We start from the raw sequence: 72,089 nt of genomic DNA on the forward strand, positions 1-72,089 counted from the left end.
GAAGAACTGACTAACTTGAAAAGACCCTGATGCTTGGAAAGATTGAAGGCAGGATTAGAAGGGGACAACAGAGGATATGATGATTGGATGGCATCACCAACTCAAAGAACTTGAGTTTGAGTAACCTCTGGGAGCTGGTGATGGACAGGGAAGCCTAGAGTGCTGCAGTCTATAGGGTCCCAAAAAGTCATACATACACGACTAAGCGACTGAACTGAACTGAACTTTAATTATATTTTCCAAGTGTGTGCTATTTCTATATAGGATTTTTTTGATTTTTTTTTCCATTATATATAGTATATAATTTTCACAGTACATCATTCATTGTTTTAGTCGATGTTTTGCAATTTTTGACAAATTCACATAGGTTTGTAATTAGTCAAAATCAATATATGAATTCTTTGATCATCATAAATATTTCCCCATGCCCTGTCACCTCTTCTTTTCAACCACAGGTCCTGAAAGACACTGATCCATTTCCAATCCTATAGTTTTGTCTCATTCAGAATGTCATCTATTTTGATTCATTTAGTAGTTTTTTTTTTCTCTCAGATTAATTGAAGTTTAATTGACAAGTTAAAATTATATGCATTTAATATTTTAAATTGGTGATTTGCTATGCATAGAAATAATTACACAACATGAACACATCCACCACCTTGCATAAGTACTGTTTTCTTGACTCCTTAAAATCTACACTGTTAGCAAATTTCAAGTTACAACAGTATATTATTAACTATAGGCATCATACTGCATATTAATTACCCAGAAAATACTGATAACTGGAAGACTGTACTATTTGAGCAACATCTCTCCATTTATCCTTATTTATTCAGCCCTAGCAATCCACACTCTACTCCCTGCTTCCATGAGTTTGATTTTTTAGATTCCACCTATAAGTGAGATAATGCAATATGTTTCTGTATCTATTTTATTTCAGTTACTTCATTAAGTGAATTCTCCAGGTTCATCCATAACTCCAATAGGTAGAACTTCTTTTTCATGAGTGAATAATATTCTACTGTCAATCTTACAGCTTTTTTTTTTTTTGGTACTCCCATTGTTGGCAGATGGTTAAAACGTTTTCATATCTTGGCTTTTTGAATACTGCTTCAATTAAAATGAGGGTGTGGATATTTCTTCAAGATATTGATATAATTTTCTTTGGATATATTGCCAGAAGTCTTATTGCTGGATGATAGTTTTATTTTTTATTATTTAAGGATATGTATGCTTTATTACATAATGGTTGCACCAATATTTTTCATACTGTTCATGGGGTTCTCAAGGCAAGAATACTGAAGTGGTTTGCCATTTCCTTCTCCAGTGGACCACATTTTGTCAGACCTCTCCACCATGACCCGTCCGTCTTGGGTGGCCCCACACAGCATGGCCTAGTTTCGTTGAGTTAGACAAGGCTGTGGTCTATGTGATCAGATTGGCTAGTTTTCTGTGATTGTGCTTTCACTCTGTCTGCACTCTGATGCCCTCTCTCAGTGCGTATCATGGCAAATAGATGGGGAAACAGTGGAAACAGTGAGAGACTTTATTTTTTTGGACTCCAAAATCACTGCAGATGGTGATTGCAGCCATGAAATTAAAAGATGCTTACTCCTTGGAAGGAAGGTTATGACAAACATAGACAGCATATTAAAAAGCAGAGACATTACTTTGCCAACAAAGGTCTGTCTTGTCAAGGCTATGGTTTTTCCAGTAGTCATGTATGGATGTAGAGTTGGACTATAAAGAAAGCTGAGTGCTGAAGAATTGATGCTTTTGAACTGTGGTGTTGGAGAAGACTCTTGAGAGTCCCTTGGACTGCAAGGAGATCCAACCAGTCCATCCTAAAGGAGATCAGTCCTGGGTGTTCATTGGAAGGACTGATGTTGAAGCTGAAACTCCAATACTTTGGCCACCTGATGTGAAGAGGTGATTCATTTGAAAAGACCCTAATGCTGGGAAAGATTGAGAGCAGGAGGAGAAGGGGACTACAGAGGATGAGATGGTTGGATGGCATCACCGACTCAATGGACATGGGTTTGGGTGGGCTCCGGGAGTTGGTGTTGGACAGGGAGGCCTGGCATGCTGCAGCTCATGGGATCGCAAAGAGTCGGACACAACTGAGAGACTGAACTGAGCTCAACCACATCAATTTATATTCCCTACAACTGTGTGTAGGGTTCCAAAATTTTTCACCATCCTTACCAAAATTCCTTTTTCATAAATTCGTGAAATTCACTCACTCAACTCTGCCCTTATTATCTGATCATTTCCCAAACACTTCACAATATTATCATACTGGACACAAATATTCAAAACACAACACAGTTCTAATTTCATACTTTGTCATAGACTTATCCACCTTTACCAACTCAATGAAGAGATTTTCTTTTCCACATATTTTACTCTTTGCTCTCTTTTCAAAGGTAAGTTAATGATATATGCATGGGTTTATTTCTGAGCTTTCTATTCTGTTCATTGGTTTATGTGTCTGTTTTTATGTCAACCATACTGTATTGATTAGTGTATTTTGTAATATATTTTGAAATTAGAAAGTGAGATATCTCCACCTCTATTCTACTTTCTCAAATTTTTTGACTATTAGAGTCATGGATTTTATGATTATTTTTGTATTTCTGTTAAAAATGTCATTGGGTATGTGTTGAATCCATGAAGTGATTTTCCTATTGTGTTCATTTTATCAATACTTATTCTTACAATTCATGAACATAGATATCTTACCACTCATGTTTATTCAGTTCTTTCATTAAGGAGCTATGTTTTAGTGTACAAATATTTCACCTTCTTGATTGAATTTATTCCTAAGTGTTTTATCTTTTTGATGCTATTTTAAATGAAACTAATTTCTTAATTTTTATTTTAGATAACTCATTGTCAATACATGTAAATTCAGCTATTTTTGTGTATTGATTTTGTATCCTGCAACTTTGTTGAATTTTTTAAATTACTTCTAGCAGTTTTAGTCTCAGTTTTTGGCATTTTCTGTATGTAAGATCATATCTATTATGCAGTCTTTAAATATGACTTCTTGCTTTTAGTATCATGATTTAAGATTTATGCATATTAATTTGTCTGTCAGTAGCCCATTAGTTTTATTTCTGAGTAGTAGTCCATTTTGGCTTTCCCAGGTGGCACTAGTGGTAAAGAATCCATTTGCCAATTCAGGAGACATGAGAGGCAGGTTTGATCCCTGGGTAAGGAAGATCTCCTGGAGTAGGAAATGGCAACGCACTCCAATGTTCTTGCCTGGGGAATCCCATGGACAGAGGAGCCTGGCAGACTACAGTTCATTGGGTCACAAAGAGTCAGACACGACTGAAGTAGCACAGACACACAATAGTCCATTTCATGGGTGTATTACAGTTCATTTATTCTTCTCTTAATTAAGAGATGTTTTTGCTGTTTCCAGCTATTTGGAATGAGGAATAAACTGCTGTGGATATTTACATATAGTTATTGAAAAAAACAAGCAAAGCAGAAAAATATAAAGGAACTATTTTTAAGACACTAGATGTCAGAAACAACAGTGATCAATGAGAGATGGGACACAAAGAGGTTGCGCCCTAGGATTTTTCACATTTATTACCTCCAAAGTTTCCATCTTGTGGCTCGGAGAGTGATCCCTCAAATGATCCTGGTAGACTTCCTGAGTTGTGTAGGTGCAGTTGAGGGTCTGAGATCATTAAGGCAGCCAGACTACTCAGAGTGCAGTACTGCAGAAGATAGACCTATAGACTTGGGACACATGGCTGTGGTGAGGACATAGGGAAATGGAGATGGGGAAGCAGATGGAGAGAGAAAAATGAGGACTGAAGGAAGAAATTCTGGAGAACTGCAGAGGACTCCCTTCAACTACTCATCAGAGTACTGACTGGTGCATGCATCTGAGGTAACTACCTGAGCCTGGGGAAAGATATCAGTTCAGTTCAGTTCAGGCGCTCAGTCGTGTCCGACTCTCTGCGACCCCATGAATCGCAGCACACCAGGCCTCCCTGTCCATCACCAACTCCCGGAGTTTACCGAAACTCATGTTCATCAAGTCAGTGATGCCATCCAGCCATCTCATCCTCTGTAGTCCCCTTCTCCTCCTGCCCCCAGTCCTTCCCAGCATCAGGGTCTTTTCCAGTGAGTCAGCTCTTCACATGAGGTGGCCAAAGTATTGGAGTTTCAGCTTCAACATCAATCCTTCCAATGTACACCCAAGACTGATCTCCTTTGGGATGGACTGGTTGGATCTCCTTGCAGTCCAAGGGACTCTCAAGAGTCTTCTCCAACACCACAGTTCAAAAGCATCAATTCTCCGGTGCTCAGCCTTCTTTACAGTCCAACTCTCACATCCATATATGACCAGTGGAAAAACCATAGCCTTGACTAGACAGACCTTTGTTTGCAAAGTAATGTCTCTGCTTCTTAATACGCTATCTAGCTTGGTCATAACTTTCCTTCCAAGGAATAACTGTCTTTTAATTTTATGGCTGAAATCACCATCTGCAGTGATTTTGGAGTCCAAAAAAATAAAATCTATCACTCTTTCCCCATCCATTTCCTGTGAAGTGATGGGAACAGATGCCATGATCTTAGTTTTCTGAGTGTTGAGCTTTAAGTCAACCTCTCTCACTTTTATCAAGACATAGCCAGATGAATTGGAGAGACAAGTGCTTGGTGCTTACACACTGGGCCAGGCATAGTGCCTATCTTAGCAGTGAAAAACCTCAGAGTTCAAGGGTCCAGTGCATTGAGTTCAATATTGAGGAAGATTTTGCATCAGAAGTAGGACATAATTATCCCTAGACTGAGCACTTTCAAAACATGGTCATAAACTCTTTCAGCAAGAATTTCAAAAATTCAAATTTTATTACTAGCTTCCCAGGTTGCACTAGTGGTAAAGAACCCACTTGCCAATGCAGGAGTCACAAGAGAAGCTATCCAAAAGAATCTAAATAAATATTGTGTTCAGAATTCTGTCTTTGTTAATTTGTGAGATTAATCTGATTATTTTCCTTGTAATGCCCTTGCTTTGTCTTTATGAAGGTCATGCTGGATGCATTAAATGAGTTAGAAAGTATTAATTATTTTCCATCTCTAAGGGTGTTTAAGATTGGTTTTATTTTTGGTTCATTGTTATATAGAATTATTGATAAAACTATATGAACACATGTAAACCCATGGCTGATTCATGTCAATGTATGGCAAAAACTATTACAATATTGTAAAATAATTAGCCCCCAACTAAAATAAATAAATTTATTAAAAAAAAAAACTATATGAGAATGAAGCTTTGTTTTGAAAAGGGAAGGATTCTAAAAAATTTACTTAAGTATTAGATTATTCCAGTTTTTAATGACTTTTTGTGTGTGTTTAGAACATTATGTTCTCTGCAGCAGTTTTCCATTTTCTTTTAGTTTACAAGTGTATTGCCACAAATTAATATATAATATCCTTTATTTATTTTTTTAAGATCTGTCGACTCTGTAGTGATGATCTTATCTTCCTTTTTTTAAAGACTTTTTTTATGTGCACCATTTTAAAGTTTTTATTGAATTTATTGCACTATTGTTTCTGTTTTGCTTTGTTATTTTGCCTTAGAGGCATGTGAGATCTCAACCCTCTGACCACGGACTGAAGCCACACCACTTGCACTGGACATGAGGTCTTAACCACTATATCGCCAGGGAAGTCTCCCATCTTCATTTTTGGTACAGAGAGTTTGCTCTTTCTCTTAATTTTTCTTAGTGTGTTTTGCTAGGATGTTATCAATTTTATTAAACTTTTAAAGAACTAAGTCTTGGTTGTATGTATTTTCTCAATTTCTCAGTTATTTTTATTTCTGTGATTTTTGTCTTTTATTTATCATTTTCATTCTACAATGATCTCTGGGTTTATTTTTCTTTCCTTCTTCTAGGTTCCTGAGATAGTAGCTCAAGATGGTAGTTCATTCCTTATAAAATGTCTTGTCTTCTAAAACTTGCATGTAACAAGATAAATGTATCTTTTAGCACTCCTTTTGCTGCATCCAGGTAATTTATGCATATTTATACATATATGCAGGGCTTCTCAAGTGGCTCAGCAGTGAAGAATCTGCCTGCAATGCAGGAGATGTGAGTTTGATCCCTGGATTGGGAAAATTCTTGGAGGAGGGCTTGGCAGATCACTCCAGTCTTGGTGCCTGGAGAATCCCATGGACAGAGGTGCCTGGCAGGGTACACTTCATAGGGCTGTAAAGAGTTGAAAATGACTGAAGTGACTGAGCAAACACGCATGCATGCATATATCAATATATAATATGTAATATACATTATATATATATACTATGTCTACTATGTATACATTACCTGTATACTACATATATATTATGTATACTCACTTATATATCTTTCAGATATCTTTTATATATACATGTACCATTATCTTTCTATTGAAAATTTATGTTTCAAAATGTTCACAGGCAATTTAGGCTTGTGTTGTTTAATTTGTAAATAATTAGAAAATGTTATATATTTGCCATCAATTTATTTAATTACATTATATACACATACATTTATACATATAATCACACAGGATATATGTATATATAGTATGCATATCCTGTATGATTTAAGTCCTTTGAAATGTACTGCGATTTTGTCATAGCCTGAGGTATTGTTTCTTTTGGTGAATGCCCCATGAACATTTTGAGTGGAATATTAGTCACACAAATGTTTTCTCTTTCCACATTGCCATACTAACACAGATTCTATCAATATGCCTGTCTGAAAATATGTGACAATTTATGTGACAATTTTTTTTATGTATTAGAAACAAGTTTTAAATGACTCATTCTGAATTGAACATTCATCACCTTCTGGAAATCAGACCAGATGTAAACTTAAACAGATTCGCCTATTTTGAAGGTCATGATTTAAATAAGAAAGTTTCTGTGTATTTCATTTCTGTCCAGTTTGAACTTTTCCCTTTTGGTTACTTGACATCAAGTTATTCTTCAGGGATTTTCCTCCAGAGAACAGGGTTTTGTAAGTCCCGCTCTGTATGGTGACTATCCTGGTGGCATCTCTGGAAACAGTTTACTCTCTAAATTATGATGAAGGTTCCAAAGATTTAATTAGACAAGAATCACTCTTGGAGATGGACCAGGTGAATGACTCAATAATATGTGCTGCAATTAAATGTAGATAAAGTATTTGCAGACCTTTGCTTTTACTCAGAGGTTATTTGTCTCTACTACTAATCACATGACAGACTTCTTCACAGATTGAAATGATGGACTCAACACTTAATAAAGTATGTATGTGAAATTGTTCTTTATCTTTCAGGAAACCCATAAGTTAACAATACTATATAAAGATAAGACAGAATAACTGATTGAAAATCAAAGTGTTGTAAAGTCAGTTTCTCTATTTCAATTTTAATTGTATAAAACACAAACAGCAACATTTTAATGTAAACAATGATACACAATTTGGAGTTTTCTCTAAAACCAAAATGTTGATTTAACTTTTATTTGTTATCAGGACAAATCCTGTGAGCAATGAGTATTTTGGTTTTCTTTTCACAATCAAGATTCAGAGTTCCTTATGCAATACGATATTCATATTCATTTTCAAATTTGCAACAATTTGAAAGGAAATATTTTTCTGAATGACTGAGTTGAACTGTATTTCTTACAAACATGGAACAAGTTTGCCTAATGAAAACAATCAATGTCCAACGATGCTGCATTTATCATACTTTCTTTTTTCTTGGTGATGGAATCAGTGCCTGAAGGACAAGAGAGAAAGCATCAGAGAACAGAATGTAAATCAAATGAAAAATCTCATGCAGGTAACCCAGGAAGTGTACTTATACACTAGTCTCTGAATTAGCCTTTACACTTTGCAAGAGTTCACTGGCGATGTGAGAATTCAGTCATTTAAAATGTTTTCTATGCAGTTGTCTTAATCAGCCATTTTAGGGACCCTTTGTGACTACTAAAATATGTGGAGATTGATTTAATATTGTAAAACTCATTTGGATATTTTCATATCATAAAGATTCAGAATAAATTTACCTTCTCTAACTTCAAATATTCTTATAAATTCATTTTGAGTGTATCTATCTGGGGATATTTTAATGGGCAGTTATTTCTAAGTCTCATGATATGTTTAACTGATATGTCCTCTAAGCATTATTTATTAATCTCTTAAAAATTAAAGGATGATGTAGCATCTTTAGACCTTGAGTGGTCTTCACAACTTCAAGATAATATTGCAGTAAGCATAGTGGTACTTCAATTCCTATTTTTTTCTTTTCACAAGTGAGTTTCAGCAATCTATCTTTTATTTGTTGGCTATTTAAATGTATTCTTCTCCAATTGTTTATATTTTTCTTTAATATTTTATTTATATATTTTATTTGTTAATTGATTAGAGATATTTGTCTATTTTAGATATTACCTCTATATATATGCTCTAAAATATAAATCATTTCCACAATTTACCTCATCTGTCTACATTATGGTATCTTCCTGAATCTTTAAAAAATTTTGCAATTGTCAAATATATCTATTTGGGATTCCAATGATTGGTTAAGCATCATCTTTCTTCCTGGGAATGTAGAAAGTCATTTCTTTTTTTAACCAGAATGTAAATATGGAGTAAATTGTGCCCTAGTTTTCTTATTAGATTTTTATCAATTTTTGTTTTTAAGTAAGGTATTAATTACCCATACAATTTTATTAGCTTCCAGATGGGAAGGTAGTTGTGGCAATTCATTTACTTAATTATATGTTCTTTTCTCACATATGTCTCTTAATGACTTGCCTCTCCATTAGTATATAAGATTGTTGAGGTTATGGATGATGTTTTAATCAGTCTCATCTTATGATGTCTTAAAGTACTATAGCATGATAACAATTGCTTGAATGAATAAACAAATTATCTTATGATTTCAAGAAGTTGCTAGTAATAATTATATTTACAAGTAATTATGTCCTGAACTCTGAAATAAAATATAGAGAAGACTCTATGGAACAAAGGAACAATGTAACTGAGTTCATCCTTGTAAGACTCACTCAGAGCCCCCAGGGTCAGAAAATATTATTTGTTGTGCTCTTGCTCATCTACATTGTGACGATGGTGGGCAACCTACACACTGTCATGACTGTGGTGATTAGCCCAACCCTGGATGCCCCTACGTACTCCTTTCTTCGCTACTTATCATTTATGGATGCTGTTTATTCTGCTACGATCACTCCAAATATGATTATAGACTTACTTTGTGAGAAGAAAACCATTTCGTTCCAAGCTTTCATGGCCCAGCTTTTTACAGAGCACTTATTTGGTGGTGCTGAGATTTTACTCCTGGTGGTCATGGACTATGATCGCTACGTGGCCATCTGCAAACACTTGCATTATATGACAATCATGAATCAGCGGCTGTGTGTTCTGCTACTGCTGTTGGCCTGGGTTGGTGGATTTTTACATGCTGTAGTTCAACTACTCTTAGCTTACAACCTTCCCTTCTGTGGCCCCAATGTCATTGACTACTTTATGTGTGACATGTACCTCTTGTTAAAACTTGCCTGCACTGACACCTACGTTATTGGTCTTATTGTGGTTTTCAACGACGGGACAATCCGTGTGGTCATTTTTACTCTCTTACTCATCTCCTGTGGGGTCATTCTGCGCTCCTTGAAGAATCTTAGTCAGGAAGGAAGACCCAAAGTCTTATCCCCCTGTGGCTCCCACATTACTGTGGTGCTCCTCTTTTTTGTGCCCTGTATTTTTATGTATGTGAGACCTCCTTCCACCTTACCCATTGATAAATCCTTGGCTGTGTTTTACACCATTTTGACCCCTATGTTGAACCCTCTAATCTACACTCTGAGAAATGGAGAGATGTAAAATGCCATGAAAAAGCTATGGATCAGAAAAAGAAAATAAGGCAGGCAGCAGGGAAACATATCACCTATTTTCCCTGAAGATTTGCTGTTTCCAGGAAAGTCATGTGTGACTATTTAACTGTAGTAAATTTCTCCACAGTTCTAATATATTGGACATGATGAAAGTATTTATTCTGTGAATGCTTCCAATGATCAAAGCACACTTTTAAGATTTTCCTAATTTCCTGGTTCAAACTGTTTTGTTTAAAATATATTTTTATGATTGTTAAATTTCTTAGAAAAATGTATTTAGTTTTTGGTGTAAAATCTCTCTATTGAGAGTATAGGCTTATGTTCTTATGATGAGTTAAGTTGTAATAAAAACTGTAAATTCATTTTTTAGTGGAAGATATTCTTGCATTTTTCTCTCCAATAATGTAATCTTTCAAAATTGTAGGACTCAGTGGAAATTTGAGAAAAATAAAATAAGAAATAAGACAAAAACTTGGATTACTCATCCCCACATAAAGACTGTTCATATTAATATTTGTGGTATATGTCTTATTTTTTTATCTTCAGAAACTTATATTATTTTGTCCATATGTTTAGTGTGCTAATGTTAAAAAAGAAGAATGTTTCAGAGTTATAATATTAATTACAAAGAGGATGAGTATATAAAAATAATCTGAATGAATGAAATAAATACACAGAAAAATGACTGAATCATACTAATTTCTTTGGTTGGGCAATCATAGCATCTTCTCAAGTGGAACAGCTTCATTTGGTGTTATATGTTCATAAATGTGATGCATTCACCTTCCAGATAGTTCAGAATACCTTATCATACTTCTGCTATTTTTCATTATTCACATCTCCAACTTTGCTTATTGTGTTTCATTATGTCTTTTAAGACCCAGACTCTGCCCTTCACATGTAAAGTTAGCATAATCCATAATCTATGAGCTTCAAATAGGCACCACAGAATTTGACAACAGAATTTGGGTGATATCATTGGTAAGACAGATATTGACAATACAAGCCACTTTTACGTCTCTTATTAATGAAATACAAATCATTAGGAAGTAATAGGCCAGAATAAAGTGTTTTATTTGACAGAGACATCATGCATGATATCCTCTCACTCTTTCTGAATCAGGCTTGAAACTAAACATTATCTGCCTATAATATGTTGGAAGCATGTAGTCAAAGAAATTTATTTTTTTCTGCCTCTCTTGTTTAGTCTGGATTCATGAGGGTAAAGCTATGAGGCAATTGAGGCTTTTCATAGGAAATTGTACTATATGCAAAGCCTTATATTCTTATGTTTATCCTTACTGTCATTATATGGAACTTTTTGTTGTTGTTATTATCTTCACATCTTCCCCAGTGTAACACCATTCACCAAGTAATATCAAGCATTTGAGTTTATCTGAATATAAAATTAATTATCCCTCTTTGAAATGTCCCTATATAGCTGAATGTTTTTCCTTCCTCCAGATTCCTACTTAAATCCTTTACAATGTAGTGGTTATTTGGAAATAGGCCCAGTGGGAAATGATTAGGTCATGAAGGTGAAGCTATCATGAATGAGATTAAAGTTGTTGAAAAGAGACCAACCCCGGTGAGCTCATGAGACCCTTCTGTGATGTGAGGGCAGAGCAAACAGATGGCTGTCTATGAACCGGAAAGGGGACTTCACCAGATATGAAGTCTGCTGCAGCTTAATCTTGGATCTGGGCCTCCGAAAATGTGAAAAATAAATATTTGTTGTTTAAACTACCCATTTCACATTATTCTGTAAAAGCAGCCCAAATAGGCCAAGAATGAAATTTAGTTAATTTTCAAATTTGTGTATTTATTTCAGATGATGAGATCAGAATCTTTGTTAATTGTCCATGTTCACTGATCAATAAGCTCTGTGAACTGAGGCAACATTACTTGTGTTTGTGTTTTCTGTTTTTTGAAATATATATGGGATGTAGTGTCCACACCTAAACTTTGCCAGTTATAAGTATCCTTGAATTTATGATCTATCAGGGTGAGAATTTTTACTGATAAATTTTAATTGATATATATTTATATATATTTGCTACAAATATTAACTTTTCTTTGACATGGGCTACAAAGATTCCTTTTGTTATTACATTACAATTTCTTGTGCTTCAAATAAATATGTCATCATTTAATATTCTTTTACCCTTTGATTACTTGGATATTTTTATTTCCTTCCACTGACTTTCTAAATTTTAACCTCTTATTTTTTAAAAAAAAAATATGTTGTCAAAATACTTTATTTTTTAATCCATTTAGAATTTATTCTTGCTTGTAATGAGGAAATATCTAAGCCTATTTTCCTTAAACAGATAAAATAATCTACCAACATTATTGGAAAGGGAAATGTCAACCCACTCCAGTATTCTTGCCTGGAGAATTCCATGGACAAAGGAGCCTGGTGGGCTACAGTTCATAGGGTTGCAAAGTGTCAGACATGACTGAAGCAAATGAGCACACATGCACACACCAATGTTATTATTTAATTCAATAGTAATTTGAAAACTGTGTATTTAGTATGTCAGGTTGCACACCAGCCAAAAGGTTCAATTTTGGTGTCATGTCTCTTTATCTTTCTCCTTCTTTTTTTCTCCTCCTCTCTCTTCTCCTTCTGTGTTGTATTCCCCTAGCACTGACATATTTCAGTGGTCAAGGACTTTTAAGGTATATTTATTCCCAGCAAGGGTACTGTCTCCTAATTATTCACCTTCCTCAGAAACTTTTTGCAGTTCCTAGATATTTCCATTTAATTATAAATTTTAACATCCTTTGCCAAATTTTAATGTTTCTCATAAAAATATATTTAGAATGTGATTCCACATACTTATCTTGATGAAAATGATGTTTCAATATCTTGTTTTTCTATTCTGAATAAGACATAGAGTGCATATATTCCCATGAATATGCATGGCATAACATATAAGATAAGTAAAAGTTTACTGAGCATATAATATATGCTAAACATAAAAAAAAAAAAAAAAGCCTTCCAAACTTTCCAGGTAGAGTCTCCCAGGTGCACTGTAACTTAGTCTTCATTAGGCAACGTGACTATTCTATTCAGCTAATGCTTTTAGGTGATGCATAACATGATCACATCAGTGAATTCTATGGGAATGAGTGATTTGCTTTATTTATTTACCATAAAAACCTGTGTCCTGGTTAGAGACAACGATGAGTGAAGTACCATGATAAAGGACCACAGATCCTACTCCATGAATAATAAATGCATTACAGGTAGAAAAGATGTATATTTACTGCAAGTATATGATGACAAGATGATTCTTCCCCAAGTTGAGGAGTTTAAAGGAGTCGCTGCCACGGGATTTTGACTGATTTCTCTAGAGAACTGTGCCCTATGAAGGGGTCAGCGATGGACTTCACTAATGGAATTTTGGACATTCAGCAGAGATAGTGCCAGATCAAGATTGTGAAAGGTAAATCCTATTGCACACTGGGCCTATGCAGAGCATTCATCTCTCCCACAGGGACCACAAAAATGGATAAAAAGACTAACAGATATATAAGACAGGTCACCTTGTCAACCAGATTTTTGAGAGTTTTCTCTTGGGTGGATTCTCTCTGATAGAAATTGCATATGATAAACAGACACCTTTGCTTTTGGTCCATTCTGTGTGACCCATCCACATACTACTTCTCTAGATTGCTCTTTCATCCGTTCTTCCACTTTCCCCTTACCTTCAGTAGTTTATCAAACCTGTGTTCACTGTCCACGAGTCAGTGTAAACCCATAACTTGGGCTATTTCTCTCCCCATGTGAAATAGAAGAGCATAAATACAGCTCAAAATTAAGTTTACAGATAGGATTTTTATACTGGATCATAATATTCAGCTATCTTTGCAAGGAAATATTTATGTTGCATTTAAGTCTTCAAGTTCTAGCCATCCATGTCAGATACTTCCACGTTTATGTGAAAGACTGAGGTGATGGATAGTCTGTGAGGAAATACAGAAAGTTTGGCCACTTGAAACTGTTTCTAGATTTATAGCTCAGCCATGTTTTATTATGTATTCTGTGGTCACACATAGATTCTTGAAGTATCCACAGTAGTTATTGTTGTTCAGTCACAAAGTCATGTCCTACTCTTTGTGAACCCATGGACTGCAGCCCACCATGCTTCCCTATTCTTCACTATATCCCAGAGGAGTTTGCTCAACTTCATGCCCATTGAGTCAGTGGTGATATCTAAAGATTTCATCCTCTACTGCCCTGGTCTCCTTTTGTCTTCATCTTTCCCAGCTTCAAGGTGTTTTCTAATGAGTCGGCTCTTCCCATAAGGTAGCCAAAGTACTGGAGCTTCAGTTTCAGCATCAGTCCTTCCAATGAATATTTGGGGTTGATTTCCTTTAATATTGACTGATTTGATCTCTTTCTGTCCAAGTGACTCTCACGAGTCTTCTTTAGCACCACAATTGGAAAGCATCAATTCTTTGGTGCTCAGTTTTCTTTATGAACCAGCTCTCACATCTGTACATGACTACTGGAAAAACCATAGCTTTGACTATAACAACTTTTTCAACAAAGTGATGTCTCTGCTTTTTAATATGCTGTCTAGTTTTGTCGTAGCTTTCCTTCCAAGGAGTAAGTGTCTTTAATTTCATGGCTGCTGTCACTGTCCTCAGTGATTTTGAGCCCATGAAAGTAAAGTCTGTCACTGCTTCCACTGTGAAGGTATTCCTCATTTACCCTCATTGAAAGAATCAATGCTTTTTAAAGACAAAGGAAAAACCCCAACAGGTAAGTTCTTGAGACAGTAGACCAGGGATACTCATTTAAAATTCTTGTGGTATATGTAAATATAGCTAAGGTCTAAAATAGCGTATATTTTCCTTGAAGGAAGTCTGAATTGATAAAATTAAACTAACAAAACACAAAAACTTACTAAAATATACAAAATGTATTTGGCTTACGATTAAAACTTGAAAGAAGTTCATTGCCCAGTTTGCCAAATAAAAAGGAAAAACATGTAATATATTACAAATAAACTAATGGACTGGTAATCTTGGTTAGTGGACTATATTTTAATGGATATTCTAATTTTTACAACCACTTTTGGATCTTTAACTTAGATGATTTAAATTTATGTATTGTATCAAGTTTTTTAAAGTAGAAAGAAATATATGCCTATTCTGTTCTGATAACTTGATATGAGCCTTTATGTGTGGCTCTTTTAAAATTATGACAACAACCATGTTTGTACGTATGCATTAAGAAACCCATATTCAACAACGCACCTTGCTTATCATAAAAGTGTAATTGCAACCCTGGTGTTTCAGATGGTAAAGAGTCTACCTGCAATGCAGGAGACCTGGGTTCAATCCCTGGGTCAGGAAGATCCCTTGGAGAAGGAAATACCTTTCAGGTATTCTTGCCTGGAAAATCTCATTTTCTTAAGTGGGGCTTCCATGGTGGCTCACACAATAAACAGTCCATCTGAAATGCAAGAGATGCAGGAGAGGTGGATTTGATCCCCGTATTGGGAAGATGCACTGGAGGAGGGCATGGCAACCCACTCTGGTATTTCTGCCCAGGGAATCCCTGAACAGAGGAGCCTGGAGGGCTACAGTCCTGTAGGTTCACACAGAGTCAGATACGACTGAAGGACTGAGCACATGCATAATAAGTAACACTTATATATATATATATATATATATATATATATATATATATAATTTAATAAGGAAATGTTAACTGACTGGATTAAGTTGAAAATCTAGCTGTACGATCTTTCAACTTTTATAGAATCAAAATTTTGATGCCTTAAAAGATAGAGAATGGTTTATGTATGTAATTTTTACATGTAAAATATTCCACTAATAGGTGATTTATTCTGGTATAATCCTATAATCCAACATTGATAATTATTGAGTGGATCTTGCAGAAAATTAGGTGTGAATAAAGTAGTCAGATGTTGTTGTTGTTGTTCGGTTGCCAAACCATGTCCGACTCTCTGCGACCACATGGACTACAGCACACCAGGACTCCCTGCCCCTCACCATCTTCTGGAGTTTACTCAAGTTCATGTCCATTGAATTGGTGATACCATCCAACTATCTCATCCTCCCCTCCTTCTGAGATGTTTACTCTTTCCATCTCCAGTAGTTGGATACAGACTACCTAATGTCCTCATGGTCTTTGACAGATGTGCCTTATCAATCTACAGCTTCAACAGTGATTGGATCTTTAATCAAACAGTAGCAGTAATGTGAATACAGTATGCAGAATATTCATTACATCTGGCTTCTAAAAAAGTGCAAATTATCTGGCACCTGTCTTTCCAACCCTCATCTCTCATCAAAATAATGTGGATGGAATCATCCTGGCTACATGTGAAGTTTAATGATTCTGTAATTCCCCAGCAGTGAATGATTCAAAAGTTTGTGTCTGTATATATCACGGTATGATTATTTTCTTTTGTTTAGCATCATTCTTACCATCAGACAAAAGATCTCTGAGGAAACAATTGTTATTTTTGTTCTTTCTGAATTTTTTTTATTTGTTTTTTAGAATGTACTCTGTTTTCCTTCTTTTCTTTCATTTTGGACATTTAAATCTTTTGTTCTGCTTGCTGTAGATCAAAATACATTCTATCACAGATAAATATTATACTCATGTATAATAAAATAATTCCTAAGGCAGACAATCTTTTCCTATGCCCAAATAGGGATCCATGAGTTATTGGCATAATATTATTTTTCATCCTTGACTAGATGTATAACAATTATCAAATTGACAAAATTTGTTGCAGTGTTCATGTGAAGCATTCCAAAATGTTAATTATCAACATTATTTATTGACCTTTAGGAGATGCCAATGAGAATTTTAGGTAATTTACTTGCAATACAGAAATAACCCTAAGAGGCAGTCACTATCAGTTTCCCCATTCTAATAATGAAGAAACTGAGAAATTTATTTAGTTTCCCAAAGTCCCCTAGATAGCAAGTGGTGATGTTGGGATTCCAACACGGACAGTACAGCTCTGGAGCAACCATTATTTGACACTGTGCTCTGCTCTCTCTGAGGAAGTTTTGGATCTTAAATAGGAACACACTAAATGAGGAACTTGTAGATATTATTTAATCTATGTAGTTCATCTTGTTCCTTTATTCTTTGTTTACTTTCTCCCCTTATGATTTGATGGCTGTCTTTTTTTTTTTTTTAAGAAATTATTGATTTATTTGGTTGTGTTGGGTCTTAGTTGTGGCACATGGGATCTCCATCACCTCATGCAAGATCTTTTATTGAGAGGCGCACAGATCTTCTAGTTGTGGCTCATTTGTTCCATGGCATGTGGGATCTTAGTTTCTAGACCAAGGATCAAAAACATGTCCACTACATTACAAGGCAGATTCTTAACCACTGGACCACCAGGGAAGTCCCTGATCACTATCTTGTTGGGTGACTTTGTCTTTTCTTTTATGAGTGTGTATACCTATTGAGATTTTTTTTTGTGGTTACCATGACGTTTATATGTGGTAACATACGTATACCTGATTACTTTAAATTGCTGATCTCTTAAGTTGAAACACATTTTAATAAGCCTAAATGTTTCATCCTCCTTCTCCATGTTTACTTTTCCTTTTGAATTCATATTTCTATCTTTTATTTTGCATATCCTTCAACTAAGGAGCCTTTTGATAAGGGTGAAAGAAGAGAGTGAAAAACCTTGCTTTAAATTCAACATTAAAAAAAACCAAAAAAACTAAGATCATGACATCTAGTACCATCACTGCATGGCAAACAGAAAGGGAAAAAGTGAAAGCATGACAGATTTCATTTCATTTCATTCATTCTTGGGCTCCAAAATCACTGCAGATGGTGACTGCAGCCATGAAACTAGAAGAAGCTTGCTCTTTGGAAGGAAAGCTATGACAAACCTAGAGAGTGTATTAAAAAGCAGAGCCATCACTTTTCTAACAAGGGTTCTTAAGAGTCAAAGCCATGTTTTTTTTCCAAAAGTCATGTATGGATGTGAGAGTTGGACCTTAAAGAGGGCTGAGTGCCAAAGAATTGATGCTTTTGAACTGTGGTGGTGGAGAAGACTCTTGAGAGTCCTTTGGACAGCAATGAGACCAAAACAGTCTATCCTAAAGGAAGTCAATCCTGAATATTTATTGGAAAGACTGATGCTGGAACTGAAGCTCCAATACTTTGACCACCTGATGTGAAGAGCGGACTAATTGGAAAAGACCTTGATGCTGGGAAAGATTGAGAGCAGGAGAAGAAGGGAACGACAGAGGATGAGATGACTGGATGACATCATTGACTCAATGGAAGTGAGTTTGAGCAAATTCTGGGATATAATGAAGGACAGAGAAGCCTGGCGTGCAGCAGTTCATGAGGTAACAAAGAATTGGACCTGACTTAGCAACTGAACAACATCCCTTAACTACTTCAGTTCAGTTCAGTCACTCAGTTGTGTCCAACTCTTTGTGACCCCATGGACTGCAGCACGCCAGGCCTCCCTGTCCATCAACAACTCCTGGAGTTTATCCAAACTCATGTCCATTGAGTCGGTGATGCCATCCAACCATCTCATCCTCTGTCGTCCCCTTCTCCTACCTTCAATCTTTTCCAGCATTAGGGTCTTTTCAAATGAGTCAGTTCTTCACATCAGGTGGCCAACGTATTGAAGTTTCAGCTTCAACATCAGTCCTTCCAATGAACACTCAGGACTCATCTTGTTTAGTGTGGACTGGTTGGATCTACTTGCAGCCAAAGAGACTCTCAAGAGTCTTCTCCAACACCACAGTTCAAAAGCATCATTTCTTTGGCACTCAGCCTTCTTTATAGTCCAAATCTCACATCCATACATGACTACTGGAAAAACTGTAGTCTTGACTAGATGGACCTTTGTTGGCAAAATAATATCTCTGCTTTTTAATATGCTGTTTAAGTTGGTCATAAATTTCCTCCCAATGAGTTAGTGTCTTTTAATTTCATGGATGCAGTCACCATTTGCAGTGATTTTGGACCCCCAAAATATAAAGTCAGCCACTGTTTCCACTTTTTCCCCATCTATTTGCCCTAAAGTGATGGGACCAGATGCCATGATCTTAGTTTTCTGAATGTTGAGCTTTAAGTCAACTTTTCCACTGTCCTCTTTCACTTTAATCAAGAAGCTCTTGAGTTCTTTTTCATAGTCTACCATAAGGGTGGTATCATCTGCATATCTGAGGTTATTGATATTTCTCCTGGCAATCTTAATTCCAGCTTGTGCATCATCCTGCCCAGAGTTTCTCATGATGTACTCTGCATATAACTTAAATAAGCAGGGTGACAATATACAGCCTTAATGCACTCCTTTCCGTATTTGGAACCAGTCTGTTCCATGTCTGGCTTCCTGACCTGCATACAGGTTTCTCAAGAGGCAAGTGAGGTGGTCTGGTTAACTACTTACTGTGTATATATTGCTAGATGGTTTTACTACTTTCTTCTGCTGACTTTCTTGCTAGCTGTATAAGTTTTTTTTTTTTTTTTTTTACTACTACCTGTAATCTATATTTGCCTTTTCCAATGATATCTTTCTGTTCATGATTTTTATATTTCTAGTTATGACATTTCCTTTTTTGTTTATAGAAGTTCCTTTATTTTATTTCATTTTATTTTTTGTAAAGCCAGTTATGTGGTGCTGAACATCTTGAGCTTTTCTTTGTCTATAAAACTTTTGCTCTCACTTGTTGCTTTTTCCATGCTTTATTAAATATTCTCTCTTTATATTTAACTTCCTTCACTATAATTACAAAACTTCTTAGCATTATCTTTGGTTTAATCCTGCTTAGGGCTCTCTATGCTGTCTAGATATTCTTCTCTGTCTCTTTTCCCAGGTTAGGGAAAAGGTTAGCTACTATGTTTTCAATTATGTTCTCTGCCCTTTCCTCTCTCTCTTCCTTGTGGGACCTCTATAATGTGAATATTATAATGCTTGATACTGCCTAGAGGTCTCTTAAACTGTCCTCATTTTAAAAATTATTTTTTCTGTTCAGCATTATTGATTCAAATTACTCTGTGTTTCAGCTCACTGATCCACTCCTCTGTATCATATGATCTACTGTTGATTCTTTGTAGTGTCTGTGTGTTTCAATTATTGTATTATTTATCTCTGTTTGGTTAGTCTTTATATCAGCCAATTCTGTGAAAACTTTCAACTTCTTCTGTTCACCTAGTGTTCCTAATTCTTTGGAAATTTATATGATAATTACCTTAAACTCTATCAGGTAGAGTTCTTATCTCTACTTTCTTTAGCTCTTCTTTTGGGGTTTTTATTGTGTTTGCTCATTTGGAACATATTATTCAGTCACCTAATTTTGGCTAATTTTAATTTTATTTGTATAGAATTGGTGGTTTCATTTTTTTAGTCTTGAAGAAGTGACCTTTTGTAGAAAATGCTCCATGAGCACACTCCCCTCTGGTCGCCATAAGTATATGCTCCAGCAGTATCCATTATGTGGCTTCATGATCCACTATTGTTGTGGGCTCACTACTGTGGGAACATTGCATGGGTGCTCCTAGTTCCCACTGTTTGAATAGACATGCCTTATCCAGTGTTTCTCCACTGCTGGTGGATGAACCAGGTACTGGCATTGTTGGTTGCTTAATGAAGAAATCCCAGTCCTCGTGCAGGCCCATGGTGAGTAGTGTGGGTTGGAAGGAAACCAGCCATGGAGGCTCAGGTTTATTCTTGCCAACTTCTTGGCAGAGTCCAGTTCCAGGTAGGCTGGCTCAGGGCCTCAGTGTGTGTTGGACTGGACCCTGTATCATACTGGTAGCAAGGCTGAACCAGTCATACTGGTGTGGTGCTGGTATGCTGGAGTGTAGACTGGGTCTTGACAAGGCTGGCTGCAGAATCATGGTGCTTCTGAAGCAAGTGTCTGCTGTTGTTGAACAGGGCTGTGGCCCAGTGGAAGGAACCCAAGGCCTACTCAGGCCAGGCCCCGAGGTGGCTACCAGCCCACTGCTGAGCTGAACCATGTCCTGGGGTCTCTAGGTTTAGAACAGGATCCCAGAGTTGGTGTCAGCTCCCAGCTAGTGCCCAGGGGATACTGGGGCTGCTGCTATCTCACTGGTGAGTGGGCTGCATTGGGACATAACTAGCTGATAGGCCATTCTGGTCCTAGGAATGGTGTCCACATGATAATGTTCAGGACTATGAACCAATGGGTCCTGGGGCCAACCCATTAGTAGATGCAACTGGGTCCTGTTGCTAGTTTTGGTGCAAAGGTGGGTGGAGACTAGGCCCAAGTTGCCTTGGGACTGGTACCACTACTCCTCTTAGTGTGGGAGTCTGGTCCTGGGGTTGGTGCTGAACAACTGATGGAGAGGCCTGAGTCACAGGTCAGGTGGAGGCTAAAGGGATCTACAGTAGCCAGCTTGATTGTGGATGGGGCTGTGCCTTGCCCAGTTAGCTGTTTGACCTGGGGCTTCTCAAGATTTGTGCTATCTTGTCTTGGGTAGTGCTGAATCCCACTACTGAAAAGCTAGAAGGAGGGTTCCAATATGGTCCTTGCCAGCATCGTGTCCTTGTCATGGGATAGCTGTCCAAAATGGCTGATGCCTGCATCTACGTCCCCAAGGTGAGTCCCAGTTTCTTCCTAACTCTCTGGCATGCTCTCCAAGATCAACAAGTGTGTCTGACTCCGTCTTCTTTCAAATGACTCTTCTGTCATGGGTCTTATACTGTATGTGACCTTTAGAACTAGAGCCACTATTTCTCAAAGCCTCTGGCTCACCCCAAGAGATATCCCACTGACTTTAAAAGCCAAACATTTGGGGGGCTCATATTCTTAGTGCAGGACCCATGGTCTCAGTAGCTTGATGTGAAGCTCACATCCTATTGCTCCTTTGGGAGAACCTCTGTAACTGGATGATCCTCTTGTTTGATTGTTGCCTACCCATAGTATGGGATTAGACTATACCCTGCATCAGCTATTCCTCCCTGTTTGTTGTGGTTTCTTCCTTATATTTTTAGTAATAGAGGATCTTTTCTATTTGTCTTCAGGTCATTCTCATCAATAGCTGCTCTGTAAATAGTTGTAATTTTGGTGTTCCCATGTGCAGACATGAGCTCACAGTCTTTCTACAGTACTCTTTTGGCCATGCCACCCTGTATCTCTTTATGGTTGTCTATACACCAATGGTTGTCTATACGCCAATGTCAGAGAAGGCAATGGCAACCCATGCCAGTACTCTTGCCTGGAAAAGCCTATGGATGGAGAAGCCTGGAAGGCTGGGTTGCAGTCCATGGGGTCGCTAAGAGTCAGACACGACTGAGCGACTTCACTTTCACTTTTCACTTTCATGCATTGGAGAAGGTAATGGCAACCCACTCCAGTGTTCTTGCCTGGAGAATCCCAGGGACGGGGGAACCTGGTGGACTGCCGTCTACGGGGTCGCACAGAGTCGGACACGACTGAAGTGACTTAGTAGCAACAGCAGCAGGAGTTTTTTGGGAGAAGGAAATGGCAACCCACTCCAGTATTCTTGCCTAGAGAATCCTGTGGACAGAGGAGCCTGGTGGGCTGCTGTCCATAGGGTCACACTGAGTCGGACATGACTGAAGTGACTTAGTATGCATGCATATGCCAATGTGTATGTGTGTGAGCATAGTTGCTCAATTGTGTCTGACTCTGCAACCCCATGGACTGTAGCCTGCCTATGCCTTTATACTCCAGTAGCACACTCTTTTGATTACCATAGATTTAAATTATGTTTTAGAAACAGGAAGTATGAATGTTTTACATATTTGGAATCACTTGAAATTCTATATAAAATTTTAGTTGGAATTTTCTACTCTTGCAAAAAATGTTTTGTTTTGTTTTTCAGATTTTGATACAGATTGCACTGAATATGTAGATTATTTTAGGTAATGTGTATGTGTACTAAGTCATTTCAGATGTGTCTGACTCTGCAACTCCATTGACTCAGGCCCACCACGCTCCTCTTTCCATGGGATTCTCCAGGCAAGAATACTGGAGTGGGTTGCCATGTCCTCTTCCAGGGAATCTTCCAGACCCAGGGATCAAACCACATCCCTTATGCCTCCTACATTGGCAGGTGGTTTCTTTACCACTAGCGCCACCTGGGAAAACCTATTTTAGGTATTATTGACATCGTAATAATATTAAATATTCCAGCTCATGAATGTCTTGCCATTTATGTATTTCTTCTCAAATATCTTTCAGCAGTGTTTTATAGTTTTCAGTGTATGAGACTTTTTGTTTCCTTGCCTATGTTTACTCAAATATGTTATTCTTTTTCATGCTATTGCAAAGGGAATTCTATTCTTAATTTCCTTTTTGTGTGGCTCATTGATTTCATAAAAAATCAACATCTTTTCATAGTAAAAGGAAACTCTCAAAAATGGTAAGAACGTACCTGAATGTAATAACAGTGGTGTATGACATATCCACAGCTCAGATCACAATTAACATTAAAAGATTAAAAACTTTTTCTTTAAAATCTAGATCAAGATATGAGTACACATCCCCACCACTACTTTGTAACATGTGCTTAGCTGCTCAGTCCTGTCTGATTCTTTTTGACCTTTTGGACTGTAGCCCACCAGGCTCCTCTGTCCAGGGGATCTTTCAGGCAAGAAATGTTGGAGAGGGTTGCATTTCCTTCTCCAGAGGATCTTCCTGACCCAGGGATTGAACCCACGTCTCCTATGTCTCTTGTGGTGCAGACAGAATCTTTACCCATTGAACCACAGGGGAAATCCCTTCTTTTGTAACATAGCACTGAAATAAAAATTCTTGTTAATTTTTTACATTTTTCTACTTATAGACCAGGTCATCTCTGAAGTTAGATAATTTTACTTAATTCCACTGTCTTTAACAGTGCTTCTGATGGCAGCCAATTTCTATCCTTTCAATCTCAGCTTCAACATCACCTTTTAGGAAAGGTCTTTGCTGATTATATTACCCACAGTAGAATCCTCCCTCTTGCTTCTGTTACGGCCCTCTATTTCTTGTCTTATATGCACTAAATACGGAGAAGGCAATGGCACCCCACTCCAGTACTCTTGCCTGGAAAATCCCATGGACGGAGGAGCCTAGTAGGCTACAGTCCATGGGGTCGCTAAGAGTCGGACACGACTGAGCGACTTCACTTTCACTTTACCCTTTCATGCACTGGAGAAGGAAATGGCAACCCACTCCAGTATTCTTGCCTGGAGAATCCCAGGGACGGCGGAGCCTGGTGGGCTGCCGTCTATGGGGTCGCACAGAGTCGGACACGACTGAAGCAACTTAGCAGCAGCAGCATGCACTAAATAAGACTACAATTTCTTTCTTAAAGTGACTCCATCCTAAGAATATAAGATCCATGCAGGAAGGAAGTTTTGCATGCTATTTTCTCCTGTTTTATTAATCGCTGTGTCTTTACCCATAGCATAGTTTGTGTAAAATGTAGGTATTCTATATTAAAAGAAGTTAATAATGGGATAAAATTAGCTATTATACATGATTTGGTGATAAAATTTTTATATATTTTATCAAACATCGAGGCAGTATAAACTGAGCTCTCAATAAAAAGAATTTTTTTCTATAGCAAGACAAGAAATACATGATGAATTAATCTTCACTGAAAAAAATGATTAGGTCGATTATTTGTTCTTGACTGGCAATAGTCTTAATATAGTTCTGAAACTTTTTTTTTTCTCCATGTTTCATGTTTCTGACCCTAATTAATTCTGTAATGTGGTCCAATAGTATCTTTCCATACAGATGCATTATTAAAATTTAGTGGAAAATCCCAGAGGATTTAATTAAGCAAGAATCAGTCTTGGACACATTCCAAGACTAAGACAATGATAAATGTGGCTAGAAGGGATAAAAAGTCCATGTTGTTTGATCGTATTGAGGAAAAAAAGTCAATAGTCTTTTAAGAACTGATATAAATTTCTCAGGAAGATCCTTTATAGACTTAAAGCAATACACAAAAACAACAACAGTGGCAGCAACACAAGGAAGTCTCTCAAAATTGCAAGTCAACTAGTCTGGCTCCACTAACATGGTAGGATCAGATGGGGCTAAAGAATTGAGTGGTACTTTTTTTAAATTTTGAAGTTAATAGGAAAAGTAGTTACTTAAGACAAATTTCCCTGGAAATGGCTAGCTTCTATCTTTCTATGTAAATTTAGGGGCTGCTTGTCTTTTGGATCAATTTCCCTAATATGGTAAACTTTTGTTATTTTGTGTGCACTGTGGAATTTCTTTTAAACTATTTCTAATGCAGATAAAAACAGTATTTCAAATAATCTGAAAATTCCATGGAATAAATGACCAGATGAATAAAAATAAAATATTTCTTCATGTAATAATGCAGACTTTCAATCTATGTTGTCATACTGTATGCAAGAATTCCAGGATTTTATGAGTAACTTAAAAAGTCTTTCTTCAGATTATGAAAAAGCTTCCACAAGGTAAGATTAGTAGTGAATAGTGGGAACTAGTCTTCAGAGTTGTGTAATTTTCTTTACTATGTAAGGAACTAAATCATTTTGAAATATATCAAACTTAGGTTCCAATCCTAGTTTTATCACTTAAAACTGTGTGCCCTTGAGAAAATTAATGAGCTATTATGAACCTCATTTTCATCAGTTATGGAAAGATAATAAGTAATTACAGTATTTGTTATTATAAATACTAATTATGATACATTAAATTGTAAGAGCATGATTGGAATCCACTAAAACTATTTTGAGCAGTTGAGTGATATAATCAGAATAAGATGTAAAGAGTGTAATTTGAGCTGTTTCAGGAAAGCAAGTTGTTGGAGGGCAGAATAAAAGTGGAAAGACTTGGCAGGAAGCTAGTGCTGTGGGCTAGAAAGGAAATGGAGATATAGGAAATGATCAAATTTGTGATACAATATGAAAGTAGAGACAACAGGATTTGTTAAAGGAAGAAAGTTCTAATATGAGTGCAAAAGAGAGATGAGCACTGTGAGATTTTTTGAAGGAGGTACCAATAATGAGGAAAACCTTCAAAAAGTTTTGTTATGTGTACTAAATAGATATCCAGATCCAAATATCCAAAGTTGGAGATATTTCTCATACAAATGTCAACAAAAGGGTGGATGTAGGGGCTGGAGACACAACATTGGATGACATCAGCATTTATAGGGCAGGAAACTGGAGACATCGAAATAAAGACACACAGAAAGACTTCTCACTAAATTCTAACATAATCCAGGACAGTGACCCTCTCTTCATAGACTCATCTACCCACAGGGAATATGTATATCAGTTTAAATAGCCTCAAGTATTATCCATGTTGACTTTATAAATGGTATTTTAGAAATCTTCCAATCTTTTCCTGTTCAATAAAGCACTGCTATTCCTGGTAAGAATTCTCTGATTCCGGTTTAATTGTGATATTATTACACTGTGATACTTAGCATTGTGTCAGTATTCTTATAGTACTGAAGAAACTGATCTAGAATTTTCTGATACTTATCATTGAATGTAGGGAACAATGACTCAATCAACTAGGGTATCACAATGTTATCTATGACCTACTGTACACAAATAGATATTCCACACGTCTTCTTTCATTTGAATGCATAAATAGAAAGCAAAATTTATGTCGGTTTTAAAAGTTTTCCCCCTTGTTTTATAGGTAAACTGCTTCTAATATGTGAAGTCAACTCCTGTCCAGAATAGATGGAACCAGGAAATAATGTAACTTACTTTGTCCTCCTGGGCCTCACACAGAATCCAAAGGAGCAGAAAATCCTTTTTGTTATGTTCTTGCTCTTCTATATTTTGACAGTGGTGGGCAACCTGCTCATTATTGTGACTATAATTTTCAGTAAGACCCTGAACTCACCAATGTATTTTTTTCTTGCTTGCTTATCATTTATGGATGTCACTTATTCCTCTTGTATTACACCCAGATTGATATCAGACTTGTTCTTTGGGAAGAATATCATATTCTTTGAATACTGCATGATTCAGCTGTTTATACAGCACATTTTTGGTGGATCAGAGGTCTTTCTTCTTTTAGCAATGGCCTATGACCGCTATGTGGCCATCTGTAAGCCCTTGCATTATTTGGTGATCATGAGGCAGAGGGTGTGTGTTGTTCTGCTGGTGCTGTCCTGCACTGGAGGTTTTGTGCACTCAGTAATTCAACTTAGCACCATTTATGGGCTCCCATTCTGTGGCCCCAATGTCATCAATCACTTTATGTGTGACATGTACCCCTTATTGAAACTAGTCTGTACTGACACCTACGTCATTGGCATCTTAGTTGTGGCCAATGGAGGACTGATCTGCTCTATTGTGTTTCTCCTCTTACTCGTCTCCTATGGAGTCATCCTGCACTCTCTGAAGAACCTGAGTCAGGAAGGGAGATGGAAAGCCCTCCAGACCTGTGGTTCCCACATTACTGTAGTTGTCTTCTTTTTTATTCCCTGTATTTTCATATATGCAAGACCCTCTACCACCTTCTCTATTGACAAATCTCTAAGTGTGTTTTATACAATCATAACCCCTATGCTGAACCCATTAATCTATAGTCTAAGAAATTCTGAGATGACAAATGATATGAAGAAGCTCTGGAGAAAAAAAGGTAGATCAAGTATTAAATAAATGCATTATTCATCATGAAAAATTAACATTACAGCCAGTCCTCAGAATGTAAGTCTTCATGAATCTGATGCAAATTTTCTTTTTTTCTCAAGCAACTAAGTTCAGTTCAGTTCAGTTCAGTCGCTCAGTCATGTCCGACTCCTTGCGACCTCATGAACAACAGCGTGCGAGGCCTCCCTGTCCATCACCAACTCCCAGAGTCCACTCAAACCCATGCCCATCGAGTCAATGATGCCATCCAACCATCTCATCCTCTGTCGTCCCCTTCTCCTCCTGCCCTCAGGCTTTCCCAGCATCAGGGTCTTTTCAAATGAGTCTGCTCTTCACATCAGGTGGCCAAAGTATTGGAGTTTCAGCTTCAACGTCAGTCCTTCCAGTGAACACCCAGAACTGAACTCCTTTAGGATGGACTGGTTGGATTTCCTTGCAGTCCAAGGGACTCTCAAGAGTCTTCTCCAACACCACAGTTCAAAAGCATCAATTCTTCAGTGCTCAGCCTTCTTTATTGTCCAACTCTCACATCCATACATGACCACTGGAAAAACCATAGCCTTGACTAGACAGACCTTTGTTTGCAAAGTAATGTCTTTGCTTTTTAATATGCTGTCTACGTTGGTCATAACTTTCCTTTCAAGGAGTAAATGTCTTTTAATTTTATTGCTACAATCACCATCTGCAGTGATTTTGGAGCCCTAGAAAATAAAGTCAGCTACTGTTTCCACTATTTGCCCATCTATCTGCCATGAAGTGATGGGACCAGATGCCATGATCTTAGTTTTCTGAATGTTGAGCTTTAAGCCAACTTTTTCACTTTCCTCTTTCACTTTCATCAAGAGGCTCTTTAGTTCTTCTTCACTTTCTGCCATAAGGATGGTGTCACCTACAGTAACAGTTAATTATAATTAAAGAATAAACTATATGTTCATGCTCTCTGTGACAGTTTCCCTACTAGAATGTAAACTATATGATGGATGGCTTATCATTGAACATAGAAAATCATAGTAAGTAATCAGTAAAGAACTTGTAATTAATTAGATAATAAAATTTTATAGAATTACACTAATTTTTAAGTAATTTTTGTATTTACTTTTACTTTCATATTCTTAGTTTGATTTTATGTCAGAATCTTGTATCTTTTCTTATTATTCTTATTAAAATATTTATATGGAGGTTGTTCTCTGTATTCAATTTCTTTTTTTTTAAATAAATTTATTTATTTTAGTTGGAGGCTAATTACTTTACAATATTGTAGTGGTTTTTGCCATACATTGGCATGAATCAGCCATGGGTTCACACGTGTTCCCCATCCTGAACCTCCCTCCCACCTCCCTCCCCATCCCATCCCTCTGGGTCATCCCATTGCCCTAGCCCTGAGCATTTGTCTCATGCATCAAACCTGGAATGGTGTTCTGTTTCACATATGAGGTACCATTTCACACCAGTCAGAATGGCTGCTATCCAAAAGTCTACAAGCAATAAATGCTGGAGAGGGTGTGGAGAAAAGGGAACCCTCTTACACTGTTGGTGGGAATGCAAACTAGTACAGCCACTATGGAGAACAGTGTGGAGATTCCTCAAAAAACTGGGAATAGAACTGCCATATGACCCAGCAATCCCACTACTGGGCATACACACCGAGGAAACCAGAATTGAAAGAGACACGTGTACCCCAGTGTTCATTGCAGTACTGTTTATAATAGCCAGGACATGGAAGCAACCTAGATGTCCATCAACAGACGAATGGATAAGGAAGTTCTGGTACATATATACAGTGGAATATTACTCAGCCATTAAAAAGAATACATTTGAATCAGTTCTGTTGAGATGGATGAAACGGGAGCCCATTATACAGAGTGAAGTAAGCCAGAAAGAAAAACACCAATACAGTATACTAATGCGTATATGTGGAATTTGAAATATGGTAACGATAATCCTTTATGCGAGACAGAATAAGAGAAACAGATGCATAGAACAGCCTTATGGACTCTGAAGGAGTAGGTGGGACATTCTTAGAGAATAGCATTGAAACATGTATATTATCATATTCAATTTCTTTTGCTTTACTGATGAAATTTTAATGTCATATTTTAAGCTTTAAAATAAAAATTTAATGTATGATGTGTAATAAGAAACTTTAGAACTCATGAAAATGGAATAGTGCAAAATAAAATCCTCTACTTTCCACACCGGAGTCTGCCATTCCTTTTCAGATCTAGTCACTATATTACTCTAGTCACTCCTGAGATTCTTCAACAAATAATACTACAAATGCAAACATGATTTCATATGTGTGTGTGTTCATGTCTCTGTGTATAATTTTATATTTTACTTCTGAGCTTCCTGAAGATCTTTACATACCAGACGGTGTAGAGGTAACTCATTCTACTTTCATCGTACTGCTTAACTTCTTTATAAAAAAAAACACTGAAGACTGTTCTATGCATCTTTGTCTCTTATTCTGTCTCGCATATAGGGTTATTGTTACCATCTTTCAAATTCCATATATATGCATTAGTATATTGTATTGGTGTTTTTCTTTCTGGCTTACTTCACTCTGTATAATTGGCTCCAGTTTCATCCATCTCAATAGAACCGATTCAAATGTATTTTTTTTTAATGGGAGAATAGCATTGAAACATGTATATTATCATATGTGAAACAGAACACCATTCCATGTTCGATGCATGAGACAAATGCTCAGGGCTGGGGCAATGGGATGACCCAGAGGGATGGGATGGGGAGGGAGGTGGGTGGGGGGTCCAGGAAGGGGGTCACATGTAAACCCATGGCTGATTCTTGTCAATGTATGGCAAAAACTATTACAATATTGTAAAATAATTAGCCCCCAACTAAAATAAATAAATTTATTAAAAAAAAAAACCACACACTAAAATCTAGGTATCCAGTCATCTTCAGGTTTTTCCCATCTTTTTCTATGATATATAACTCTACAATGAAATCTTTTTGAGATTTTGTAAGTATGAATCCTAGAAGTGGAATTGTTAGTTCATTTGGCACATGTATTCAAAATGCTGATGCTCATAGTTATTGCAAAAATGTCATCCACGTGCTTATACCAAACCCACCACTCCCCTAATTCTGGAAAATACATTCTACCACATTCTGAACAACCAGGGTTTGATAAACTTATGTGTATCTGACATCTGATTGGCTTCCCAAGTGACTCAGCGATAAAGGATCTGCCTTTCCAAGCAGGCGATGCAGGAGACATGGGTTTGATTCTTGGATTGGGAAGATCCCCTGGAGGAGGAAATGGCAACCCACTCCAGTACTCTTGCCTGGAAAAAATACCATGAACAGAGGAGTCCGGCGGGCTGCAGTCCATGGGGTTGCAAAGAGTAGGACATGACTGAGCACACATGCAAACACACACAACATCTGATTAAAGGAGCTATGTTTCACTTGTATACTCTAATCATAAATATGCAAATATAATTGAATTTTGGCATCTCTTTAACTGTTTAAAGTTATTTCTTTTTTTCATCAATTGCTTATTAATGAATATTATATACTTTATTTGATTGCTGATACTTCCATACTGATTTTTATGATTTAATTATATATTAAAGAAATTGTATCTTTTACCATGTATTTGTAATTATTGCATTTCTATCTTGTGATTATTCTTGATGTATTTATAGTGTGCAGAATATTTTGGTCCTCTAGAAATATTTTCACATTTGCATAGTCAAATCTATCAATATTTTTTTTTTGGATTTTATGCCTTGCTTAGAAATAGTTTTCCTATTTCAATGTTACCAAAATATTGTTCCACAGTTTTTAACACAATTTGTGAAGCCTTCTTGTTGTTTTATGATTTTCATTTCAATTTTTGAGCCATCTACACATTAATTTTATATAAGGAGTTAGATAGTGACCACATTTTAATTATTTTTGTGGATGGCTATTTTTATCAACGCATAATTATTTTCCCCATGTCTTTGATACCCCAACTTTACAGTCTAAAATAGAGTATGTGTTTGGATCCAATTCAAATTACTATTATTATCCATTACTCTCTTTATTCATGTGCTACTTAACATGATGTAATTGTATTTGATTTAAAATATACTTTGATACTGAATTAGCTTAAGACTTCTCCATTACTATTCTTTAATAAAACTATGTCTACTCTTGCATGTTTATATTTCAAAATTGAATTTCAATAAGCTAATCTAAGGAAAACTAAATTTAGTTAGTGTTTTCTATGAGAATTGCTTTACAAAATTTTTTTGTCTTTGAAGAATTGAGAATTCTTACTTACATACTGGATCTGTCTTTTCACTTAAGTCTTCTTTTATGTTCATATAAACCTAGCTTGTTTCATTGTAAATGTAGTCATTTTTATTTTTAGATGTTATTATAAATAGTATCGACTTTACGTTTTCTAAATGTCTGTTATTTCAACATAGGAAATACTTTTGTTTTTCACCTTTACATAGTACATAATTTTCACAGTACATCATTCATCATTTTAGTGTGCATCCTGAAGGTTTTGACAAAATACATACAGTTGTGTAATCACCATCATTTATCAATATGCAGAATATTTCTTCATCATGAATATACCCTACGTTCATGGACATGACACATTGCCTTCTGTGGCTGTCACCAATGCAATGGTGAGTGGAGCAGTGTCCTAGACAATCTATCTGGGCCTAGAGGTCCTCATCTGGTTTTGGCCCACAGATGGGCAAAGAGGAACCCGCATTGTCCACGTTGGTACCCTGGTGGATGAGGATGGTCCTGGTGCTGGCTAACTGGTGTCTGTTCTTGGATCTCATCTCAGCTAGTGGTTCAAGGAGTCCTATGATAGCCAGCCTATTGGTGCATGGCTATGTTCTTGCTCAGCTAGCTGCTTGGCCTGGAGCTTCGTAAGGTTTGTTCTGCTTGACTGCTGGCTGAGCCTGGCCCCCACCACTAAGAAGACAGAGGGAGGATTTCTGTATGGTTTTTACCATTAGCAGTGTTCTTTTTATGGGCTACCTTCCCCAAATTGTTGCTGCCAACATCTATATCCCCAGTATGAATCCCAACTTCCTCTTACCCCTCTGGGAAGGTCTTCAAGTACATCTGACTCATTCTCCATTCAAAAAGCTATTTCTGAAAGAGGTCTTGTCTGTGTGTAACCTTTAAATCTGGAGTCTCTATTTTCCAAGGCCTCTGGTTCTCACCAAAGTTAACCCCACTGGCTTTCAATGTCAAATGTTTTGGAGGCTCATCTTCCTAGTGCAGGGCCTCTGGTATGAGTAGCTTAATATGGGGCTAAGACCCCTTTGCTCCTTTGGGGAGCCTCTTCAACTGGATTATCTTCTTATTTTTGTATTGCCTATTCAGGATATGGGAGTTGCCTAAACACTATATTTGCCACTCCTACTTAACCCGCAATGTCCCTTTTATATCTTTATTAATAGTGGAAATTTTCTGATACTCATCAGATCATTCTCAAAAATGGTCACTCTGTAAATAGTTGGAATCTCAATGTTCCCATAGGAGGACATGAACCCAGGGTCTTTCTATTGTAGAAATGTTACCAAAGATGGTAACCTTTGCTACTCCATCCTAAATATCTGTCTTTTGCTTAGTAGTATCTTTGCATAGGGGCTTCCCTGGTGGCTCAGATGGTAAAGAATCTGCTTGCAATGCGGGAGACCTGGGTTTGATCCCTGCTGTGGGAAAATCTCCTGGAGGAGGACATGCCAAACCATTCCAGTATTCTTGTCAGAGAATCCCCATGGACAGAGGAATCCGTTGGGTCACAAAGAAGCCGGACACAACTGTGCAGGACACATCTTTACATACAGATGTATTTTAAAATTTAATGGAAAGTTCCAGTGAATTTAGTTAAGAAATAATCAATATTGGATACATTCCAGTTCTAATAAGACATAATGTTAAATTATGTTAGAAGGGATAAAAGTAATCTTTGTCTCTTTTGGGAAAATAGATGATGTTCTTTTAGGAACTGATGTAAAAGTTTCAGGAGGTACTTTGTTAGGCTTAAAATATTGCACTAATGAAGGACAGCAGAAGAATTTTTCTCAAAATCTTAATTCAACTAGTTTGGCTGTACCAATGTGACAGAGTGAGAAGTGTTAAGCAATTCACTGATTTTTTCTATCTTGAAGTTAAGAAAAAATTTACTAGAAACAAATTTTCCTGGAAATACCTTGCTGTTCTTCCTATGTAAACCTAGAATTTTCACAGCTTTCTGACAAATTATCTTAACATGGTAAACTTCTATTTTTGGGGTACCGTGGAATTTTTTTAAACAATCTAAAGTGCAAATAAAAACATTCTTCTGAATAAATGGAAGAATCCATGGGAGAAATGGACAGCTGAATGAAATCAAACATATCCTCAGGTAATATTGCAACCTTTTGCCCTCTTTTGTCATATTGGATTAAAGAAAAAGATCAAGGTCTCTAGAAATGATTTAAAAACTTTTCCTTCTAGTTTTGAATATGCTCCAAATAGGTCTTACCTAACAGTAAATTTTGGGAAACATGATTCACAATTATGGACTTTATTATGCAAGAATTTAAGCTCTTTTGAAAGATATCAAACTTAGTTTCCAATTCTTGTTTTATCACATAGAAATATGTACCCTTAGGAAAATTAAAGGAGTATTCTTAGCCTTAGCTTCATCAACTGGGAAAATGTGATTATGGGCTTGTTACTGTAAATATTAATTGTTATTCATTAAATTTGATAGAATAAGAACATTGAGCATTTTGGTGATATAACTGGAACAAGATTTAAAGAATATAATTTGAGCTGCTTCAAGAGAACAAATTGGTGGACAACCCTCCCCACTCCCCCCCAAAAAATGGAGAAAAGTGGCAGGAGGTTACTGCTCTGGACCAGGATAAATGAGGGGAAGGGAATGATCACATTTGTGACATATTTTGAAAGTATAGTTAACTATATTTGATACAGTTATCAGTAAATAATATGAGAGCAAAAGAGAGAATGATAACACTATGTAAAGCTTTGTCTGAACAATTACATTGAAGGGTAATGCCTTTTAGCAAGATGAGGGACATCATTTATATTGTAGAAAATTTTGCGTTATATGTACTAAATTGATGTCTAACTGTAAATATTCAAAACTGAAAGTGCTGCTTACATTAAAATGAGGACAGAGATAGGGGCTGGAGACACAAAATTAGACTGCCTCAGTATTCATTGCTTAGGAGGAATATCTAGCTAGAAACTCTAAGAAAGAAGTCTCAGGAAGTTTTGAGACAATTCTGGTCAGTGACTTTATATTCATAGTTTGATCTACTCACAAGGAATATGTTAGCTTAACTGGGTTTCTAGTGTTATACTTTTGTGACTTTATAAATTGTATGCTGCTGCTAAGTCGCTTCAGTCGTGTCCGACTCTGTGTGACCCCATAGACTGCAGCCCACCAGGGTCCGCCGTCCCTGGGATTCTCCAGGCAAGAACACTGGAGTGTTCTTTTCCTTCTCCATAAATGGTATACTTCTCCTGGAATTCCTTTTCCATCTTTTTTTGTTGTTGTTATTTCACTTTCCCTTTAAAACTCAGCTAAGTCATTTCTTCTTCTGGGAAGACTTCTCTGATTCTAATCTAATTGATATATTTCCACTCTGTGATATTTGGTATTGTGAGAGTATCTTTATCATGGCACCTATTATGTGTGTCTGCAATTTTCTGATTCCTGATTTTGTGTCATATCACTGAGTCTAAGGAACTACGAATGATTCAACCTGGACATCACAATGTCTATGACCCACTGGACACAAGCAGATTCTGTATGCACATTTTTAATTGAAAGGATAAATAGAAGACAGAATTTTAGTACATTTAAAACTTTTCCCCTTTGCTTTATAGGTAAACTGCTTCGAATATGTGAAGTCAACGCCTGTCCAGAATAGATGGAACCAAGAAATAATGTAACTTACTTTGTCCTCCTGGGCCTCACACAGAATCCAAAGGAGCAGAAAATCCTTTTTGTTATGTTCTTGCTCTTCTACATTTTGACAGTGGTGGGCAACCTGCTCATTATTGTGACTGTAACTTTCAGTAAGACCCTGAACTCCTCGCTATATTTTTTTATTGCCAGCTTATCATTTATGGATGCTGCTTATTCCTCTTCTATAACCCCCAGACTGAGTTCAGACTTGCTCTTTGGGGAAAATATCATAATCTTTGAATCTTGTATGACTCAGATGTTTACAGATCATTTTTTTGGAGGATCAAAGATCTTCCTTCTGCTGGTGATGGCCTATGACCGCTATGTGGCCATCGGTAAGCCCTTGCATTATTTGGTGATCATGAGGCAGAGGGTGTGTGTTGTGCTGCTGATGGTATCCTGGGTTGGAGGTTTCTTGCACTCAGTAATTCAGCTTAGCACTGTTTATGGGCTCCCATTCTGTGGCCCCAATGTCATTGATCACTTTACATGTGACATGTACCCCTTATTGAAACTCGTCTGTACTGACACCTATGTCATTGGCATCTTAGTGCTGGCCAATGGAGGACTGATCTGCTTTATCATCTTTCTGCTCTTACTCGTGTCCTATGGAGTCATCCTGCACTCTCTGAAGAACTTGAGTCAGGAAGGGAGGTGGAAAGCCTTCCAGACATGTGGTTCCCACATCACTGTTGTTGTCTGCTTTTTGTCCCCTGTATTTTCATATATTTAAGACCAGTTACAACCTTCCCAATTGACAAATTATTGAGTGTGTTTTATACAGTCATAATCCCCATGCTGAACCCATTAATCTACAGTCTAAGAAATTCTGAGATAACTAATGCTATGAAGAAACTCTGCAGAAAAAAAGCGGATCAAATCAAATTAGTTTATTACCCATAATGAATTTAGTAACTTAGTAAGAGGGCCAATCTTCCAGAAAGTAAAAGTCTTCATAAATGTGATTAAATTTTTCCTCCTCTCCCTCTCTCAAGGAATTAAGTTAATTATAAATGAGGAATGAACTATACATTCATGCTTTCATTGACAATTTCTTTGCTCATATGTAAACTGTATAACATCTTGTGTACCACTGTGTCTAAATAGGTGGGACATTTACAATAGAAAGATGTTTCTATTTACAATAGAGAACAATGAAAATTATGTAGCAAATGAGTTAATTAATTTTTTATGGGGTTACACTAATTTTAAATTTATATGCAATTTTGCTTTTATTGCTTTCTCATTGTTAGTTTTATTTCACATCAGAATTTTGTATATCATCTTTATTGTACTTGCTAAAAATTTAATTCTGTATAGATCATCATCTATTCAATTTCAATTGCTTTACATATATAACTAAATATGATAATTTAATTTTTTAAATAATTTACATATGATGAGTATTTTAAGAAGTATTAAGAATTCAAGCCAAGCAAACTGTAAGAGAGTAGAATACACCTCTTTCCAACTCCACATCCAAAGTCTCTCAGTTCCCCCAGTTTCAGTCATTGTACACTGTTTCTGACATTCTTCAAATAATAATTTTGCAAATACATGCATATTTTCATATATGAATGTGTTCACTTAGCTCTGTATAAATTTTGTATTTATCATCTCAGCCTCTGGAAGATATTCTATACAGACATGCCAGTCTATATAGATCTAAGTCATTCTAGTTTCACGATCTTGCTTAACTTCTTTATACTGGATCGTGTCTGACTCTTTGTGACCCTCTGAACTATACAGTCCATGGAATTCTCCGAGCCAGAATACTGGAGTGGGTAGCCATTCCCTTCTCCAGGGGATCTTCCCAACCCAGGGATCGAACACAGGTCTCCCACAATGCGGGCAAATTCTTTATCAGCTGAGGCACCAGGGAAGCCCAGTTCTTTATAAAGATACACTAAAATTTAGGTATTAAGTCCTCTTCAGATTTTGCAATACAGTCTTTTCGATATTTTGTAAGTATGAATCCTACAAGTGAAATTGTTCATTTAACTGGTATATATGTCTGCAATATTTATGTTCGTGCACGCAGGCTAAGTTGGTTCAGTCATATCTGACTCTTTGATACTCTAAGGACTGTAGTCCTCCAGGCTCCTCTATCCATGGGCCTGGAGGAGCAAGACAAGTAAGAATACAAGAGTGGGTGGCCACTTGCTTCTCCAGGGTATCTTCCTGACCCAGGGGTGAAACTTGTGTCTCTTATGTCTCCAGCTTTGGCGGACAGGTTCTTTACCATTAGCACTATCATTTATGTTGGTGGTTAATGCTAAAATGCTATCCACGAACTTTTATCACATTCACTGCTCCTCTAATTCAGAAAAACTGTTTGACCTCATTCTTAAAAAGTGCTGCTTGGAAAACATTTGTGGTATTTGAAAATCATGTTAAATAAATTGTGTTTCATTTACATGCTTTAGTTATAAAAATATGTGTAACTGAATTTGGACATCTATTCACGTGTTTAATGTGTGTATTCATTTTCATGTATTGCTTATTTATGAATATTATATTTTATTTCCATTGCCGATATGTTCCAAATTGATCTCAAAGATTTATTATATACTAAGGAAATTAGCAACAACAGACTGGCTCCAAATCAGGAAAGGAGTACATCAAGGGTGTATATTGTAACTCTGCTTATTTAAATTATATAAAGAGTAAATCATGCAAAATGCCAGGCTGCATGAAGTACAAGCTGGAATCAAGATTGCCAGGAGAAATGTCTACCTCAGATATGCAGATGACACCACCCTGATGGCAGAAAGTGAAGAAAAACTAAAGAGCCTCTTGATGAAAGTGAAAAAGTAGAGTGAAAAAGTTGGCTTAAAACTCAGCATTCAAAAATCTAAGATAATGGCTTCTGGTCCCATAACTTCATGGCAAATAAATAAATGGGCAAACAGTGGAAACAGTGAGAGGCTTTATTTTCTAGGGCTTCAAAATCACTGCAGATGGTGATTGCAGCCATGAAATTAAAAGACACTGGCTCCTTGGAAGAAAAGCTATGACCAATCGAGACAGCATATTAAAAAGCAGAGACGTTACTTTGCCAGCAAAGGTCTGTCTAGTCAAGGATATGGTTTTTCCAGTAGTTATGCATGGATGTGAGAATTGGATTATAAACAAAGCTGAGCACCGAAGAATTGATGCTTTTGATCTGTGGTGTTGGAGAAGACTCTTGAGAGTCCCTTGGACTGTATTGAGGTCCAACCAGTCCATCCTAAAGGAAATGAGTCGTGAATATTCATTGGAAGGACTGATGTTGAAGAAGAGGTGGCAAGAATACACAGAAGAACAGTACAAAAAAGATCTTCACGACCCAGATAATCACGATGGTGTGATCACTCACCTAGAGCCAGACATCCTGGAATGTGAAGTCAAGTGGGCCTTAGAAAGCATCACTATGAACAAAGCTAGTGGAGGTGATGGAATTCCAGTTGAGCTATTTCAAATCCTCAAAGGTGATGCTGTGAAAGTGCTGCACTCGATATGCCAGCAAATCTGGAAAACTCAGCAGTGGCCACAGGACTGGAAGAGGTCAGTCTTCGTTCCAACCCCAAAGAAAGGCAATGCCAAAGAATGCTCAAACTACCGCACAATTGCACTCATCTCACATGCTAGTAAAGTAATGCTCAAAATTCTCCAAGCCAGGCTTCAGCGATACGTGAACCGTGAACTTCCAGATGTTCAAGCTGGTTTTAGAAAAGGCAGAGGAACCAGAGATCAAATTGCCAATATCCGCTGGATCATCGAAAAAGCAAGAGAGTTCCAGAAAAACATCTATTTCTGCTTTGTTGACTATGCCAAAGCCTTTGACTGTGTGGATCACAATAAACTGTGGAAAATTCATCAAGAGATGGGAATACCAGACCATCTGACCTGTCTCTTGAGAAACCTGGATGCAGGTCAGGAAGCAACAGTTCGAACTGGACATGGAACAACAGACTGGTTCCAAATAGGAAAAGGAGTCCGTCAAGGCTGTATATTGTCACCCTGCTTATTTAACTTCTATGCAGAGTACATCATGAGAAACGCTGGGCTGGAAGAAACACAAGCTGGAATCAAGATTGCTGGGAGAAATATCAATAACCTCAGATATGCGGATGACACCACCTTTATGGCAGAAAGTGAAGAAGAACTAAAGAATCTCTTGATGAAGGTGAAAGAAGAGAGTGAAAAAGTTGGCTTAAAGCTCAACGTTCAGAAAACTAAGATCATGGCATCTGGTCCCATCACTTCATGGGAAATAGATGGGGAAACAGTGGAAACAGTGTCAGACTTTATTTTGGGGGGCTCCAAAATCACTGCTGATGGTGATTGCAGCCATGAAATTAAACGACGCTTACTCCTTGAAAGGCAGGTTATGGCCAACCTAGATAGCATATTTAAAAGCAGAGACATTACTTTGCCAACAAAAGTACGTCTAGTCAAGGCTATGGTTTTTTCCAGTGGTCACGTATGGATGTGAGAGTTGGACGGTGAAGAAAGCTGAGCGCCGAAGAATTGATGCTTTTGAACTGTGGTGTTGGAGTAGACTCTTGAGAGTCCCTTGGACTGCAAGGAGATCCAATCAATCCATCCTAATAGAGATCAATCCTGGGTGTTCATTGGAAGGAGTGATGTTGAAGCTGAAACTCCAATACTTTGGCCACCTCATGCGAAGGGTTGACTCATTGGAAAAGACCCTAATGCTGGGTAGGATAGGGGGCGGGAGAAGAAGGGGACGACAGAGGATGAGATGGTTGGATGGCATCACTGACTCAATGGACATGGGTTTGGGTAGACTCCGGGAGTTGGTGATGGATAGAGAGGCCTGGCGTGCTGCAATTCATGGGGTCGCAAAGAGTCGGACACAACTGAGTGACTGAACTGATCTGAACTGATGTTGAAGCTGAAACTCCAATACTTTGGCCACCTGATGGAAAGAGCTGACTCATTAGAAAAGACCCTGATGCTGGGAAAGATTGAAGGCAGGAGGAGAAGGGGACCACAGAGGATGAGATGCTTGGATGGCATCACTGACTCGATGTAAATGAGTTTGAGTAAACTCCGGGATTTGGTGATGGACAGGGAGACCTGGTGTGCTGCAGTCCATGGGGTTGCAAAGAGTCGGACACAACTGAGTGACTGAACTGATCTGAACTGATGGAAAGTATCCCATTCACTGTGTATGTGGAATTGTCAGCATTAGTATTTCAGTTTTTGATTTGTTGTTGACGTATTTATGCTGTGCAGAATGTTTTTGGCCATGCAGAAATATTTTTACATTTGTCTAATTAAATCTATCAGTATTTCCTTTCAGTTTTATATGTTGCTTAGAATTTTCCTAATTCACTGTCACTAAAATGTTGTTCCACATTTTTCAAGGTAATTTTTACGTTGTTTCGTTGTTTTATATTTTCCATTTAAATTTTTAAACCCTTTACACATTATTTTGATGTCAGAATTTAGTTGAAGACTAAATTTTAGTTACTCTCATAGACTACTATTTTTATGGATGCATAATTATTTCTCCTCAGGGGTTTGATATTCCAACTATGTATTCCTACATATAGCACATGTTTGGATCCAATTCATTCCTCTATTATCGTCCACTGATATCTTTATCCATGTGCCATTTAACATACAATGTAATGGCATTTGATTTAAAATGCACTTTGATGCCTGATAAACATAGGAAACCTTCATTACCATTTCACATCAGAACTCTGTTTATATTTGCTTATTTTAAGTTTAAAAATAAATTTCAATAAGCTAGCTTGGGAAAACATAGTTATAGTTGATGTTTTACATAAGATTTCCTTCAGAAGGTTTTTGTGTCTCCAGAGAATTGAGAGGTCTTAGGGCTTCCCTAGTGGCTCAGAGGTTAAAGCATCTGCCTGCAATGCGGGAGACCTGGGTTCGATCCCTGGGTCAGGAAGATCCCCTGGAGAAGGAAATGGCAATGCACTCCAGTATTCTTGCCTGGAGAATCCCATGGACGGAGGAGCCTGGTGGGCTAAAGTCCAGTGGGGTCGCAAAGAGTCAGACACGACTGAGCGACTTCATTTTCACTTCCACTTCACTATCCAGAAACTGGATGTCTTCCCACTTAAGTTGTTTTTGTACTCATATAAATCTAGTAATTTTCTTTGATTAATTTTGTTTTTCAAGCGTTTGTTGCTTCAGTGCAGGAAATGTTTTGTTTTCCATTTTACATAATATACATAATCTTCCCAATACATTGTTCATTCTTTTCAGTCTACGTTGTGCAAGTGACAAAATATGTACAGTTGTGTAATCACCATAATTAATAAACAGAATGTTTCATCATAGTTAATATTTCCTCATTCAACTTTGGAGTCATATCCTCCCTTCACTTCTAGGTTCTGGCAGACAATGATTCATCTCTATATCTATATTTTTGTCTCATTCAGAATGTTATATAAATAGTGCCAGAGTCCAGCTCCAGCAGCCAGGGAATCGGCCTGAAGGGATGAGCGGTGTCGGCGGAGAATGATGCAGCCTCTGACTCAAAGTGTGGGACTGCATGTTTATTTTAAGCATCAGGTTTTCTTTTATACTTTTACAAAAGCATTAGGTCAGAGGTTTGACATTTTCAGTTCCCCCTCACCCAGATTTACTGTCTCCATAAATCATTGTTGCCCTTCAGAGTTCCTTCTTAAGTGTCCTTGTGATTACATTGTAACTCATGTTTGTCTCTGGGCTGCATACCACATTCCTCAGTTTATTTCTTATCTTTCTAAATCCTGCTAGTCCCTAGTACCCTAAGCTCATTATCTCCTAAAAAGGCTTCTAGCTATTAGTATCTCTAAAAATTCCTAGTCTCTATAAGCTATAGTAAAATATGCCAACACTACAACATTCCTTAAACTTTTAGCTTCTAACTATTCTTAATTATTCCTAAATACTAAACTCAGCAAACTTCTTTTGCCATAAACATTTCCCTCACAAGCAGGTTTCAGATAACAATGTTTCTCATGGCCTCAAGCTGTGGCCTATGTGCTCATCCTGGAACACTCTTTGTAAAGGTCCTTGAACAAATGTCAATAGTTAACTTTATGGATTATTTCCTGGGCATAACTGCAGAGGGCTTTGTGCTTTCTCATGTTCCTCGTAAGAACAGTAAGCACCTTAACATTCTTTCCAGCCAACTCAACCGAAGGAAGGAAAGGACAAGTAAAAATCACAAGACCTAACTTCTTCATCCTGGGACCGTGCCTGCGGGATGAGGAGAGGGGGTTGGGGCCGTGCCTCCATTTTGTCAGTAAAGCCTAACGCGGCTCCCGACAAAATAGAATCACATATTATATATTTTTAAATTTTCCTCCTTGATTTATTGAGGTATAATTGATAAATTAAAATATTATATAGAATATGTACAATTGATGCTTTGATATACATTGTGAAATGACCGAAATAAACCTTACTTAACCCAGCTATCATCTCACATAATCACCATTTTTGTTTTTCTTTTGGTAAGACCCCATAAAACCTACTCTTAGTGAATTTCAAGTATATACTGTCTTCAGTTGCTCAGTCGTGTCCAACTCTTTGTGACCCTATGGACTGTAGCCCGTCAGGATCCTCTATCCATAGGATTTTTCAGGCAAGGATACTGGAGTAGGGTGCCATTTCCTACTCCAGGAGATCTTCCTGACCCAAGGATCCGATTGACGTCTCAGGTCTCCTGCATTGGCAGACAGATTCCTTTACCTCTGTGCCACTTGGGAAGCCCCAAGTATACATTATTATATTATTAACTATAGCCAATGTGCTATATATTAACCCCAGGTCTTATTCATCTTATAACTGCAATTTTATAACCTTTCAGAAACACCTTCCCATTTAAACCACCCTTCAGCCCTGGCTTACTTTCTGCTTCCATTATTTGACTTTTTAAATTTACACATGTGAGATAATACAATACTTGTCTTTCTGTATCTGGTTTAGTTTTCTTTTTCATGAGTCAGTAATATTCCATTGTTTCAGTCAGTCAGATCAGTCACTCAGTCATGTCTGACTCTTTGTGACCCCATGGACTGCAGCACACCAGGCTTCCCTGTCCATCACCAACTCTCAGAGTTTTCTCAAACTCATGTCCATTGAGTTGGTGATCCCATACAACATCTCATCCCCTGTTGTCTTCTTCTCCAGTCTTCAATCTTCTTCAGAATCAGGGGAATCATCTTTTCAAATGAGTCAGTTCTTCAGATAAGGTGGCCAAATTATTGGAGTTTCAGCTTCAGCGCCAGTCCTTCCAATGAATATTCACTACTCATTTCCTTTAAGATTGACTGGTTGTATCTCCTTGCAGTCCAAGGAACTGTCAAGAGTCTTCTCCAACACCACAGTTCAAAAGCATCAATTCTTTGGTGCTCAGCTTTCTTTATGGTCCAACTCTTACATCCATACATGACTACTGGAAAACCATAACCTTGACTAGACAGACCTTTGTTGGCAAAGTAATGTCTCTGCATTGTTTATATATATTCTATTTCTTTGTCCATCTACTTAGGTTGTTTTCTATCTTGGTTTGTGAATAATGCTTTAAATAATATGGGTGTGTAGATAAATCACAGTTCCTGATTTTGTTCTTCATTTATTCAGTTTTCCCAACACATTGAAGAGAATTTCCTTTCCCCATACTCTATTCTTGAACCTATATTTTAAAATAAGTTAGCTATATATGGATGGGTTTTTTCTGATATTTCTATTCTGTTCACTGATTTATGTGTATGTTTTTGGGTCAGTCCCTTATTGTTTTGACTAGTAAAGTTTTGGAATGTATTTTGGAATCAGGAAGTGTGATATCTCTAGCTTCATTTTGCTTTCTCCTGAATGAGGTCTTATAATTTTTTTTTTTTAAGATTTAGCAATCATTTGATGGAACTGAACAAGTCTAGTATCTCTGTTCTCTTTTTTTAGTATAGTTTTATTTACTTATTTAATTTTGCTGTACTTAGTCTTCATTGCTGCACAGGCTTTTCTTTTGTGGTAAGTTAGGGCTACTCTATAGTTGAAGTGCTGGCTTCTCTTTGCAGTAACATCTCTTGTTGCAGGACACAGGCTCTAGAGCATACAGGCTTCAGTAGCTGTGGCACATGGGCTCAGTATTTGCAGCTCCCAGGCTCAATACTGTGGCACATGGGCTTGGTTGCTCCATGGCACGTGGGATCTTTCTGCATTGGTAGGTTGGTTCTTTACCGCTGAGCCACCAGGGAAGCCCAGGCTCTTATGAATTTTATGATTATTTTTGTATTCCTAGTAAAAATTGCATTGTTATCAATTATACTTCAATTAAACAATTTCAAACAAAAAGCCATTAGACTTTTGATAAGGATTGTATTGAATCTGTGATTTGATTTTTCTGCTGTGTCCATTTTAACAATATTTTTCTTCCAATTTATGAACATGGGGTATATTTCCATTTATTTGCACCTTTAATTTCTTTCACTTATGTCATATTTTTCAGTGTACAAATTGTTCACCTTCTTGGTTAAATTTATTCCTAAGAATTTATTCTTTCTGATGCCATTGTAAATGAGATATTTTTTTTCTTTTGTATAGTTCATTGTTTCTACATGTAATCAAAACTAATTTATGTCAGTTGATTTTTATCCTACAATTTCTTGAATTTCTTTTATTAGGTGCAGTTTTTTTTGTCATTTTCTATATGTAAGATCACGTCTACCGTACACTCTTTAAACATGACTTCTTGCTCTTAGTATCATGCATTTGAAGTTTACGTGTATGAATGGGACTATCACTAGTCCACTTATTTGACTGGTAGATATTATTCCAGTTTATGGACGTATCTCAGTTCATTTGTCCTTTTCTTAAGTAAGAGATATTTTGGTTGTTTTTAGCAATTTGAAATTATGCATAAATCTTCAACAAGTAGTCATGTATAGTTATTAAAAAAAAACAAATCAGAAAAAATATGAAATAACTACTTTCAAGATACTAGATATCAAGAACAGTTTACAATGATCACTCAGAGATGGGGAAAAAACAAGTTTATCTGTAGGCTTATTCCAGTTTACTACCTTTAACAGTTTTCAAATTGTGATATAAGAAGTGTTACGTCAGAGGATCCTGGTAGACTCCTTGAGTTCAGAAGTGAGGCTGACGGTCTGAGAATACAAAAGCGGCTAGAATACTGAGAGTAGAATACTGCAGAGGATAGACGTATAAACCTGGGGATGGGAGAGACAGACAGAGAGAGGCAGAGAAAGAGTGAGGGAGGGAATTCTGGAAACCTGCTGAGGATTCCCCTCAGCTTCAGTGGTAGAATTTGAAGAAACTGTCAAAAGCTGGGGAAAGAATTGCCCAGATGGATTAGAGATAAGTGTGGTTGGTGCTCACATTGGGCCAGGAATAATGCATATTCTCATCAGATGAAAAACCTGATAGTTCACAGGGCCAATGTATTGATCTTGTCATTATGTGTTATCCTTTGTAATCTCTTCTTACACTCTTTGTCTTAAAGTCTGTTTTGTTTGATACAAATATTGCTACCTTGGCCTTCTTTTTGTTTCTCTTGGATATCTTTTTCCTTCCTCACTCTTTCATTCTATATTGTGTTTTCATGTCTAATGGGTCTTTTATAAACAGCTTTTATATAGGTCTTTTTGTGTTCATTCAGTCACTCTGTGTCTTTGGAGCATTTAGTTCATATATATTTAGAGTAATTATTGATAGGTATGTATGCTCTGTCATTTTGTTAATTGTATTTGACTTGTCTTTGTAGCTCATTTTTAACTTTTCTACCCTTGTGATTTGATGACTACCTTTATTGTTATGTTTGGATTGTTACTTCATTTGTCTGTGTGTATCTATTAAATGAACTTCCATGATAGCTCAGTTGGTAACGAATCCACCTGCAATGCAGGAGACCTTGGTTTGATCCCTGGGTTGGGAAAATCACTGGGAGAAGGGAGAGGCAAACCATTCCAGTATTGTGGCCTGGAGAATTCCATGGGCTGTATAGTCTATGGGGCTGCAAATAGTTATCTATTAAATAATTTAATTAATTATCTATTAAATAATTTGGTTTTGTGGTTACATGGGGCATATGTATATGTATATAATTATTTTAACTTGTTAATTTCAACTGTATTTTAACTATTGTGAATTTTTACTCTTTCTCTTCATATTTACTTTTGATTTGTTATTTTATATCTTTTTGTATTGTGTATCCCTTAACTACTTATGAACATATAGATGTGTTTTCTAATTTTTCTAGTAAACTTCTTGCTGCTGCTGCTGCTACTGCTAAGTCTCTTCAGTTGTGTCTGACTCTGTGTGACCCCATAGACGGCAGCCCACCAGGCTCTGCCGTCCCTGGGATTCTCCAGGCAAGAATACTGGAGTGGGTTGCCATTTCCTTCTCCAGTACATGAAAGGGAAAAGTGGAAATGAACTCGTTCATTCGTGTCCAACTCTTAGCGACCCCATGGACTGCAGCCTACCAGGCTCCCCCATCCATGGGATTTTCCAGGCAAGATTACTGGAGTGGGGTGCCATTGCCTTATCCAGTAAACTTCTTACTATCTTCATAAGCGGTTGATCTACTACCTTGCTGCCTTTAATCTATATTTGAATTTTCCAATGAGATTTTTCCGTTTATGATTTTTACATTGCTAGTTGTGGCCTTTTTTTTTTTAATTGTTTTGCTTATAGAAGTCTCTTTAATATTTCTTATAAATCTAGTTTCATGGTGCTGAGCTTTCTGAGCCTTTCCTTGCCTGTTAAGCTTTTGATTTCTCATTCAAATCTGAATAAAAGCCTTGTGCAGTAGTTCGTTCTGGGTTGTAGGTTTTCCCCTTTCATTATTTTCAATAATTAGTTTTTTTTAATATCTGAATTAATGATATAATGTTTATATATTTGACCAAACGACAAGGCAGAATGAAGTTGTAAATAAAAAGAATGTAAAACTTGTTCTGGAAAGTAGGAAAATACATAATAAACTAACCTTTAGTGAAACAAAATGATTGGGCTGACATTTTGTTTTTGCCTGGCAATAGTCTCAGCATGGTTCTTAAGCTGTATTTTAATCTCCATGTTACAGCTTTCTGGGGCTTCCCTGGTAACTCAGGAGTAAAGAATCTGCTTGCAGTGCATGAGCCGCAGGAGATGTGCGTTTGAACCCTGGGTCAGGATGATTCCCTGGGGGAGGACATGGCAACCCACTCCAGTATTTAGCCTGGAGAATCTCATGGACAGAGAAGCCTGACAGGGTCCATAGGGTCACAATGAGTCAGACACAACTGAAGTGACTGACCACACACATCTTTCTGACTCTAATTCTGTGATTTGGTTTAGTAGCACTTTTACACACAGATGTACTTTTAAAATGTACTGGACAATCCCAGTGAATTTAATTAAACAAGAGCCTTGGACACATTCCAGTTCTAAGATTTAATGATAAATGTGGCTACAAGGGATAACATGTCCAATATCGTTTACCTCTATTGGGAAAAAATGATGCCCTTTTAAAAATTGATATATATATATATTTTTTTTTTTAGGAGGCTTTTTGTTAGGCTTAACACAATACATTATTAAAACATACACACACACACAAGAAAGTTTCTCAAAATCTGAAGTCAAGCAGTCTGACCCTACCAACATGATAGAGTGAGAAATGCTGAATTATAGACTGTTTTTTGTTTGTTCGTTTGTTTGTTTCTACTTTGAAGTTAATAGGAATAGAAGTCACTAGAGATAAATTTCCCTGGGAAATGGCTAGTTGCTATCTTTTGTGTAAACAGAGGTTTTGTTTTCCTTTTTGATAAATTATTCTAACATTGTAAGATTTTTTTTTTTTTGCATACACCTTGGAGTATCTTTCAAAAAATCTGTAATGTAAATAGAAGCATTCTTATGAATAACCAGAAGAATTCATGGAGGAAATAAACAGGTAGCTGAGTGAAATAAAACATTTCCTCAAGTAAAAATGCAATCTTGCTCCCTTGATGGCCAAACTGATGAAGAAGAATTCTCAGTGTTTGTGAATAACTTAAAGAGTCTTACTTCATATTGTAAGTTTCCACAAGGCAAGACTAAGGAAATGGTGGGAATCAGGATTCACAATTTTGTTTCTTTCTTTTGTTGTGATAAAATTAAATCATTTTGAAATAAATCATTAGTAGGTTCCAACTTTAGTTTTATTACTTAAAATGTGTGTCATTAAGAAAATTAATAAGATATTCTTAGACTCAGCTTCGTCAATGATAAAATGGTGATTATAATATACTTCTTACTGTAAATGTCAACTGTGGTTCATTAAATTGTGAGAGCATGATTAGAAGTCACTGTAGGGGTTCTTTAAGAATTTTCCACAGTTTATGGTGATCCACATAGTCAAAAGCTTTAGCATAGTCAATAAAGCAGAAGTAGATGTTTTTCTGGAACTCTCTTGCTTTTTCAATGATGCAGCAGGTGTTGGCAATTTGATCTCTGGTTCTTCTGTCTTTTCTAAAACCAGCTTGAACATCTGCAAGTTCACAGTTCACGGATTGTTGAAGCCTGGCTTGGAGAATTTTAAGCATCACTTTACTAGCGTGTGAGATGAGTGCAATTGTGTGGTAGTCTGAGCATTCTTTGGCATTGCCTTTCTTTGGAATTGGAATGAAAACTGACCTTTTCCAGCCCTGCGGCCACTGCTGAGTTTTCCAAATTTTCTGATGTATTGAGTGCAGCACTTTCACAGCATCATCTTTCAGGATTTGAAATAGCTCAACTGAAATTCCATCACCTCCACTAGCCTTGTTCATAGTGATGCTTTCTAAGGCTCACTTGACTTCACATTCCAGGATGTCTGGCTCTAGGTGAGTGATCACACCATCGTGATTATCTGGGTCATGAAGATCTTTTTGGTACAGTTCCTCTGTGTATTCTTGCCACCTCTTCTAAATATCTTCTGCTTCTGTTAGGTCCCTACCGTTTCTGTCCTTTATTGAGCCCATCTTTGCATGAAATTTTCCCTTGGTATCTCTAATTTTCTAGAAGAGATCTCTAGTCTTTCTCATCCTACTGTTTTCCTCTATTTCTTTGCACTGATCGTTGAGGAAGGCTTTCTTATCTCTCCTCGCTATTCTTTGGAACTCTGCATTCAAATGGGTATATCTTTCCTTTTCTCCTTTGCTTTTTGCTTCCCTTCTTTTCACAGCTTCTTTTCACAGTAAGGCCTCGTCAGACAGCCATTTTGCTTTTTTGCATTTCTTTTTCTTAGGGATGGTCTTGATTCCTGCCTCCTATACAGTGTCACGAACCTCCGCCCATAGTTCATCAGGCACTCTGTCTATCAGATCTAGTCCCTTAAATCTATTTCTCACTTCCACTGTATAATTATAAAGGATTTGATTTAGGTCATACCTGAATGGTCTAGTGGTTTTCCGTACTTTCTTCAATTTAAGTCTGAATTTGGCAATAAGGAGTTCATGATCTGAGCCACAGTCAGCTCCCAGTCTTTTTTTTGCTGTGTAGAGCTTCTTCATCTTTGGCTGCAAATATATAATCAATCTGATTTCAGTGTCGACCATCTGGTGATGTCCATGTGTAGAGTCTTCTCTTGTGTTGTTGGAAGATGGTGTTTGCTATGACCAGTGCTTTCTCTTGGCAGAACTCTATTAGGCTTTGTCCTGCTTCATTCTCTACTCCAAGGCCAAATTTGCCTGTTACTCCATGGTCTGTCTAGTCAAGGCTGTGGTTTTTCCAGCAGTCATGTATGGGTGTGAGAGTTGGACTATAAAGAAAGCTGAGCACTGAAGAATTGATGCTTTTAAACTGTGGTGTTGGAGAAGACTCTTGAGAGTCCCTTGGACTGCAAGGAGATCCAGCCAGTCCATCCTAAAGGAGTCCATCATTTAGGACTGATGTTGAAGCTGAAACTCCAACACTTTGGCCACCTGATGTGAAGAGCTGACTCATTGGAAAAGACCCTGATGCTAGGAAAGATTGAAGGCAGGAGGAGAAGGGGACGACAGAGAATGAGATGGTTGAATGGCATCACCGACTCAATGGACATGGGTTTGGGTAAACTCCGGAAATTGTGATGGACAGGGAGGCCTGGCGTGCTTCCATTCATGGGGTCACAAGGAATCAGACACGACTGAGCGACTGAAGTGAACTGAACTGATAAGGGATCTGAGGAATTGAGTGACATAACTGAAAGAAGTTTTATAAAGTATAATTTGAGATGTTTCAGGAGAACAAATTGTTGTAGGCCAGAATAAAATTGGAGAGACATGTCAGGAGGCTGTTGCAGTGTGCCAGGAAGAAAATGAGGGATAAGGAATGACCAAATTTGTGATATATTTTGAAAGTAGAGACAGGAGATTTTGACAAAGATCAAAATATGGAAATGAAAAGAAAGGGAAGAACTCAGTGAGATTTTCTGTCTGAGCGGTTCCATTGAAGGTGCCACCATTTAATGAGATGGGAAACACCTCTTTATTGTGGAAAATTAAAATTTTTTATCATATATACTAAATTGATATTAAACTACTGATGCCCAAAATTGCAGATATAGCATAACGTAATTTGATAATGTATGTAGAGGTTGGGGCTGAGACAACATTGGATGACATCAGTATTTATTGGTCAAGAAATGGGGAGCATCCTGCTAACAACCCTCAGAAAGACATTTCAGTGAGTCCTTTGACAGTCCAGGGCAGAGTTTCACCTATTCTCACTGAATGTGTGAATTAGCTTATGTGGTTCTCAAGTATGAAAGCTTTATAATGCTATAAGTGATGTATCTTTCCATGGTATTTCCTTCCTATCTTTTCTCATTCTTTCATTTTTCCTTTAAAACTCAGCAAAAATATTGCTTCCTCTAGGAAGCCTTTTCTGATTCCAGTTCATCTGATATATTCCTACACTGTGATCCCTAACATTGTCTGAAAATTCTTAAAATGGCACACATTATATCGGTATGTCATTTTTCATCTTGTCATATATTACTAAGGGCAGAGGACTATGCCTTGTTCAACTTGGTAATCACAATATCTATGACATATTGGACACAAATAAATTCTTACACATTCTTCTAATTGAATGAATAAATAAAAGATTAAACTTACAATGTATTTAAAAGATTTCCTCCTTTTATTTGTAGGTAAGCACCTTCTAATAAGTGAAGAAGTCAGTTTCTGTACAGACTAGATGGAACCAGGAAGCAATATAACTTATTTTCTCTTCCTGGGCCTCACACAGAACCCAAAGGGGTAGAAAGTCCTTTCTGTTCTGTTTTTGTTTCTCTACATTTTAACTATGATTGGCAACATTCTCATTGTACTGACCGTAACTGTCAGTAAGACCCTGAACTCACCTATGTATTTCTTTCTTGCTAGTTTATCATTTGTAGACCTAATTTATTCCTCTTCTATCTCCCCCAGGTTGATTTCAGATTTGTTCTTTGAGAAAAAAATACCATATCCTTTAAATCTTGCATGACTCAGCTGTTTATAGATCACTTTTTTGGTGGATCAGAGTTAATTCTTCTGCTGGTGATGGCCTATGACTGCTATGTGGCCATCTGTAAGCCCTTGCATTATTTGGTGATCATGAGGCAGAGGGTGTGTGTTGTGCTGCTGGTGGTGTCCTGGGTTGGAGGGTTCCTGCACTCAGTAATTCAGATTATCACTTTTATGGGCTGTCCTTCTGTGGTCCCAATGTCATTGATCACTTTACGTGTGACATATTTCTGTTACTGAAACTGATCTGTACTGACACTTATGTCAATGACATCTTAGTGGTGGCCAATGGAGGACTGATGTGCCTTATAGTGTTTCTGCTCTTACTCGTCTCCTATGGAGTCATCCTGCACTCTCTGAAGAACCTGAGTCAGGAAAGGAGGCAGAAAGCCCTCCAGACCTGTGGTTCCCACATCACTGTGGGTATCTGCTTCTTTGTTCCCTGAATTTTCATGTATGCAAGACCCGCTAAGACCTTCGCCATTGGCAAATCATTGAGTGTGTTTTATGCAGTCATAACCCCCATGCTTAACCTATTAATCTACAGCCTAAGAAACTCTGAGTTGACCAATGCTATGAAGAAGCTCTGGAGAAGAAAAATGCCGATCAAGTTTTAAATAAGTGCATTAACCTTCATGAAGTTACAAATTAAGCAATCGGGCCAATCTCTTTGGAATGTAAATATCTTCATAAATGCAACTTTTCCTTTTTTTTCTCAAGAAATGAAGATAATTATAATAAATGATGAACTCTAAGTTTGTGCTATTAATTACAATTCCCTGTTATAATATAAACTTTATAACATCTGGTTTAGCACTACACTTAAATGGATGAATGCATTTACAGTAGGGTGTCAGTAACTAACATGTAACACATTAGCTAATGAAATTTTAAATTAACTTTGTATTTACTTTTGTTACTTTTTCATTGTTAGTTTGATTTTTAGCTCAGAACCTTGTCTGCTTATTGTTTTTATTGTATTACTTAAAATATTTAATGCTATGTAGACCTTCTTTGTTCAATTTCATTTGTCTTACACATGAAAATTTTACTATAATATTTTAATTTTTCAATTAAAGATTGAATGTATGATGGGATAATAATAAATACTAAAAATAAAATGCATACAAAATGAAATCTTACAGAAAAAACTTCCTCCATATTCCATAACTGGGTCTCTAATTTGTCCAGATGCAAATATAGATCAAGTGTATTTTTATGTATCTATGTTTATGCCTTTGTAAGTAAATTTTCTATTTTACTACCTAGGGTCCTGAAGATCTTTATGTATCAGTCTATAGAGCTCTAACTCATTCTAGTTTCTGCATACTGTTTATGCAGTTCTGTTCTGTGCATACTGTTCTTTATAAAGATGCACTAGAATTTAGGTATCCAATCCTCTTTATGTTTTTTTCTGCCTTTTTCTTGGATAAATGATTCTGCAATGAAGTCCTTTTGAAATTTTGTTATTAGCAGACCTGTGGTGCTCACATCACTATGGTTGTTTTCATTGTTATCTACATTTTCATATAGGTAAGACCTGCTAAAATCTTCCCATTGACTAACCCATTGACGAATTAAGAGTGTTATATAGTTGCAACCCCAATGTCAGCCCATGAATCTTTAATCTGTGGAATTAGATATGACAAATGCTATGAAGAATAGATACACAATAAACATCATATTTTGTAGTAAATAAGTGCATCACACACCATGAACAGAGACATTGGGCATTAGGCTGCATTTTTCTGGATTCAGAAGCCATAAATCTAATGCTGATTTCCCTTTCTTCAAATAATTTATGATAATTCTAGTTAAATAATGACCTAAATAGCTGTGCTATGAATATTATTTTCCATCCCTGCTAAAAGATAAAGTCTATAATTATTTTTTATTATTCTACTTAGATATGTGTAATGCCTGTATAGCAGAAAGGCAATATATATAATGATTTAGTAAGGAAATTTCTATATAGTCGCACATTATTAATCGTATTTATCTATTTTACTTTTTTTTCAGAGAGTGTCATGTTTAGTTAGTCTTGGCTTTAATTATTTTTCTTATACTATGTAAAATATTTAAATAAATGAGCTATCTTCTTTGATTTTAAATACTTCTACTTTTTTAAGGTAAACTTTAAATGTAATAGATAATTGTAATTATAAAAATTATAAATAATAAAAATGAAAGCCATACATAATGGGACAAAGTGTAGAATGCATTTATTTCTCAGAATTTTCTCCAGTCCTTATCTCAGGAGGTGGTCACTAAATCTGTTTCTTTATCTTTCAAAAGCCTTTAAAGTAAAATAAGTTTAAATGTAAATAAGAAAAACACTCTAAGTTTAAAATTAAAATAAATTTGCAATTAAATTCAAATAGTTTAAAATAATTTAGTCACACGTTTTCAGGGAGATTTAATAAGGTTTAGGGAGACTACTTTAGGAAGATTTTTATATCAGAGTATTGAGAATTGAACATAATGAGTCTTTCACTTAGCAAGTCATCTTTTATACACATGCTTACATTTCCTGTCTGTGTCACTCATCTCTTATAGATAGCTGCTGTTCTTTGTCCAAGATCTCTAAAGTGCTTTCTGACCATTGTTGTATGGAGGAAAAAAAAAAAACAAAACTCTCAGAAACTGCATGATTCAAGTCTTTGTTCAACATTTTTGATTCTACTGAGATCGTTCTGCCCACTGTGGTTACCAATGGCAATATGTGGCTATCTACAAAAGCCTATTTTATGAAACCATTGTGAGTTACAGGAATGTGGCTTCTTTTGAGTGGCATGAACTAAAGGGTTTGTCCTTGCAACTATTTGGATCCTCTTTGTAGTGTGGCTGTCTGTCTGTAGATTGATGTCATAGACCATTTACGTGAGACTTTCACTCTTTGTTGAAACTTGACTTCATGGAAATGCATATCCTTGGTCTTGTTGCAGTATTAGATTCATTTGTTAATTTGCTCTTTACTTTGATGGTATCCTTCATACATCTTATGCTATAGACCTATAGCTTGGAACAGAGATGCAAATCCCTCTCCACCTGTGTTCCTCAAATCATTTTTGTCATCTTAGCTTTTGTTTGATGAAAATTTATATATTTGCACCTAGTCACCACCTTCTCCATTGATAAAGCTCTGACTATGCTTTATATCAGGGAAAACTCCCTTTTAAAATTTCTAAAATCTACACCTGATACAAAGAGCCTACTCACTGGAAAAGACCCTGATGATTGGAAAGATTGAAGGCAGGAGGAGAAAGGGACGACAGAGGATGAGATGGTTGGATAGCATCACTGACTGAGTGGAAAAACTCTGGGAAATAGTAAAGGACAGGGAAGCATGGTGTGCTGCACTCCATGGGATCACAAAGAGTTGGACATAGCTAAGTGACTGAACAACAACAAAATCTACACACTCAAATTTAGAGGTGAAAAATGCTCTGAGGAAATTCTGAAGTAACAAGATGACTTCACAACACAAAATGACTTGCTGTTTCAATGGAGAAGAGAAAAGATACTTTCTATGGTTCAGGATCAAATGAACAATTTATCAAAAGTATGTTGATGTTGATAAAGGAAAAGTGCAGGAAGGCAATTATTTTCCATAAAAAAAAACAATTTAGATTTTCCTATTGCACAATTAGTTATCAAACTTTAATATACTGTCAGAATTAGGGTCTTTGTAAAATGCAGATTCTCAGGACACAGCTCTAGAGATTCTAATTTAGTAGTTTTGCTACTGTATTGATGTATCTACCTCTTAAATTACCCAGTTGTATCTGAGGAAGGCATGGCAACCCACTCCAGTATTCTTGCCTAGAGAATCCCCATGGAAAGAGGACCCTAACAGTTTACAGTCCATAGGGTAACAAAGAGTCGGACGCAGCTGAGCGATTAAGCACAGCATCTGAAGCTAATGATCTTTGCATATACTTTCAGGTGTCCTGCTATAGTATATGTTCATGTCATGAACGAAATAAGTAAATCATCTTAATTTTTAAATGTAATTCTAAATTGTGATTAAATACATAATACAAAACTTACAGTTTTTATTTTATTTTATTTTTTTTACTTTACAATATTGTATTGGTTTTGCCATACATTGACATGAATCCGACATGGGTGTACATGTGTTCCCCTTCCAGAACCCCCTCCCCATCCCATCCCTCCGGGTCATCCCTGTGCACCAGCCCCGAACACCCTGTATCAAGCATCAAACCTGGACTAGCAATTCGTTTCACATATGATAATTTACATGCTTCAGTGCCATTCTCCCATATCATCCCACCCTTGCCCTCTCCCATAGAGTCCAAAAGACTGTTCTATACATCTGTGTCTCTTTTGCTGTCTCACATACAGGGTTATCTTTACCAACTTTTTAAATTCCATATATATGTGTTAGTATACTGTATTGGTGCTTTTCTTTCTGGCTTACTTCACTCTGTATAATAAATAGGCTCCAGTATCATCCACCTCATTAGAACTGATTCGAATGTACATTAAAAAAAAACTTACAGTTTTAACCATTTTTATGTGTATATTTGAGTAGAATTGTTATTAAATTTACATTGTTATGCAAACATCATCAGCTTTTCTGTCTAGAATTTTTTTCAACTTCTTTAACTCAAACAACATACCCATTGAATTATAATTCCCCATTTCTCTGTTGCTGAGCCCCAGGCAACCATCACTCTACTTTCTGTCTGTGAATTTGACTACTAAATAGCTTATGTAAAGAGAATGATATATTTGTCATTTTGTGACTGCCTTATTTCACTTAGTGTAATTCATTTTAGGTTAATCTATGTTTTAGGTAGGTGATAATTTCTTCCATTTTTCAGGCTGAATAACATTCCATAAAGAATGCTCCTGTCAAGCCAAGAGATGCGGGTTCAATAATGGGTCAGGAAGATCCACTGAATAAGAAAATGGCAAAATACTCCAGTATTCTTGCTTGGGAAATTCCATGGACAGAGGAGCCTGGCAGGCTAAAGTCCATGGGGGTCACAAAAGAATCAGACACAACTTAGAGACTAAATAATAACAGCAACAATATTCTACTTATACATATAGCTCATTTTGTTTATACATTTTGCTATCAGTAAACTGTTCAGTTGCTTCTGCTTCCTGACTATTGTGAATAATACTTCCATGGAAATAGGTATAAGTATATCCATTTGAAGCACTGCTTTCCATATTCTGGATATGTACCCAAGTGTGGAATTGCAGGATCATATGATACTTTGTGGGCTTTTTTTTTTTTTTTTTTTTTAGGAACTTCCATAGTATTTTCCACAGGAGCTATGTTGTTTTACATTCCCACAAACAATGCACACATTTTCTAATTTCTCCGTTTTCTCTCCTACATGTGTTTTATTTTTATTTTTTTCATAATATCTATTCTAATAGGTGTCATTAGCAGGTCTCCCAGGTGGTTCAGTGGTAAGAAATCTGCCTACCAATGCAGGAGATACGGGAGAGGAGATTTTGATCCTTGGGGTCAAACCTTTGGTTACCCCAATATGATCCTAGAGAATTTACCTACATAATCTCTGTCTTTGCCTACTGGGACCACAGTTAGCTGGGTTTAGGGGTCACAACAATGACATGAGCTTAAGTTTTTGAGGTGATTTTAACAACTTATTTGAGTATTAAACACGGTCTTATTAATTTGAACTACTATTTTGAAATCATTGAAATTCTTGAATCAATTAGACACAGGTACAATTAAATTACTTTTAAAATGTATGAATAGTTTGCTGGTTTTTTCTACAAACAGATTGTAGCCTCAGGATTAAGAGACTTAAGCTATCAACTTTTAAGCTGACTTAATATCTTTCAGCAGGTTATCAAAATTATCAAAAGTGTCTACCTTTCTGTCTCTATCCAGATCAAGAGATTAACAAACACAAGAGTGTGTTTATATTTCAGAGATGTGACTTAGATAAAGATGAAACAGGAGTAGCTGGTATATATAGGATAGTTTTAGTTAACTTTTTGGTTTCCTGTCTTTATGAAATTTCCTATGTGTGTCTGTGTGTATGTAGTACATGTGTATTTCTGCTTTCCTCTTGTACACATTTGTTTTTTCTAGTAATTATCTTTGATGAAGACTTTATGTGGTGTTTTTCTTTCTACTTTTATCAGTTAATGATTCTAGTCATTTAATGAAACGATTAAGTTGGATTATGCATATGTATGCAATCACATACAATTATTTGTGAGCAGCTCTGCCCACAGGAGTGGTGCTGGTGTTGGTGCCGGGTGATGCTGATGGTGTGCTCAGGGAGATGGTGGTAAAATCAAGAAAGGTTATTCAACGATCAAGACCCCTCCTTCTGGAAGCATTCCAAGGAAGCAATAGTTTTTGTATCTACAAAGGTAGTAATTTATTTCAGAGTGATACTGCAGATCATTCCATCTCCACTCATCTTTCAAGGAAAACACAGTGAGTTGGGAAGACTAATCATCAGCAATAACCCTTTTAAAATCCTTCAGTTGAGACAGTGTCTACTGATGATGCCTGTGCTTGGGGCATAGGTTTTCTGAGGAACACAGTGTGCTGTTTCTCCTTAAAAATGACAATCCAGGTCATTGCCCTCACCTTCCTGTTATCCAGGATTTGATTGAATAAATCATTTAGCTCCATGACAAATTCAGTCACAAGAAATGGTATCAACTGTAAATTTGTGTCTTGCACTCAAATCAAGCCTTTTTCAATTGCCAACTCTAAAGTGACAAGCAAATTAATTTTTTGCTATATCTAGGCCAGAAAATGTGCATCATCATAGTTAATTGTGAGGTTTAAATAGGAAAACAAATCGATAGCTGGTGAGAAGCTGCTGTGTAACAGAGGGAGACCAGCCTGGCACTCTGTGATGATGCAAAGCAGGGTGGGATAAGGGGAGGGGAGGGAGGCTCAGGAAGGAAGGGATATGTGCATAACTATGGCTGGTTCATATTACTGTATGGCAGAAACAAGCACATTGCAAATCATTTTTCCTCCAATTAAAAAATAAATTATTGTTTTCTGTCAAACATCAACATGAATCAGCCATAGGTGTATAGATGACCCCTTCTCTCTGGAAACTCCCTCCTATCTCCCTCCTCATCACACCCCTCTAGGTTGATACAGAGCCTCCGTTTGAGTTCCCTGAGACATACAGCTGGAGAAGGAAATCGCAACCCACTCCAATGTTCTTGCCTGGACAATCCCAGGGACAGCGGAGCCTGGTAGGCTGCCGTCTATGGGGGTCACACAGAGTTGGACACGACTGACGCAACTTAGCAGCAGCAGCAGCAGAGACATACAACAAGAATCTATAAAGCAATTATCCTTCAAGTAAAAATTAAATTAAAAATAAATGAGAAAACGTGTAGATTATTAGTAAAATGTCCGATACATAGTGTACTAAACAATTTATTATTAGCTTATGTTGGATATATGTATAGATTTGTATCTCTATATAGACATTACATTCATCTAATCTAACTTTATCTGGAGACAAATAATATAGTTTTATTATTTATGCCATCAATAAAATTCTATGAATGAAGGATTGAATGGAGGCAAATTAAAATGAGATGATTTTTTACCTTACAGTTTGGTTACTATGTATACAATAATGACAATATTGGTTAGGCTATGGGAAAATTACTCTTTAGTACACTACTCTTGGGAATAAAACATGCTTCAGGATTTTGACAACAAAGCTACAGAATCTATCAAATTTAAACATGTGCATATTTTTTGTTTATTTCTCTTGGTGATGACATAGATTTCTCCAAGAGAAATAGGTAAAGATGTCTGTAAGTAATGGTCATTGTTGCACTATGCATAAGGTGGAATAGTAGAAGTAAAATAAATTTCAAGCAAAAATGTCCTGGTTAAAGGAATAGTTTTGTAAACATAAAAAGGAATAGTAGGTAGCAATTAAAATGAAGAAAACTTAATAAATAATGACAAAAAGTGACCACACAAACTTTAATTAAAATTTCAAGAATATTATAATATTTTATGTGCTTCATGTAGAGTAAAACCTGTAAATGATAGTACATAGGTCTACAGACAAAAGCACATCGGAAGAGTGTGCACTAACTTGTTAATAGAGTGTCATTTGAGTGTTTATGGTTGGGAGAGGTCCTTTGACTTTAAACTTTCTTTTATCCTGTCTATATAAACTATTTCCACAGGCCATGTTACTATAAAACTCTTGTTGGAAAACATACACAGAACACTCTTGCAAGAAGATCTTTTTTGAGCCACCAAGTATAGTAATGAACATAAAAACATAAATTAAAAAATGGGATCTAGTTAAACTAAAAAGCCTTTTCACATAAAAGGAAACTGTAAACAAAACAAAGACAGCTCTCAGAATGGGAGAAAATATTTGCAAACTAAGTAATCAACAAGAAATCAACTCCAAAATAAGCAAATAGCTCATACAGTTCAATATCAAAATAAATAAACAACCCAGTCAACAAATGGGTTCAGTTCAGTCGCTCAGTCATGTCTGATTCTTTCTGACCTCATGGACAGCAGCACACCAGGCCTCCATGGCCATCACCAACTGCTGGAGCTTGCTCAAACTCATGTCCATCAAGTCAGTAAGCCATCCAACGATCTCATCCTCTGTCAGCCCCTTCTTTTCCTGCCTTCAATCTTTCCCAGCATCGCGGTCTTTTCCAAGGAGTCAGTTCTTTGCATCAGGTGGCCAAAGTATTGGAGTTTCAGCTTCAACATCAGTCCTTCCAATGAACACCCAGGACTGATCTCCTTTAGGATGGACTGGTTAGAACTCCTTGCAGTCCAAGGGATTCAAGAGTCTTCTCCAACACCACAGTTCAAAAGCGTTAATTCTTTGATGCCCAGCCTTCTTTATAGTTCAGCTCTCAGATCCATACATGACTGCTGGAAAAACAATAACTTTGACTAGACGGACCTTTGTTGGCAAAGTCAAGTCTCTGCTTTTTAATATGGTGTCTAGGTTGGGCATAGACTTTCTTCCAAGGAGCAAGCATCTTTTAATTTCATGGCTGTAGTCACCATCGGCAGTGATTTTGGAGCTCCCAAAAAATAAAGTCTGTCACTGTTTCCATTGTTTCCCCATCTATTTGCCATGAAGTGATGGGACCAGATGCCATGATCTTCGTTTTTTGAATGTTGAGTTTTAAGCCATCTTTTTCACTCTCCTTTCACTTTCATCAAGAGGCTCTTTAGTTCTTCTTCTCTTTCTGCCATAAGTGTGGTGTCATCTGCATATCTGAGGTTATTGATATTTCTCCTGGCAATCTTGACTCCAATTTGTGCTTCATCCAGTCTGGCATTTTGGATGATGTACTTTGTATATACATTAAATAGGCAGGATGACAATATACAGCCTTGACATACTCCTTTTCCTATTTGGAACCAGTCTGTTGTTCTTTGTCCAGTTGTAACCATTATTTCTTGACCTGCATACAGATTTCTCAGGAGACAGGTAAGGTGGTCTGGTATTTCCATCTCTTGAAGAATTCTCCACAGTTTTTTGTTTGTTTTGTTTTGTTTTGTGATCCACACAGTCAAAGCCACCAGATTTGAGCTGAGCAGGGAGTCTCAAAAAATGAGTGAAAAGTCTAAATAGAAATTGATCCAAAGAAGACAGACCAATGGCCAAAAGGCACATGAAAATATGCTTAACATCACTAGTTATTAGAGAAGCACTGCAATGAGGTATCACCTAACACCAGAATGTCCGTCATCAAAAACTCTACAAACAATAAATTCAGGATAGGGTGTGCAGAAAAGGGAACCATCCTGCTATGCTGGTGGGAATGCAAATTGGTAAAATCAATATGGAGAGCATTATGGAGATTCCTTAAAAAACTAAAAATAGAACTACCATGCAACCAAGCAATCTCACTCCTTGGCATATATCCAGAGAAAATCATAATTTGAAAAAATACATGCAACCCAATGTGTATTGTAGCAGTATTTACAAGATCCAGGATATGAAAGCAATCTAAATATCCTTCAACAGAGGAATGGATAAAGAAGACGTGGTACATATATACAATGAAATATTACTAATCCATAGAAAAGAAGAAATAATGCCAATTACAGCATCATGTATGGACCTAGAGATTGTCAAACTGAGTGAAGTAAGGCAAATAGAGAAAAAAAAAGTACCATGTATCGCTTATATGTGGAATCTTAAAAAATGCTACAAATGAACTTGTCTACAAAACAGACATAGAGTTACTGATGTAGACAATAAACTTATAGTTATTGGGGGGAGAGTTGAGGGAAGGATAAATTGGACAATTGGAATTGACACATATACACTATGGTATATAAACTATATATATATTTTTAATTTTACTGAATTAATTGTACTTATTTTATTTTTACCTAATTTTACTCTCTGTGTTTCCAGTGTCAGCTACTTTTTATTCTTTGTCCCTCAGCTAAAGCTTCACATTTTTGGAAAGTCCTTCTTGATTACATTCTCCATAGTAGAATCATCCTTTCATATTTCTGTCACAGTACCATATTTGTTGCCTTAGAAGCATTTAAGACTACAACTAGTTTTTTTTTAATTACCTCATTCTTTATTATCTGACTCTATTCTAGAAATATAAATATTAATAAATGCAGGGAGGAACCTTTATAGGATTGTCCCCCTGTTGTATTAATTGCTGTGTCCTTACTCACTGCATGGCCTTCCCAGGCGGCACTAGTGGTAAACAACCCACCTGGCAGTGCAGGAAACATAAGAGACAGGCATTTGAACCCTGGGTCCAGAAGATCCCCTGAGAAAGGGCATGGCAACCCATTCCAGTGTTCTTGCCTGGAGAATCCCATGGACTGAAGAGCCAGACAGGCTACAGGCTGCAGGGTCGCAAAGACTCAGACACAAACTGAAGTGACTTAGCACACACACATACTCATAGCATAGTTCATGGCATGAAACAGGTACCCTAAATTAAAAAAAGAATCACAAGTGGATATCATTTATCATATGTAAATAAGTGGTATAATCTTTGTATATTTAGCAAAACATGAAGGCAAAATTAATTGATTATTAAATCAAAGTAAAGAAAAACTTGCTACAGCAAGTAAGGAAATACTTGATAAGCTAGTCGTCATTGGTACAGAATGATTGAGAATGAATATTGTTCTTGACTGTCAATAATCTCAACATGGTTCTAAAGATATTTTCTCTCCTTCTACATCTTTCTCATCCTAATTCTGTGGTGCGGTTTAATAGGATCTTTACATAAATATGCACTCAGATTTTAGTGGAAAATCCCAGTGAATTTAATTAAGCAAGAATCAGTCTTGGACACATTCCAGTTCTAATGAGGTTAAAAGGGATAAAATGTCCAGTGATCTTTACCCCCACAGGAGGAAAATGATATTCTTTTAAAAACTACTATAAATTTTATTGGAAGCCTTTTGTTTGTCTAAATAACTGTGTAAAACACACACACACACACACGCACACACAAGAATATCTTTCAAAATCTTAGCTAGTCTGGCCACACCAACATACAGAATAAAACCAAACAATTGAATGGTACTGTAATATCTTGAAATTAGTAGGAAGAGAGGTTATTTGAGATATATTTCCTTGGGAAATGTGTCTTTCCCATCTTATGTAAATATAGGGTTTGCTGTTCTTTTTGACAAATTATCCTAACATGGCAAGCTTTTGCTTTTTCTGTGGTCACTGTGGAATTTCTTTAAACAATCTCTTGTACAAATAAAACCTGTTTTCTGAGTAACAGAATATTCCACTGAGAAAATGGACAGACAGCTGAGGTAATAAAATATTTCCTCAAGCAATATGCAGTCTTTACCCTCCTTTTTCATACTGAATGAGAGGAGAATTACAGGTCATTTTGAGTAATTTGAAATCTTACTTCAGATTGTGAACAAGCCTCCTCAAGGTAAGATTATTAATAAATGGTGATAACCAGGGTCAAAATTGTGTGACTTGAAGATATTAAATCATTTTGAAATAAATCAAATTTACATGACAGTTTTACCTTTGTTAGTTACAATCTGTGCTTTGGGGCAAATTAATGAGATGCTCTCAGCCTCAATTATTTCAAATAAAAACTGGATATTACTGTTCTTGCAACTGTAAATATTAAAGGTGATTAATTGTGAGGATGTGACTGGAATCCACTGTGGGAGTTTTCAACAGTTGAGAGATATAATCAGAACAAGATTTAAAGAGTATAATTCGTGCTGTTTCAAGAGAATAAATTGTTGAAGGGGAGAATAAAAGTGGAGAGACTTGTTAGGAGTCTATAGCAGTGGGCCAGGAAGGAAATGGGATGGATTTGGCAGGACATTATCAAATATGTGATATATTTTGAAAGTAGAGAAAGCAGAATTTATTAATATTAGCATTAAATAGTTTGAGGGAAATAAGTGATGGAAAAATAATGTGAAATTTCTTTGTCTGAGCAATTATAATGAAGATGGTAACACTCAGTGGCCTGGAGAAGGGCATAACAACCCACTCCAGAATTCTGGCCTAGAGAATCCCCATGGACAGAGGAGCCTGGCGGGCTTCAGTCCATGAGGTCACAAAGAGTCGGACACGACTGAGCGACTAAGTAAAGCACTCAATGAAATGGAAAAATGATTTTTTTTAATATATAGTTGATTTACAATATTGTGTTAATTTCAGGTGTACAACAAAGTGATTTAGTTATACATATATATATATATATCTGTATATATATATTCCTAATTCTTTTCTGTTTTAAGTTATTATAAGATGTTTTATTTCTTGGCCCTATACACTTAATCCATTCTGTTTATATATTTTATGTACTGTGGTGTGTATTTGTTAATCCCATATTCCTATTTTATCTGCCTTTATGTATATACACATACACACTCCATATCTTTATCCATTGATCTGTTGAAGGACACTGGACACATAGGTTGCATCCATATCTTAGCTACTGTATATAGCAGTGCTATGAACATTGGAGTGTGTATATCTTTTCAAATTAGAATTTTCATCTTTTCTAGATAAATGTACAGGCATGGGATTGCTAGATGATATGGTTACATTATTTTTATGCTTTTAGTAACTACCATACTGTTTTCCATAGTGGCTTAAATAATTTGCATTCTCATCAGCAGTATAGAAGGGAAAGTAACATTTTTATTGTGGAAAGTTTAAATGTAGGTTTATAAATAGTAAATTGATACCCAATTACAGATGTCAAAAATTGGAGATGTTGCTTATACAAGTTTGAAAATTAGGGTAGAGATATAGCTGAAGACACAAAATTTGACTAATGCAACATTTTCTGGTCAGGAAAAGGAGGAAAGTCCAACTAAAAGCCCTCAGAAAGAAGTCTCAGTGAGTTCTGAGACAATTCAGGGCAGTGACCATCTATTCATAGTTTGATTTACTCACACTGAATGTGTGAATTAACTTGTGTCGGTCTCAATATTATATCTTTGTGACATAATAGCACATCTTTTCATGGAATTCCCTTTCTCTTTTTCTTTAAAACTCAGCTAAAGCACTGATTTCTCAAAGAAGCCTTCCCTGATTTCAGATTGATTGGTATATTATTATACTATGACATTTGCATTTTGTGAATATTCTTATGATGGCACTTATTACATGGGTCTGGAATTGTCTGATCCCTCATTATGCATCAAAGCACTGAGGGAAGGAAACTGTACCTTATTTGATTTGACAATTAGAATGTCTATGACACATTGGACACAAATAGATACTCCATACACATGGTTAAAATGGAATGAATAAAAAAGGTGAAACTTGCAATGTATTTAAATTTTTTCCACCTTGTTTTGTAGGTGAACTGCTTCAAACATGTAAACTCAGCTCCTGTACAGACTAGATGGAAACAATGAACAGTGTAACATATTTTGTCCTCCTGGGCCTCACCCAGAATCCAAAGGAACAGAAAGTCCTTTTTGCTATATTCTTGCTCTTCTACATTTTGACTGTTGTGGGAAACTGTGACTATAACTGTCAGTAAGACCCTGAAGTCACCAATGTACTTTTTTCTTGCTACCTTATCATTTATGGATGTTACTTATTCCTCTTCCATTTCTCTCAGATTAATTTTAGACCTGTTCCTTGGGGGAAATATCATATCCTTTAAATGTTGCATGACTCAGCTATTTACAGAGCATTTTTTTGGTGGATCAGAGATTGCTGTTTTGTTGGTCATGGCCTATAACTGCTATGTGGCCATTTGTAAGCCCTTGCATTACTTGGTTACTATGAAACAGTGGATGTGTGTTGTGCTGCTGGTAATGTGCTATGTTGGAGGTTTTCTGCACTCAGTAATTCAACTTAGCACTATTTATGGGCTCCCATTTTGTGGCCCCAATGTCATTGATCACTTTATGTGTGACATAGTCCCCTTATTGAAACTGGTCTGTACTGACACCTATGTCATTGGCATCTTAGGGGTGGCCAGTGGAGGCCTGACCTCTGCTATAGTGTTTGTGCTCTTACTTGTCTCCTGTGGAGTCATCCTGCACTCTCTGAAGAACCTGAGTCAGGAAGGGAGGTGGAAAGCTTTCCAGACCTGTGGTTCCCACATCACTGTGATTTTCTGCTTCTTTGTGCCCTGTATTTTCATGTATGCAAGACCTGCTAAGATCTTTCCCACTGACAAATCATTGAGAGTGTTTTATACAGTCATAACCCCTATGCTGAACCCATTAATCTACACTCTGAGAAACTCAGAGATGACGGATGCTATGAGGTTACTCTAGAGGAAAAAAGGGATATTAACTATTGAATAAGTTCATTATCCATCATGAAGAAAATAAATTAGCATTTGGCCAAATACCCAAAGTTCAATATCTTCATAAATCTGATGAAAACTGTTTCTGTCTTTAAAGGATTTGCAGTAATTATTAATGAAGAATAAACTATATGTTCATGTGATTTATAATAGTTTCCCTGGAAGAATGTAAACTGTATAATATCTGGTTTATCACTGCACCTGGAAAGATGGAATGTCTTTACAGTAGGGAGTCAATAAGTAATATATAATGAAGTAATCACTATTTTCTTACTATTACAGTAATTATTAACTAATTTCTGCATTTACTTTTACTACTTTTTCATAATTTTATTTCAGATCAGATTGTTGTCTTTAACTTCATTCATTTATTGAATTAGTTAAAATATTTAATGATAGGTTGATTATCCCCTGTATTCAATTTTATTTACCTTACATATGGAATTTTTGTGTAATATTTTAATTTCTTAGATAAATATTGAAGGTATGTTGAATAATAATAAATAGTAAAAGCAGAATATTTATGAAATGGAATAGTGCAGAATGAACCTCCACCTCATCTTAAACCAGTGTCTCCCAGTCCTCCCCAATGCAGGAGGGGCGTCTAAGATTGTTTAAACAATCATCTTTGCCAATACAAGCATATTTCAAATATGCATTGTGTTTATGCCTTTGTATGTAAATTTTGTATTTTACTGCTCAGTCTTCTCAAGATCTTTGCATATCAGTCTATATAGGTCTAGCTCATTCTCAGTTGCCTCATGCTCTTAACTTTATGACAATACACTAACAATGAAGTATCCAGTCCTCTTTATATTTCCCCATATTTTTCTATAATAAATAATCGTGCAGTGAACTCTTTTTGTGATATTTAAAGCATGATTCTTAGCAGTAGAATCATGAGTCAATTGGTGTATATATTTAAAATGGTGATGTGCACAGTTATTGCCTAAATGCCATCCATGAACTTGTACCAAATTCGTCACTCCTCTCATTTTGGAAAATAGCAGTCTAATTAGATTTGAAACAACCAGTGCTTGATAAACATTTATAATGTTTAAGAATCCGAATAAAGGCATTGTTTCATTTGTATACCTTAATTGAAACTCTAATTTTGAGTATCTATTCCCTTGTTCAAAATGATTGGTATTCCTCTTTCGGAATTGCTTGTTTAAAACTTTTATGTTTCACTTGATTGTCAATCATTTTCCGTTCTGATTTTAATTATTTAATTATATTGTAGAGATATTATCATATTGACCATTTGTGTGGAATTATTTTTACAACTCATGATTTGTTTTTAATTTTTTATACTGTGCAAAAAATTTTGGCCATGTAGAAATACTTAACATCTAACTAATCAAGTCTAACAACATTTTCTTTGGAGTTAACTTCTCACATAGAAAGACTTCACCTATTTCAGTGTCACCATAACATCTTCATATTCTTTCAACATTTATTTTTTTAATTTTCTATTGTTTCATATTTTATGTTTAAACTTTTGAACCACTTACATTATGTTGTAAGGATTTAAGTAGGTAATACATTTTAATTATTTTTTGATAGCCATTTTTATAGCTGCATATAATTTCCTCAGGATTTTGTTTGCTATCCCGACATTGAATTATCCTGACTCTGAATTATGCCATATGGTTGTATCTTATTCAGGCTTCTAGGATGTTTCATTGATCTCTTTATCCATGTACCATTTAATATATGATATAATTTCATTTGATTAAAAATACACATTAATACCTAATATGCCTAGGTTTCTTCATTGGTATTTCCTGTTGGAACTGTACCTATTCTTGCATATTTATATTTTAAAATTAAATTTCAATCAAGTTACTTAAAACTAAGTTTAGTTAGTGTTTTCTATAAGATTTGCTTTAGAAAGAGTTTGTATCTTTAGAGAATCGAGGGGTTTTATCCACTAACTGGGTAAGTCTCTCCACTTAACATTTCTTCTTTTGCATTCTTATAGATTTCATGTATTTCTTGTAAATTTTGTCCTTTTTAGTTTGCTTTTTATGCTAAGATTAAAAATACCCTACCCTCTATTTTCCAAGTGTCTGTTGTTTCGATGTAGGGAGTTTTTTTGTTTTCCATTTTTACATAATGTAGAATATTCACAGTATATTATTTATCTTTATTAGTCTAAATTCTGCAAGTAATGACAAAAGACATACAGTTGTGTAACCACCATTACAGTCAAAGTGAAGAATGTTTCATCACCAAAAATAATTCTCCATGTGCCTTATATTTACCTCCTTGCTTCACACCCAAGTCCTGGCAAACACTGATCCATTCCTATTCCTATAGTTAAGTCTTCTTCTAGAATGTTATATAGTTTCTTTTTTCCAACCCACTTTACTGAGGTATAGTTGACAAATTGAAATGATAAATGTTTAAGATGTACAATAGGATGAATTAATATACATATACATTGTGAAATGATTACCACAGATAACCTAATTAATACATTCCTCATCTCAAAAAATTGCGGTTTTCTTTCTTTCTTTCTTTGCTAATAATCCTAAAATCTAAAGTCATTGCTCAAGAACATAGTACTATATTATTAACTATTGCTGCCATATATATTGGGCTTCCCTGGTGGCTCAGATGGTAAAGAATCTGCCTGCAATGCAGGAGATGTGGGCTTGATCCCTGAGTCTGGAAGATCCCCCCCTGAGAAGGGAATGGCAACCCACTCCAATATTCTTGCCTGGAGCATTCCACGGACAGAGGAGTCTGGTGGGCTACAGTCCATGAGGTCACAAAGAGTCAGATATGACTGAGAGACTAACAATTTCACCATGTAAGTTATATCTCCAGAACTTATTCATCTCATAACTAGATGTTTGTAGCCTTTGAGCAGCATTCTACCATTTAGCCCACTCTCCAGCCCCTGAAAATGCACACTCTATTTTCTGCTTCCATGAATTTGACATTTAGATTCCACACACAGGTGAGATAATAAAGTATGGGTCCTTTTTTGTATTTGGTTTATTTCTCATAATATCCTCCAGGTTCATCCATATTCTCAAAGACATCATTTTCTTCTTTTCTATGGCTTAATAATCATTCACTATTTATGCACATCTTCTTTGTCTATTTATTTGTTGACAGACATTTAGAATTTTTCATATTTTGGCTATTGTGATTAACATTTCAATTATCATGGGAGTACCAATATCTATTCAAGATATTTACTAATTTCCTACACATGTGTATGCAGAATGGAAATTGCTGGATCATACAGTAGTTCTACTTTATTTTAGTAACCTGAATATGTTTTCATAGTCAGTTCAGCTGCATTCAGTCACTCAGTCATTCCCGACTCTTTGCAATCCCATGGACTGCAGCATACCAGGCTTCCCTGTCCATCACCAACTCCTGGAGCTTGCTCAAACTCATGTCCATCAAGTCGGTGATGCCATCCAACCATTTCATCCTCTATCATCCCCTTCTCCTCCTGCTTTCAATTTTTCCCAGCATCAGGGTCTTTTCTAATGAGTCAGTTCTTCACATCAGGTGGCCAAAGTATTGGAGCTTCAGCTTCAGCACCAGTCCTTTCAATGAATATTGAGAACTGATTTCCTTTACGATAGACTGGTTTGTTTTCATAGTGGTTGCATCAATTTATATTCCCAAGTTCAGTGCACAAGGGCTCCAAATTTTGCACATCCTCACCGACATTCCTCTTTTATAAGAACATTAATTTTATTATTTAAGGCAGAGCCCTCATGATCTAATCATCCTGCAAACACTCCATTTCCTAAGACTATCATATTGAACAATTGGAGTTCAAGTTGTGAATTTGAGAACACAAATATGCAAACTACAGCTTAGATTCAATTTCATTCTTTTGTATATGGATATCCAGTTTTCCCAATGCAATGCATCCTTTCTCCATAGTGTATTCTTGGTCCTGTTTTGAAAGATAAGTTGATTGTATATGAGTGGGGTTATTTTTGAGCTTTCTATTCTGTTCATTGGTCTATATGTCTGTTTTCATGAGACACTATACTCTTTTGATTACTATATTCACATAATGTATTTTGAAATCAGGAACTGTGATGTCCCTAGATTTAATTTTCTTTCTCAAAATCGCTTTGACTATTTTGGTTCTTATGTGATTTCATAGGAATAGTATGATTACTTTTATATTTCTTTGCAAAGGATGTCATTTTCATTATTGCTGATTGGAATGCAAAAGTAGGAAGTCAACAGATATCTGGGATAACAGGCAAGTCTGGCCTTGGAGTATACAACAAAGCAGGGCAAAGTCTCAGAGTTCTGTTAAGAGAGCATGCTGGTCACAGCAAACACCTACTTCCAACAATGCAAGAGATGACTCTACACTTGGATATCACCAGATGGTCAATACTGAAAATAAACTGATTATATTATTTGCAGTCAAAGATGGAGAAGCTCTATATAGTAAGCAAAAACAAGTCCTGGAGTGAACTGTGGCTCAGATCATGAGAACTTGATTGCAAAATTCAGGCTGAAGTTGAAGAAAGTAGGGAAAACCACTAGGCCATTCAGGTATGACCTAAATAAAATTATTTATGATTATATTGTGGAGGTGATGAATAGATTCAAGGGATTAGATCCGGTAGACAAGGTGCTAGAAAAATTATGAACATAGGTTTGCAATGTACAGGAGGCAGCAGCCTAAACCATCCCAAACAAACAACAAAAAAATGCAAGAAGGTTAAGTGGTTGTCTGAGGAGTCTTTACAAATAACTAAGGAAAGAAGAGAAGTGAAAAGCAAGGGAAAAAGGGGGAAATTTCCCAACTGAATGCAGAGTTCCAGAGAATAGCAAGGAGAGATGAAATGATCTTCTTAAATGAACAATGCAATGAAATAGAGAAAAGCAATAAAATGAATAAGACTAGCAGTCTCTTCAAGAAAACTGAGGCTATCTAGGGAACTTTTCATGCAAGGATTGGCATAATAAAGGTCAGAAATGGTAAGGACTTAACAGAAGCATAACAGATTAAGAAAAGGTGGCAAGAATACACAGAATAACTATATAAGAAGGGATCAATGACCCGGATAACCATGATGTTGTGGTCACTCACCTAGAGCCAGACATCATAGAGTGTGGGCCTTAGGAAACATTTTTTCAAACAGCTCTAGAGGAGGTGATGGAATTTAAGCTGAACTATTTAAAATCCTAAAAGATAATGCTGTGAAAGTGTTGCACTAATATGCCAGCAAATTTGGAAAACTCAGCAGTGGCCACAGGACTACAAAAATTCAGTTTTC

General features: G+C 36.5%; 3 protein-coding genes and 2 pseudogenes across 3 annotated transcripts; all 5 read left to right on the forward strand.

The window, feature by feature from the left end:
- Positions 1-9,020: 9,020 nt before the first annotated feature.
- On the forward strand, positions 9,021-9,899 carry LOC145513613 (olfactory receptor 4A47-like). The gene has a single exon (XM_081510473.1). It carries the CDS (start codon positions 9,021-9,023, stop codon positions 9,897-9,899), a length of 879 nt encoding a protein of 292 aa, XP_081366599.1.
- Positions 9,900-26,613: 16,714 nt separating this feature from the next.
- Positions 26,614-27,543, forward strand: LOC145513334 (olfactory receptor 4A47-like). The gene has a single exon (XM_081509377.1). It carries the CDS (start codon positions 26,614-26,616, stop codon positions 27,541-27,543), a length of 930 nt encoding a protein of 309 aa, XP_081365503.1.
- Positions 27,544-33,576: 6,033 nt separating this feature from the next.
- Positions 33,577-36,409, forward strand: LOC145513783 (olfactory receptor 4A47-like). The gene is given in 3 exon segments (XM_081510747.1): positions 33,577-33,928; positions 35,425-36,204; positions 36,207-36,409. Coding segments are annotated over 2 exon segments (939 nt in total). The 5' UTR covers positions 33,577-33,928; positions 35,425-35,468.
- A 15,282-nt stretch (positions 36,410-51,691) lies between these two features.
- On the forward strand, positions 51,692-52,619 carry LOC145513784 (olfactory receptor 4A47-like; annotated as a pseudogene).
- Positions 52,620-65,889: 13,270 nt separating this feature from the next.
- LOC145514899 (olfactory receptor 4A47-like) lies at positions 65,890-66,778 on the forward strand (annotated as a pseudogene).
- Positions 66,779-72,089: the final 5,311 nt, after the last annotated feature.

The sequence above is a fragment of the Giraffa tippelskirchi genome, chromosome 7 (genome assembly GCF_054371585.1).
Source record: "Giraffa tippelskirchi isolate mGirTip1 chromosome 7, T2T-mGirTip1v1.2.pri, whole genome shotgun sequence".
Classification (NCBI taxonomy): Eukaryota; Metazoa; Chordata; class Mammalia; order Artiodactyla; family Giraffidae; genus Giraffa; species Giraffa tippelskirchi.

Bases quoted from the DNA above. Each gene is read 5' to 3' on its own strand.
- LOC145513613 (XM_081510473.1), top strand. From the start codon at position 9,021: ATGGAACAAAGGAACAATGTAACTGAGTTCATCCTTGTAAGACTCACT.
- LOC145513334 (XM_081509377.1), top strand. From the start codon at position 26,614: ATGGAACCAGGAAATAATGTAACTTACTTTGTCCTCCTGGGCCTCACA.